Source organism: Pleurodeles waltl, chromosome 4_2 (assembly GCF_031143425.1).
Source record: "Pleurodeles waltl isolate 20211129_DDA chromosome 4_2, aPleWal1.hap1.20221129, whole genome shotgun sequence".
Taxonomy (NCBI): Eukaryota; Metazoa; Chordata; class Amphibia; order Caudata; family Salamandridae; genus Pleurodeles; species Pleurodeles waltl.
Window position 1 is genome coordinate 287,442,945 of NC_090443.1, and position 72,089 is coordinate 287,515,033.

At 47.1% G+C, this 72,089-nt stretch overlaps 1 protein-coding gene across 1 annotated transcript; it reads left to right on the forward strand.

Moving 5' to 3' along the window:
* The first annotated feature begins 28,031 nt into the window (after nucleotides 1-28,031).
* Nucleotides 28,032-47,414, forward strand: SMDT1 (single-pass membrane protein with aspartate rich tail 1). The gene is made up of 3 exons (XM_069231172.1): nucleotides 28,032-28,221; nucleotides 45,543-45,683; nucleotides 47,119-47,414. Exons 1-2 carry the CDS (start codon nucleotides 28,069-28,071, stop codon nucleotides 45,678-45,680), a joined length of 291 nt encoding a protein of 96 aa, XP_069087273.1. The 5' UTR covers nucleotides 28,032-28,068; the 3' UTR covers nucleotides 45,681-45,683; nucleotides 47,119-47,414.
* Nucleotides 47,415-72,089: the final 24,675 nt, after the last annotated feature.

Here is a 72,089-nt window from a genome sequence, read left to right on the forward strand (position 1 = left end):
TCTGTCGTTGGGCTCATACTCTGTGAGCCTGATGCATGGCTGACTAATTGATGACCTGAGGCAAAGACTAACTTCTTGCTGATCCATCCTGGATAGGTAGCTATGAAAATTTGACTGACAAATTGTGCCTTTTCTTCTAGGTACCAACTGCGCTGATTATGGAATTCTCACTTAGATAGATTTTTCCAAATTCATGTTTTCCTCTAAATTGTTTTGCATGAGGGCCCACATGCTGCTGCTAATCTTGGTTAGTTAGGCTGTGAAGGGTGATGTTGACAGTGACAATTGACTGACAAGCTATTTGCTGAACTCTGCTATTAATGCTGGTATTCTTGGTTTATGAAAATGCATTTATGCATATGGTTTTCTTCAAGTTATGATGTTTTTCATTAACGGATTAATAATTGAGTGGATTGAATAAAGATTGAACTAACAGATGATTTAGAATTGTAATTGAAAGGGAAATAAAAATTGTTTAGCTCATTACCGAGTTGTGGTTATTCATGAGTAGTTGGTAGGAGTTATTTTTCCATAGAATGTTTCTTGATTATTGATGTTAATTATTGATTCAGTGGTCACTGCATGACTGGGATACTCCATGCGAATCAAAAGGTTAATCGACCTATAAGCGTCCCCTTGTAAGTTTACTTACTAAGGAACAGGCGCGTTTGAAAGACCATCCCTTGGGCTTAATACTCCGCCCAAGTAGAATCATCACAATCATAGGGAACAAACCCATCTGAGTGATTGCCAGCTCATTTCCTTTTCCATAAGCTCCCACCAAGACTTAGGCTTACCATTACATCAACATTTAGCACCTACAGATACTGAAACAAATCTGTCCTAACGGAACTTAAATCTCACCTTTCTGCATGCTCACAAACAGATAAAGGATATCAAAGTCAAACAAATGGCTCAATCTCTTTAAGACATCTATGCACTCTAAATAGTGCAAAAGGACTTCGTTGAACAATAAAAAAAAAAGTATATTAGGTCGCAAAAATTCAATTAAAAATCAACAAACATACTTTAAAAAATATATATATCTTTGTTGGCTTGTCAGTTTTTATTAATTAAACAAACATGAACAACTGAGCAACGCTAGTTACAAGTGGGTGCTACTTGTACATAAAGTATCCTTTTTAAATTCGATTTTAATACCAATTCACATCTCACTGGGCATGATACACAAAACAAAATCAGGTGCTCCCATAGTCTTCACCTGTCCCAATCCTTGCCCCCTTCTCTTGTTTCCCACTGGAGGGGGTTGTTCCTGTCATGGGGGGCTGTCATCAGGGGCTGCGTCATCCTACTAAGCAACTTTATCCAAGTTGTAAAGTCTTCCTCTGCTTTCTTGGCTTGTAAGCCTGATATGGACTCCGTCAGCTATTGCCCATTCCATCAAATCTTTTTTCAACAGTGCCACTACTGGGTTTGTGCCACCACCCAGTGAATAGCAATTTGGCAGCTCGCCAAAACCACTCATAATGCAAACATTCTAGTTTCCATCTTTGTCTACCATCTCCTAGGCACAATGTCCAAGAAGCACAGTTTGACCAACCCCGCCAATGCCAGTGCCGTAATTCTTGTCAGGTGCACGACTGCCTCTCTCCAGAACGCCATTATATGTGGGCATCCCCAAGTCATGTGTAAAAAGTTTGCCGCAACATGACAAATATTTTAGAAAGCTTCTGCATAGTTGTGTATGCCCTGTGTAAGTAAAGTATTGTATAAGCTTAAATCGGGCAGTAGGAGACACCTGTTCAACTTGGGAACAGATTTTTTTCCAGTCTATCTACCGCAGGTTGTCGGGCAGTCCCCTTCCTATCGTACCTGGCCTGTTTCCTAGTTCCCCCTCTGTATGCAACACACAGGTGAGCTTTCATCCATCTACACTGTCACACTGTCTACACTGTCTACAGCTGTCTAATTGTGATGTTCTCCTGCGGCTGACAGGAAATGAGGGCCAGATTGCTAGTGCAGTATGCACTATCCTGGCAAAAAGCAACAGCAGTCCCGGTCACACACTAAACAGTGTGGGCCTGTGCAAAAGACACACAATGGTAGTTGGAAAGAAAATCCCCAACCCTCATGCAACCCCCTTTCCGCCACGCCACAGTTTACATGTTCTTATTTATCGTGTGAAAGAGCCTCAGCACCCACAGGGGAGGCCATTTGCAAAGGAGGCCCTCTGGAAGAAATTACCAACCACTGTAGGAAAGTAGTCTCTTTTTAGCATGGTTACTCCCACTTTTTGACTGCTTGTCAGTGTGTTTGACTGTGTTCACTGGGATCCTGCTAACCAGGACCCCAGTGATTATGCGCTCTCCCTTCTAACTTGGTAACTTGTACCATTTTGACCCCACATTTGGCCTACTGGTGCCCCCATGTAAAGCCCTAATATATGGTACACAGGTACCCAGGGCATTGGGATACCAGGGGATCCCCATGGATACAGCATGTGTTATTCCATCCATGGTGAGCCCATGCAAAGTGTTCTGCAGGCCTTCCATTGCAGCCTGCCTGAAAGGGTGCATGCACCCTTTTTCAACATAGGTCACTGCACCAGGTCACTATAAGTCACCCCTATGGCAGGCCCTCCTAGCCTGGAGGGCAAGGTGCAAGTACCTGTGTGTGAGGGCACCCCTGCACTAGCAGAGGTGACCCGACAAACTCCAGCGCCATTTTCATGGACTTCGTGAGTGTGGGGATGCTATTTTACGCGTGCACTGGACATAAGTCACTACCTATGTCCAGCTACATAACGGTAACTTTGTTTGGTATCAAACATGTCGGAATCATACCCCAATACTGTTGCCAGTATTAGAAGTATGATTCCATGCACTCAGAGGGCTCCTTAGAGGACCCCCAGCATTGCTCCTATCAGTCTGCCAGGTTTTTCCAGGCAGCTGAAGCTGCTGCCATCCCTCAGACAGGTTTCTGCTCTCCTGCTGCTTGATGTGCTCAAGCCCAGGAAGGCAGAACAAAGGATTTCCTTTGGGAGAGGTGGTAACACCCTCTCCCTTTGGAAATAGGTGTTACATGGCTTGGGAGGGGTAGCCTCCCCAAGCCACTGGTATGCTTTGAAGGGCACATTTGGTGCACTCTGTGCATAAACCAGTCTACACCGGTTCAGTCTGGACAAATTAAATCAAAGTGGTTTTATGCATTGTGCATAGTCAGGAATGTATATTCTGCCACAATTAAAGAAACCCTGTAGGGGTAGATGTCATCGACTTAAGGCAAGCCTTTACCCAAAGCATTTCCTGCTAAATATACCTACCACCTCAGTGCCCAAAATACTGCATTTGCAACAATTCCAGGGGTGGGTGATCATGTGATCCTCTACCAAGATCAGAGATCAGATCTCATTAAATCAGTGCATTAGGGTGTTGCTTTTGCCCATGCTGGTGTGGTGGCTATTATTTCCCTGCTACAAAAACGTTACTGGTGGCAGGTTTTTACAAACAGACCAAACAGTATGTCCTTTGCTGTGACATCTGTCAACAAATTAAAGGGTCCACCATCAAACGCCCACCTGCAGACACCCCTCATAGTGTCCAACAAACCACTACAATGTGTGAACTTCGACCACTATGGTCTTTTGCAACCTGATGGTGCATACAAATACATCTTAGTCGCTGTTGATTCATGTTCTAGATTTCTGTCGGAATAGCCACAACGATCAGCTGACACCCGAACTGTTATTAAAGATTTGCAAGCCTTCATTGGGACATATTAGGTTGCGGCATTCCACTTGGACCAGGGCCTTGCCTTTGCCTCCAGGGCATTTAGGGACACCATGGCAACAATGGGTGTTAAACTCCATTACTCGTTTCCATATCATCCCGAGGGTAATGCTGTTGTGGTGCAAATGAACTGAGACTTAAAGCGATCCTTAACAGCAAGGGTATTAGGTTCTGGTCGTAGTTGGCTTCACCACCTATACGGGGTCCAGAGAGCACCAAATAATCTGCCCAGAAGGTCCTTGGAAAGACGCACCCCTTATGAGGTCCTGTTTTGGATACCAATGCATGTCCTGGATCCTGATGGCTCTGGTGAGGTGGCAGCAGAAACACAATTTGACATAAATGAACCTGTCACTGTTTTACAGGAAACACAACAATTCCATGATGAAAAATCATCTGCCTATGCCGCTACCTTGGGAATTGGGAATGAGGGATTTGCCAACAACATCTACCAGCTGGATTCCTAAAGTTGGGGATCTAGTACAAAAAAAAGATTGCTGTAAAAAAGGAGTTTGGCCCATCCTATAGCACACTGGTTCCAGCCCTGGGAATACACGGCACTAGAACTGTTATCATACCACCGGTGTCTGGTTCCAAAGAAAACCGTTGCGTTTCAATTGACAACGTCAAATTGCACCATGTGGCCGATCCTGGACAGTATACTACAAGGTTTCCTGGGGAGTTCCCTTGCCTCCCTCACTACCCAACAGGATATACCTCTTCAAGCACGGAATAATGCTTCTGCAAGTACCAATGCTACAGTTGTCTCCCCGAGCTGGAGGAGGGCGGAGAATGAACTTCTGCTACTGCCTGTCACCACTTAACCGACAAGAAACATCCAAACTATGGATCTCTAATACTCCAATTGAACACAGACAGATGGCATTTTTATTATGAACCACCACCCTAGGGTCCATCTACTAGTTATGCACCGGCTCCTGTCTTTGCACAAATAGCTTCTGGTTATTTTGTCGATATTCACAACTTTTCTTCAAACTCCTCTGCATCTGTGACTGCACCTGTTTCAGTAACACATAAGTTTTATAACTGACTTGCTGAGGTCAGCAATGAAATGGCACGCAGTATGGATGGAATCATGGCCTCTCATGGACTAAGTACGGACAGATTCGGCTATCACCGCTATGCTTTTGCTTAGGAGTTAGGGATTAAGGTGAAATCACATATGTATGTTATTCCAACATGTTGGGACTGTTTAGTTTCTTCTCGCTGGTCACCACCATTCTAATCCTGTTATGTCTCATTGCCCTAATAATTGCAGCTCATATATTTTATTGTAGATTGCAGTCTTTCCAATAAGTGTATTTAAAGCTATCCTGCATCTCTTTCTTTGGCCTATGTGTGTGTATGAGACCTCTTGCTAACATGAGAAAGAGGTGAGGCTTGTCGACCATGACTTTCCTAGAGAAGCCACAGAGTGTCATGGTTCAGGCTGCTACAAATCACCTTTTCTGTCAGGTTTTGGTGAGGTGCTGCAAGCTAACCGAAAGTGTTGGGCTGTCAACTGCCAAGACAGTGTGGGATTGACTTGGTCACCCACAAACAGTGGTGCTGCTGCCCCTAATCCAGCAGTCTTGCTCCAATAACAGGAGTCCTACAACAGTGTGTGGTCAGATAAGTATCTGTTTAAATATGCTGCGGACATGTATAAGTCCAGATCCTCCCTCCTTCCTAATACAGAGTTTTCACGACTGTATCTCCCATGGACAGGCGAATAACATGAAAATACCTTGTATCTTGGTTGTTGGTATCTCCATTCATCGAATAGCTGCAGGTGAGCTTTTGCAGCTGTCAGTGTCTGATCCATGTGGGGCTTAAGGCACTTCCCTGGAGGAGATTTATCTAGCTGTAAGTCTTGTACACAGTTAAAGTCTCCTGCCCAAATAACTTGCGTTTCCATATATGGGGCTACCATCCACACCCCCTCTAGAAAATTTCCCCATCATCCACAGTAGGGGCAGCCATGTTCACCAGGCAGGTCTCAAAACCATCCAACATCCCTACTACTATCAGGTATCGCCCTATGTAGTGCATGCACCACTCATTTGTCAAAGGGGACACATGGAGGTATCCATGTCACCACCCACCTAGTGTAGTTAGAATAGGTAGCAGCATACATGTGGCCTCTCCTCCGTTTGCCCAATTTTGCTACCTTGTTCTGTAGCAAGTGTGTTTCTTGCAACATAACTATACAGGAATTTACCATTTTACCATTTAAGGTAGAATAACACTTTATGGCCCTCATTATGACATTGGCGGTAAATTCTGAATACCACTGTGGTGACTGCCATCAACATACCGCCACTGAGACGAACATCCGTCTGCCAGATTATGACACATACACACAAAACCGACAGAAAACAGCCACAAACACAAATCCGCCAGACCCACTGTACGTGATAAACTGTTGGAACTACTACCCATACTGTTACGCCACCAATACTACGCCCTCCAAATAATGACCCACGAATCACCACAGCATGCATTCAACAGCTGTAAACCAATGGCGGTGAACACCGCGGCGGCTGATATGGACACCCAAATCCGAAACAAGACAACATTGGCCAGAACAAAAAACCCACAGCTGACACAAATACACACACCCCACACACCCACCAACAGCACTATAAAACACACACCCACATCACCCACAATCCTTTACTAACACAAGACGGCTACACTTTGCGATGCAAATCCAAAGAGAAACGCACACACATATCACAACTACCAATTTATCTGACATGCACCACACACCACACCACATCACCCTCTGCACAACGTACACACACCACACAACACCCATGTCCCCACAAAGGCACCCCGTTTTACCGATGAGGATTTGCGGGTCATGGTTGAGGAAATAGTCAGGGTAGAGCCACTGCTGTTTGAGCACAGGTCCAGCAGATATCCATTACCAGGAAGATGGAGCTATGGCAGAGGATCGTGGACAAGGTTAACGCCGTGGGACTACATCAACGTATAAGGGACGACATAAGGAAGAGGTGGAACAACCTTTGGGGGAAGGTGCGTTCCATTGCAGCAAGGCACCAGCTCGCCATCAGAGAACTGGCGATGGACCCCCACCTCCTCCCCCACAGCTGACAGCATGGGAGGAGCAAGTATTAGCAATCCTGAGGGACTCACTGGAGTAGCCGGAGGACTGGACACTGGTGAGTCAACATTTACTACCTATCACCCCCCATGCCTTGACCCCTCACCCTGACTCCCATCACCCCACTCCATCCCACACAGTGCACCACACCAATTAACAAACCTAAATGCCAAGCCCTGCATGCCATACCTACTGCATGCACATCCCTTCCAGCTGTGCATGTACACCCTCCACAAATGCATGCACAGCATAGAGAACTAACAATCCTACAATCCATCACCATACACAAACAAAGGTGGCAGGGCAACAGCAATAATATAGGGAAAGCTAGTGATGCAGAATATGTCACAGACATGTAGCATAATACACAACGTACATCCCCACAGGTGCCCCAGCCAATCTCAGCGGCGAGGAGGTGCCACGGCTACACATTCCCCCACCAGAAGATGCCCCTGGTGATGACAGCAACTCTGGAGCTCTGGATCTGGATGAACTTCCTGGCCCATAGGGGACCACTGGTCAGTCGGCTACCCCAGCCCACATCCAGTCTACTACAGAGCCTCCACCCTCAGAATCCAAAACCGCAGCAGCCACCCAACATCCCTAGACCTCTGTCCCAGGACACGTCAATCAGTAGTGTGCCCACCTGTACAGGGACCCCAGTCCACACCACAAAGGCAAGACAATGAGGGTCACAGGGTCAGTGGGCACACCGTTGAGGGGACACAGGCACAGGGGGCCAGGGACAGTCAGAGGGCAGCTATGTGCCAGGGGGAGGACAGACCCAGGGAACTGACTGCCCAGGAGGCACTCACTAATGTCCTGGGGGCTTACTGACAATCCCAGGACAAGATGGGTCAGGTGATGAACATCATGCAGGAGAACAAGCGGCTGCAGGGGGAACAGCACCTGGAGATCAAGCAAGAATTGCAGGCCCTGAACACCACTGTGGTCTTTACTGCAGGGTTGATCGGTGATATGGTCAACATCATGAGGGTCTACACAGCACACCAAGTTCCCCCTTCTACTAGCCAGTGTACTGATCAGCCCACCACAACTGCTGCAGCTAATGGTCAGGAGGCCCTGTCACAGGACCCAGAGGCCACCAGCACCCCTCCCCCTGCAGAAGGTGAACCACCCTGCAAACGGTCCCTGCGACCCAGATAGACACCAGAGACAGTTGCCAAGACCAAGACCACCACCAGTAAATGAGCACCTCCTGAATGTCCCCCTTATGTTTCACTGTGTCACCTTGTCCACTTTGGACTGCCATTGCTCCCCTTCCTATGGCCCCTTGGACACTGGACCTGTGTTACAAACAGACTGGCCCACTACACTGGACTATTCCCAACCATCACACCAATCTATTGCACTTTGCACTGTATACAACTTTGTAATAAAGACCCTTGGACACAACTTCAGTAATAGTGTTTTATCTGAAGGTAATGTACAATGTATTGAACTGTAATGAACTGCATGATCCTGTGTAAAGGTCCAGTAATGAGTTGATCCATCCTACAAATGTGTCTCAGCAGTCTGTACACATCACTGCATTACACTGTTATAACCACAGCAACATCCGCAATCAGGGAAGGCATAGGTGACCGTCAGGTGGGATGTAAAGGTAATGACTGGTATTATGCTACAGCCACACAGCACAACACTGAAATGGTCGAAATGTTTAGTTCATCAGTCTTACCTGAGGGTCATTGGAAGTACTGCTGGATCATATGTGTCCTGCTGTCCACATCCTCCTCCTCCTCTCCCTCCTCCTCACTGTCCACTGCTGCCACAGCTGCCTTGTCACCCCCCTCCTACTGCAGATAGGGCACATGCCGTCTGAGGGCCAAATTGTGCAGCATGCAGTACACAACAACAATCCTGCAGACCTTCTCAGGGGAGTAGCTTAGGGATCCACCTGTCAGATGGAGGCACCTGAACCTAGCCTTCAGGAGTCCAAAGGTCCTTTCAACAGTCCGCCTGGTACGCCCAGGAGCATTATTGTACCTAATCTCAGCCCCTGTTCTCAGATTCCTAACAAGGGTCAGGAGCCAGGACAGGTTTGGGTAGCCGGAATCACCTGCAAGAAGTGAAGGACACAAATTAGCCCTGCACAATGGCATAGGGTATGACTCCTGAAGGCACACACTGGCATACAAAGGGTGGGAAATCAGGCTCACCTATAAGCCACACTCTGTGCCTCTGTAGTTGTGCCATCAGCTGTGGGACACTGCTATTCCTCAGGACAAAGGCATCATGCACCGACCCGGGATAACTGGCAGTGACGTGGGAGATGTACTGGTCAGCAAGGCACACCATCTGGACATTGAGTGAGTGGAGACTCTTCCTATTCCTGTACACTTTTTCATTGGGCCTGGGGTGGGGGTGGGACTAAGGCAATGTGGGTCCCGTCAATGATCCCAGTAACATGTGGTATATGTCCCATTGCATAGAATCCAGCCTTCACAGTGGGTAGATCATCTACCTGGAGGAAGTGCGATATAGCTGCACCTTGTGTTTGAGCAAGGCTGTCAAAACCCTTGCAAGCACAATAGAGAACATTGACTATGAAACCAAGCCCCCTGTCACCTGGAAAGAGCCCGTTGCCAGGAAATGGAGCACTGAGAGTACCTGCACAAGAGGGGGTATTACTGTTGTGCAACAGAGAGCAGGTAGCAGATCAGGCTTCAATTGTGCACACTGCTCTGTGATTGTGGCCATGTCCAGACAATAGGTGAGTATGATGTGCCTGTCCTCCAGTGTGGCCAAGTCCACAAGGGGTCTATACAAAGGTGCTTGCCTTCTCCTCCTATTCCTCTGCAGTGGTTGGTACCTAAAGGACCCAAAAGTAAGAAGGATGTGACAACAGGAACCATGAACACACTACAGCAGTGTACTGTGTTGGATACTGGAATTGTCTAGGTGAATACATTCAACTACAATGACGCACTTATTAATCTGTAAATGTGTACTAGCATTAGAAAATGGCAAACGCCTGTCCTGTATGCAGGGACAGGTGGAAGTGATCTCACTCTGCTGGCGTTCGCGTCATGGCGGGAGGCGGTCTGCACCGCCGTGCAATTCCTCATTGGCTAACATGGCCCTCTATGGAGTATGAGAACCAATGATGATCAACGCCGGCGGTGACAGTGTTCACCGCTGCGGACGTGACCGACATTTTCTTTCTACCACTTCACTTGGTGCCTGACTTTCCACAGGACCACATCTACACTGCATGTGCTGCTGTGACCTGTGTCTGGAACCTGCCATGGCACGTGCAACAGAGGAAAGGGCCTCAGCCTTCATGTCGGAGGAGTTAGAGAGGCTCGTGGATGGGATCCTACCCCTGTACGGGCATTTGTATGAGCCTCCAGACCAACAGGTGAGTACACCATGGGTAAGTTGCATGCAACATGGCTGCATGGAGATGTGTGCGTGTGCTGGCAGTGTGTAATTTGAAGGGGGTGTATGGCTTTTGGCAGTGTTAATGCAGAGGTATGGGTCATGTGTGTGCCTGATGAGGGGCAAATGCAGTTTGTGTGACAGGCTAGATTGTCTGGTTTATGGTGTCCCACTGTTTGTGTTTCCTCTGCAGGTCAGCTCCCATCAAAAGAAGGGGTTGTGGCATGCCATTCCCAAGGACATGCGACTCTGGGGGTCTATAGCAGGCGGAGCACCCACTGCAGGAAACAGTGGGAGGACCTGGGACACTGGGCCTGGAAGACTGCAGAGGCCCAGCTGGGGACGGCCTCCCAACGAGGGAGGGGTGCCCGTTAGAACCTGACCCCCCCTGATCGCCCGCATACTGGGGGTGGCCTAGCCAGACCTAGATGGGTGCTTGAGGGCATTGCAGTAGCCACAAGTGGGTGAGTACAGTATGTTTGACAACCATCTCTGTTGCCTGGCATAGGATTTGGGTGCAGGGTACTACTCAGTGGATGCCCCAATATGCCAGTTTAGACATTGCTGCATGGTCCAGCTTAGGTTAATAGAGTGAATTGCATGTTTATGATAGCTAGGTAGCTGGCTTTCCATGACAGACCGGGTTTAGTTGGTCCCAGGTGGTGTGTAGCTGGCAGTGTTTGGCTCCTACCTGCTGTGGTACTTAGCCAATGGAATGCCAGTGTGATCCATACTGCCCATTCTCAGTCTCGTTGTGTGACAGTGATGTGTATGCCATCTGTGCTGTTGGTGCTGTGATTGACCCTGTGCTCCCTTTCTCCCCCCTCTTCTTTTGTCATCCTGTCCATGTGTGCATTAGCATCATCTGGCGAAGGAGCAGCTGAGTGAGGGAGCTGTAGCCCACAGGACGGACCTCCTGAGATCCATCTTTGTAGGGAAGTCAACCATAGTAAATGCCATCCAGTGGCTGGCATCCCAGCTGCAGCAATGCAATGCCTTCCTGGAGTGCATTGTCGGTGGCTTGGCGGCCCTGCAGAGATCGTTTCAGGCTCTGGCCTCTTCACTGACGGTAGCCACTGTCCCTGTTTCTTCTGTCCCCCCTCCAACTACCACTCCCAGTCTCCTCACCCCCAACCCACCCCACGCACACATTCAGACAAGCATGCACACAAAACTTCACACAAGACTTGCACAAACACAGGCAGCACACTTCAGCCCACAAGCATTCACACAGCCAACACATAGATGCACTCACAACATCATCCACTGCCTCCACTGTTTCCCCCTCCTCCTCCTCCCTCACAGTCACATCCGCACTCACACCTGCATGCACTGCATCAACAGTCCCTGAACTTGCTACCTGCACAGCCTTGACCCCAGTCACCACAACAGCAGACCTGCAGACATGTACCCCACACACCACATGCACAGTCACCACCACCACCATCACCACCCCATGGAGCACACCCACCTCACTTGCAGACACCACAACATCCATCCACACATCCTGTTTGACCTCCCCCACCCTATGTGCCCCCCCTCCAAAGATACATAAACGCTGGCACTCAGGCCCCCAACAGTCATCCACCTCACACATGCACACTGTCCATGCATCTGCACCCAAGTCCAACACACCTCCTCCTCCTACAACCACTCCCTCTTCCTCTACTCCCATCCCTCCTCCCACATCCCGCCCCATTGGCCCTAAGAAGCTTTTCCTTTCCTGCCTTGACCTCTTCCCTACCCCCTCCTCCCCCCCGTCCTGCCCGTAAGAGGAAGGTCCCACCCCCCCCAGCCCAGTACCTCAAGCACCCAGTCTGACACAGTTCCACCCTCAAAGTCTCCAGCTGCCACTAAGGGGCACATGAGTGCGACGCCGGCCCCCTGCCCCAAGGACACTCCACCCCAAAACGGAGCGCTAAAGTGCTGCCCTCTCCCAAACAGACAACCAAGACCATGGAGTCACCTCCAAAACCTAGGGCCAAGGAGACCCCTCCCAAAACAAAGGCCAAGGGGACCCCTCCCAAGACAAAGGCCAAGAAGGCTTCTCACAATACTCAGGCCAAGGATGCCCCTCACAAAACTAAGGCAAGGAGGCCCATCCCGAACCAGAGGCCAAGGAGTACCGCCCAGAACCAGTGGGCAAGGAGCCCTCTCCAGAAGCAAAGGGCAAGGAGCCCCCTCCAGAACTAGTGGGCAATGAGCACCCTCCGAATGAGAGACCCCCTCCACTCACCCCACCCTCCCTGCAGTGCCTGCCAATTTCCAACATGATGCCCCCGAACAGTGGAGTCCCGATGTCGTCAGGAGTCAAGTTTGGGCTTGGACTTTGCCCTGTGGACATTAGAAACTTTGAACTGGCCTTTGGACCTGCATGTAAATATACAGTTGTGAATGTTTTTGAATTTGAGATTTTCATCCAACATGATTACAGTGGTTGGAACAGAGGTAAGTGTCCTGGCTTTCTTAGCTCCTGGGTACTGTTACCGTCGATTTACTCTGAAGTTGGTTCTGGATGATGTGTGGTGTGTATGTATGGTGTGTGTTGTGTGTGTGTGTGTCACTCTCCCCTCCCCCCTATGTGTGCTAGGCGGCTGTTCTCACTGTCGTCTTCGTCGGCGTTGGTGCTCCAGGATGGCCATGGCGTGGTACAGCATCAGGAAGACGTGCAGTTCAGGTTCCATGGCGGCCGCGGACTTCTCTATGTCCCTACAGGTGTCTCCTTTCATATGATGTGTTTCCGCCAGGCTTCTGGTGGCATTGCTGCTGCCCCAGAAATTCTTGTCTTCCGCCTGCCTGTAGGTGGCTACCGCCGTGTTCAGTGGTCGTACCGCGCTGGCGGTTGGTGTGGTACTTTGGCTGTCTATGGGAGGGATCAACGCCATCGCCAGTGTGGTGGTCACCTGACCGCCAAGGTCATAATGACCACCTATATCTTTTCAGGTACCCACTGGGACCCCGCACACTACAGGACACCAGTACATTACCCATAGTCATCTAAAATGAGTCCCATAACTCTATTGTTGCCCCAAGCAATTTATGAATAAGAGCATTTATGCAAAACCCCAGTAACATGTTCTCTGAGTCCATGTGACATTCATCATGTATGCTCATCAGGTCATTTTGCATAGTCATAACTCCCAGCCTAACTCACATTGCTCTCCCTATCCTGATTCAAGCGACATTGGCCCACCTCCCCAGGTGATGAAGCATCTCGCCTATCAGTAGGGACAGTCTACTGGCTGCCAGGAAACCAGCGTCCTCCCCAGGTGTCTCCAGCTCATTAGATGTGGATTCTCCCTCCTTTGCCATAGTCCCATCCTCTTGAACTGTAATCCAGGGAGTCAATCAGTGTCCTGCAGTTCGCACCCGGTGTCGAAATTTGCTCTGCCTTCCAAAGGCATTCCAGTGCATTGCCAATCGTTGATCAGTTGCACCCTTCACCTGCTCTGGAAACCTAAAAAAACAGAAACTGCTGTGGAATGTGCGGTTTTCCACATCCTCCATCTGTCCTGGAGGGTCTCTGCCACTGTCAATTTAGACATTTGTTCCTTTAAAGTCTTAATCTGGATTTCAAAGTACGTGACCGTGCACTCGACTGATTAGACTCTCTCCACCACCTTGCATAGGTTGGCGTGGAGGAGATCGACATTGATGGAAACCGTCTCTATTTTCCCTTTGAGGGCCATTCCGAAACCCTGTATCGCTGTCAAGAGTTCCGCTCTCCAGGGTTCCTCTGCAGTCCCCTCCTGTCTCTTAGGCCTCTGAGCATCCGTCAAGCACATTGTCCTCTGCATTGTAGACTGTGGAGTTGTGTGTTGAATCATGGTATTCCCTTGGGAGGGCTCGGGCGTTCCCTCTTTGCCCATGGTAATCCCCCCAGTACCACTGGGGCCTGCCTAGTACTTTCCAGTCTCAAATTGGCTCTTCAGGGGAGTATACACTCGCTGTATAGCATGTCAGCCCAGGTACTCACCTCCCCAGAAACTCAAAATGTCTTATTCAGTGCCCACCCCTACATTATTTCTCAGGGGAGAGGGAAAATTGGGCCTTAATATCTCGGACGCAAGTGTACCAATTCTACTCTGGATCCATCCAGTGCATTCAAGAGGACACCGTCCCCAGCTGTATGCCCTGGGCCCACAGTACTGCTCTCTCGGTTTGTGGCTCGTGGTTGGGCCTGGCCTCCAAGATCTCGGCCCGCACATATCTGCTGAGGACTCACACTGCACGGGACACCCTCTCCACTGCTGCATTCTTTCTACAGTGTTGGTTGGGGTGGTCCTCCTGCCCAAGGCCCGCCTCCAGCACAAGCATGGCTCCAGCCACACTAAGCGCAGCAAGACACCTACCCCAGACTGTACGGCTTAAGGTGCTGGCAGCTGACGAGACTCCTGTGAACCCAGGCGCGCACTGCAGGCATCGCTCCATGGGAGTCGCTAACTCCCCCAGTTCATCCTGCTCCCAGTCGCAAATTGGCATATCACAGGAGCCCTTCACAAACAGATCAGGCTACAGGACCCGTCTGCATGCCTCCTCCTCTAGCACAGTATAATCATTGCACTGGCCCCGCCAGCAAGTCAGGCAGGCAGCCGCAGCCACCAGATGACTTGCTCCATCTCTCAAAGGGGTCTGTAACTGCGCCACAGTCCAGACCCCCCAAGCCGCCCCCACACCAGATCCAGCCAGGATGAATCAGCCCAGATGCAGGTAAACAACTGCCAGACAATCCCAGGAGGCTGTAACTGGCTCAGTTGCTCCTCTCCACTGGCACCTTGGCCAACAACACCTCCAGTCTCCGGGATCAGAAAGCGTTAACAGAGATCAAGTATCCCCGAACTGTCCAGCTGCTGTCCTTCCTGAACCTAGGTTGGACCCATGGAGCTAAAACTGAGTTTGGCTGAACTCTGACCACAGAAGGCTCCCTCCTCCTCCTCCTCCTTGCCTTGCTTTGCTGGCTAAGCGTCTGATAACACAGAGGCTCTCTAAAAGGCAGATATGCAGAGCGACAATTGTAACACTTCACCTGTAGGCAATGTTAAAATGTTACAGTGCTCTGAAAGTAGTGTATAGAGTGTGATAAGTGTGGGTGTAGGCATTAGGGAACCTGGTACTGTGAATCATGAAAGAAACATTTGTCATGTTCACGCTCCTCTTAACCGTAATAATAACTATCTGTTTCATAAGTTCTATGGTCATAGCACATGCACTAATTTGTGAAATAATGCAGTAAATGTTTTTGAACATGCAGTGTCACCATTAGTACATCTGCTTGAGTGTGCCATTCTAAGTATGAAATGCATGTTTCCTGAATACCACTGTGCCCCAGAGATTGTTACTGTTTACCAGAGTGAACATCTCCCCCCATGAATTAGGGCAGGTTGCAGGTCTGCAGTAAACCAGACCTGACTTTCTCATATATAGCTCATTGAACTCAGTCCTTGTGCTACTGTGCTATGCGTCTAAACCAGTAGACTAAAGGGGTATCCCTAAGATACACAACACTTGTAAACGGTGGAGGTGGTGGCAGCAGAAAATGTAGAATGGGTTTTATAGCGGAGGAGATCAGAGTTTTTTTAAGCCATTTTCTGCTCGAATTAGCATTGTCTTGCGACTAGTGAGACAACTGATACTGTTAAGGAATTTTAATGGATGTGGATTTTGGAATGTTCTGGTGACTAATTGTATAATAACCTGCCAGCCCAAATTAAGAAGGGTAGTTACATCAGTCTACATATAATAAAATCTCTATGAGATAATATTGGTGCAGAAGGAGTGCTGATAATTTTATCCCAATCTAAGGCTGGAGTCCCCCCTGAGCTAAAGCAGCAAAATGGAGTCTCAGCTCATTTTCTTCCTCCGTCACTACAACTGAAACTGTCAAATTTTGCTAATATCAGATTAAATAAAATTAAGGACCAAGGGCCAGATATATCAAAGGGTTTTTCCCATTCTGTGTCAATGGGAAAATGTGTTCGTACATATGGCCCAAAGAGACTTTTCAAACAAAGGAATGTGATGAAATGGGAAGATAAAGGGACAACAGACTCTGGGAGAAAGAGAAAGAAGAATATATCCCTATTATTTAACTCCATAAGGAAATTTGTTCCCAAGCACTTTAATTTTAATACTGATATTCCACCAGAAAAAGGGAGGAGAATCCTGTTGAAAAAGCACATAACCCTGAGCCATGGGTAAATAAGGAAGTGCCAGAAAGTACAATGAACGATCATGTATTTGCAAATTTGGAGAAGGGACCCAGGCTGGGTTCCTCATCTCGTCTTCATTTCTCAGTCCAAACTTCTGATGAGTTGATTTTGTGACCACAGAGGGGATCAGATAAGTCAGGAATATACTGGAATGTTCACATCAGTTTGTCAATCAAATGAACCCTTACCGCATGTAGCATAAGTAAATCAGGCCTCATTATCATCATCTGTGAATATACACTCCTCTTCTCTATTGGATGCTATTTTGTTAATACAAAAGACTTTGCATGGAATTTTTGAAACTTTAGAGGTGGTCAATTCCAATCATTTATCACAAACAAGTTATTTGAAAAAAAATCCATACTGAACTACATAAAGCCAATGTATGTCTGCGTACTTTAATGAAACCTGATGCGGAAAATCCCCTAGCTGTCAGCCTGCAATATCCGGTCTGGGAATTATTTCTCAAGGAAATGGTTCTCATGTTTATATTAGCACAACAAGGTCAGGATATATGTCTAGGTGTCCAATTTTAGTCAGTAAATGTATTATACCCATGGATGTGTGAAATTATCCTCAAATTACAATCATTCTTTAGGCAGCGGGATCAAAAACCTATATTAGGGAAGTCAGAAAAGAAGACCCAAGGAACATCCAGGGAGGTGGACACCCCTAAGGGCCTCAGGAAGCAGGCAACTCAATTAAGGGAGTCTAATCACACATTTTCATGGAATATTCCAGATGAGTCATCCTGTTCAGGAAAACAGATAAAGTTAGATAAAACTACAGCTTTCAAAAGGGGTGATTTACAAATAAGGAAGGCACAAAAATTGTCCCTTTTAATACAGGAAAGGTAAAGCCAGTTATCCCACAGAAGGAGGAGGAGGCAAACGTAGTCAATGTGAAGCCTCACGTGCCACTGATTGCTCATGAAGCCTCTCGCAGTCAGAGCAGAGTGTAAAATGTTGTATAGAATGTTGTGGTATTCTAAACGGGAGGAACTGGGAGGAAGCCACCAGAGGGAGAGGACGTAAAACAACATTGCCCTTTATATTGGTCCGGTGCAAGAAATAAATCTCAAGTAATCAAGGAAACTACGTATCCGTGTATATTCAACATAAGATATTTCAGTACCCAAACCTCAGATTAAATCTCTATTGTTTGATATAATTTGTAAGGAGGAAAAGGCCAAAACATTACAGGGTCCAAGGTACTTTCAACAAATGTCCTCACTCCCTGAAATATTATCAGGGGAAGGAACCCATGTGGTTTTTCAGATTGGAGAGGGGGCAGAGCGCTGACGGTAGTGAATATTAGATTGCCACGCTTTGCTAATATGGTAGTGTGGAAAATGAGCTTTGAGGTGCAGGTCGGGTATAATGGTTCAAGCTGAGGCTAGGTTATATGAGCGAAGGGTAAATTGTATTTTAAACCATTATAGGGGTTTGTCGCAGAACCAGAGGGAATTTATATCATTTTACCCAGGGAATAAAGCTTTAATCCCCCTTATAAATCTCATCATATTACTTACCCGCTCCACAATGAGAATCTGAGGTCTATCATAGCAAATGTAAGGGCCCCAGACCAGATTAAGCCAATCTTCAGCTATGAATATTATAAATATCATAACTGTTACTGGGCAGGCTGTGTTGGAGAACCATAGAGTACAGAGGTCTCTCGCAACCTGAAAATTTAAAGTTGGAATATCCATCGTTAGGAGCAAATTAAAAAAGAGAGAAGCTATTAAATAACCATCACATTGTGTTTTTGCAGGAATCCTGGTTGGGAGAGAACGTAAACATTGAGGGCCATTATTAGTTTAGGGAATAAACGGGACAGAAGAAGTTTGCCAAAAGTTTACTAACAATAGTTTCCTCCAAGATAATGAAGAAGTTCATTAATGTGGCACTGTTGTTAAATGGAATTCAAGTTTCAGATGTGGAGTGGCGAGTGAACAATAATAAATGTAAAGTGTGTGTGTTAAGTAATGTGAATGTCCGTAAAGAAAAGCTTCAAGGAGCAAACGAATAAATGGATGATTTTGATCACATGCTACATAAGGATCGAGCAAAGTATCCTGACAGAATGCTGATTACGGCAGCTTAATTCAATGCGTGGTTGTTCCCCAGTTGCACAGATGAACTATTGCAGGAAGTGTTGGAACAATGTAATGTACCAGCGGACCCGTTCTCAGCAGGTATTACCATTAAAGAAAGGGCGGTGCTGAGTGGATGACTTGCAAAGGGCGGGTTAATATGTGTGATTGGCTGTTTTGAGAATTATATTACTGCTGCAAAAACTTCATTTGGGGGCGTATTGGCTTCCCCATCGATTATATTTATGTATTTGCCTGGCAGTATGGGCTTCCTTTTAATTATTTTAAGGAACTGTAAAAAAAAGTGATAATTGGACGATTGTGGCTACCCTAAGTTTTGAGCAATCCTGTATTCGATACATTTTTACCGCTTGCTATAAGCTTTCCCAGGAGACTTACAACACAGCTGGGTCCCTTAGATCTCCAACACTCGGCCTCGTACTACCAGAGAGTGCACTGATATAGACACAGAATTGTGTGGTATAATACTCTGATGAAAAATATGCAGTACTGTATATTTGTTAATGTAAATAAGTATTTACCTAGGATAAAGGGATCAGCAAGCTCTCAAATGTGGTATGAGTCAAGATGTCAATAACTAAAAAGTTCTCTAAAGAGGGCCGCCAAACAATATGGGCAAGGCTCTCCTACTATTAATAAAGACAAAGTCAAATGGTTGTCAAAGCTATATAAGCATTGGGATGATATGATGGAGGTGATCCAGTCTGGCGACCAAAAGCAATTTTGGAAAAAAAAAGATAATGACAGTAACTGCTTCACAAGAGTCCTGTATGATTGCAGAGAACTCCTGGATAGCGTATCTAGCTGGTCTGGATCGCATGCCAGCCATGTGGGGTATTCCCCAGTCAAGTCCCATCATTTGTCCTTAATCCAATTGGTTTTTATTTGAGATGTTCGAGATGTTAATTCTACAGAACAGTCACTGAAGTGCAACTAAATGTTGGCAAAGACCAAGGATCCTCAGGGATTAAATTGTAGCACCTACCAACACTAGCACATCCCACAAACATATTAGAAAGACTATATATAAAAAACAATGTTTTATCAAGTGGGTACTTTGTTCCATTTCAAAAAGTTTTAATTAACTGAGAAAAGAGAACACATTTCTCATTTTGTCCCGTATCTCACGCAAGCAGCTCATTCAATCCAAATTAATTTACATTTTGGGACTAGTAGTTCTGTATTTATAATGATAAAACAAGATTAAAGTGTCAGAAAGCAAATGAAAATAACACAACTGTATACGCTTCAATTTGTGTTTTCACGATGTGGGGCGTAAGGTGGAGGAAAGATTGCCAAGGAACCAGTGTAAATGAAATTATTAGCATTCCACAATGAGAATTAGAAAAAAAACATCCTTTTTCCGACTTGATATAAAGATTTGGGTAAACATCTGTTAGATGAAATCTATCAAATGAAAAGACTCCGACTGTCCCATCCCAAGGCTGGTGAGCCTGAACCTTGGCTGAACTTACTCTGAGTCACACCACTTTAAAATCTGCTGTGCTGCATGAATAGGATGAGGCATCATTCTTTTCAGAAATTAGCATCTGCCCATTGGATGTTGAGATATGATAAAAACATGAGCATGCATACTGTTATAAAATCTTAACTACCTTCACTTTATGGTGAACATGAACGTCTCATCCACCACAATGAGTTAGAAAATCCCTCTGGTTCAAGTACCACAAGAGTGCATCCATTTTTTTGGCACCCTGATGTCACAGTGTCAAAAGTGAAAGCAGTTGGTGCCATTATGGGCAGTCTACTTTAATTTTGATTAGTGCTCCAGGGGCACAACTCTGCCCTGAACACTAGTCACTGTGGGAGAGGCACAACTGGAAAGGGCGACTGGGATGTTTATCCCTAATCTGCTCCTCTTCCCCTTGGGAGGCAGAAAGACCACTAGTGCCAGGGGTGCTGTTAGAAAAAAGAAGGGTTGACCAGGCTTCAGTGCATCCCCACACTCCAAAACTGTCCCAATAATATTTCTGCCCCTCCTCCAGGGGCAGATTTAAGGGGTTTGGTCCAAATGTGCCCACCTGGGAGCAGAAACCCTACTAGACTTAATATTCCTGTCACCAGGATGCAAGACTACCAGAAAAATGCTGGTGGTCTCCCATTTCATAATACCACCAGTGGTATCAGAGCGTCCACGTACTGAAGGTGCTCTCCTCCAGCCCAGTGGACTGCGGAAAAGAGGCAGGATGGGCAGAGTATCAGCGGTTTGGCTGAAGCCAAACCGCCGAACTCGTAATTTGGCAGTCTTCACCACCGACCTGTTGGCGGTGAGACCGCCACCGCAGCCCTGGCGGTCTCTGGCCCACCAGGGTCGAAATGAGGGCCTATATATTCCTGGGACCAAAATGGTACGACTGATATACAGTACTTAGTAAATTGGCCGTTGGGGCAAAAATTTACAGATAAAAGAGTGTCCACCCCCTAATAAAGGGGTAGAGCGAGACAGGGACTTACCTAGGTCTTCATGCGTGGATTTAATGAAAAAACAATCTAAAAGGGAAACAGGAAAGGTTACACGGGAAAAAAGAACAAGAAAAGTAAGCTAAAGAAGAAAGAAACACAGAGGAGAGATTTTTAATTTCGCTATCTCGAAAGAAAGGCATGCGCCAACAGCATGTAAGGACAAAAGTAAGAGTTGTCAGCTGAAGAGAGGGAGAACGGGCAAGAGGCACCACAACAGGAAGAGGAACAGGAGCAGAATACTTTATGGGAATAACAGCTGATGCAGTTGAGGCACCACAGGATACACAGGAAGCTGCCTTCAATGGGAGAGACCCTCAGCACCACCATGCACATGGAGGGGTGTGGCTTGCACAGGTTAATGCCCAGTTACTCGGGTAGCTGGTGAAAGGAGGAAGGGAGAGCAGGCATCCTACTCTGGACACTAGTTACACGAAAGGGTAATGGCATAAAGAAGAAAGTACTTATGTGCTCTTTTCTTTTTGGATTTCAGAGGTTACCAAAGAAGATGGATATGGGTGACGGGGTATTAAAGGAGCTGATTAAAAGCCAGAGAAGCAACGAAAGATATTAAAAAAGAACAGAACAGGTTTATTTTGGCTTTGAATTATCCTTAGCATTTATAATCTGATTTAGACCCACATTTTTTTCCCTATGAAGTAATACTAATTACGAATAGATTATGAAGCTTGAATCTCCAAACCCGAGACAAAGAGGGTAAACCGAAGGGAAGGAAAGCAGACAACTCCTAAAGTTGGTAGAAGGTATATTAACTGAAGAATAGGAAAACTATGATACCAGAAATAAAGAAGATGAGCAAATCCACAGGCAGAAACTCTAGAGGGTATAGCAAAGAAATAAAGTTAGAGTGGAACCACCACCTATTAGTACACTTACTTCTGTTCAACGTGCTTTTCTGAAGGACTTCAGTCTGGAACCACCTTCATGTAATAGAAGAAAAGAAAGGAAGACTTGAGAAGAGATCAAGAGAAGACTAAACAATAATTCCACCCTGTGTACTGACCAGGCTGCAATTATTTTTTTACATATATTTTTCCCTTCTGATTCATCTCCAAAGACTGAGAATTCAAAAATAAAATGATAAATAAGAAGTGAACCAGAACATAACTTTGTCATTCTCCTGTACTGAACCAAACCTTGCTTACACACTCTTTGATATGTTTTCCTATTTATTTACATTATTTTATATTTCAACAATCAGTTTATTTTGAAAAAACATGAGCGATCCACACAAATCCCCCCTTGTGGAATTAGGAATCACTAAGGGGGTCATTCTGACCCCGGCCGGCGGCGGTAGCCGCCGGCCTGGCTGGGCCCGCCAGAATACCGCTGCGCCAGCCCAGCGGGAAACACCCTTCCATGAGGATGCCGGCTCCGAATGGAGCCGGCGGAGTGGAAGGGGTGCGACGGGTGCAGTTGCACCCGTCGCGATTTTCAGTGTCTGCATGGCAGACACTGAAAATCTTTGTGGGGCCCTGTTATGGGGGCCCCTGCAGTGCCCATGCCATTGGCATGGGCACTGCAGGGGCCCCCAGGGGCCCCACTACACCCCATACCGCCATTCTCTTCCTGGCGGCCAAAACCGCCAGGAACAGGATGGCGGTATGGGGCTCGGAATCCCCATGGCGGCGCAGCAAGCTGCGCCGCCATGGAGGATTCCCCAGGGCAGCGGGAAACCGGCGGTACACCGCCGGTTTCCCGTTTCTGACCGCGGCTGTACCGCCGCGGTCAGAATGCCCATGGGAGCACCGCCAGCCTGTTGGCGGTGCTCCCGCGGTCGTTGGCCCTGGCGGATTTTACCGCCAGGGTCAGAATGACCCCCTAAATCCTTGTAAGAAACAGCTCATGTGAAACAGGTCCATAGCCAGATGTTGAATCCTACATGCAACCCTCACACCATATTTTTAATCTTTTATAGGAATATTACCAAGCACTTGCATCATTCTTTTAATCTTTTCTTTCTCTTATGACATGCCACAATCATGCTGTTTTGCGTCACCTTTTGATGGTACAGTATTAACTGAGTGTACCAGTTCCAAGGAGCCTTGCCTTTTTGAGCAATGTAAGATTTACCTATATCCCCATTATAGGACAGAGTGAACCCTGAGCCCCACTCCAGGGTCCCTCGAGTTGAGGTACGACACCCGACAATTGCGGGTAAGCTTGTGTACTTCGTATGAATGCCCTGATTTCACTTAGGTTATACACACACTTTTGTGGTGGACACATCTTACCAGTGTTTGGTAGTTGGTGGCACTACCTTGGTAAATGCTATTAACACTGTTGCAATAACTTAACTGTCCCTACAGGTTGCAACAAAGTGGATCCTCTGTGGAAACTTTTTGTGGACCTCTAAATTCGGTTTTGTATCTTTACCTTTATGAGCAAGTTATTTGAGCAAAAGCGATACTTCAAGGTCCTGATGAATGCCATTACACTTCTTCTAAGGGTCTAGTTGGCAGAAACATGTTGCCCAGTAACCAGTGATGCACAGAAGCAGGGTCAGTTGACCGTTGCAGTGTTTCTTCACTCTTTTTTAATCCTGACCGAGGCACACAAGAATAAAGTTGTACCCCTGCTCTGGAGTTCGTTTTAATCACCACTATCACATTTTGTTCACATACTGCACATTCTGCTAGCCTCACCACCCTTTAGGTTTCCATTGGGCTTCTACCATCTTTTCAAAACATCTGAAGAGCTCCTCCTTCTTGGAAAAGGAGTTGTAGTCCACACTGTGATCTGCTGTTAAAATGTACTGAGAATCCCAATGATGAAACATGCCACCTCTGGTGGTTGAGGGATTTTGTCCTAAAAAAGGAATACTTTTGTACAGCTAGATTTCTCATTTCCTTCTAGACCCAGGTGTTTCTTTGTGTGAAATAGATATTAGTTGGGAGTGAACACACGCAGGTCTCTAAATCTCCCTTGGCCCGCCTTTTGTGTTTACTTGACATCAGAACTATATTCATCAATGTGAAACAAAATTCCCAGTTGAAGATAATCCTACCCCTTTACTTCTAAAAGCTGTAGTGGGTCAAACAAAAGACAGACGTGTGGTGAGCTGCATTCTTGTAGAAGTTTTACATGAGGTAATTTATGTTTAATGATGTCATCTGGTCCATATGCCACATGATCATTTCCTCTGTTCTAGATCGAAATGTAAATCATGTGATAGCCTGTGAGGTCACTGTAAGCTCCATATTCTTGTGATATCATATTCGCTCATGTTATAAGCATGATAATTAGCCATTTTGGTGCATGAAACCTTTACCTATTTTTGGTCAAAGAATGCTGGCTGCATGCCAATGGTTGCCTTATGAGCCAGAGGCCTAACAAGGAAGCCTACGTAGTGTGATTCACCTGAAGACCTACATACAAGGTTACATGAACAGGTGTCAGGAAAATCTTTTGACCTGCAGGTCATAGACTAGTCTCAGCACAGAGTGCTTAGCTTTCTAAGCTATATTATCAACCTGTCAATGTCCTTTGTTATGCTGCTGCTGTGCTCTGAGCTCCCCTTTCTCAGTTCTGATTTACTATGGATTTGTGACAATGGACAGAGAAGAATGGTGAGCCAAAAAGTGTGTCCTGTCTTGTGTTTTAACGGAGATAAAAAAAAAGGAGTGGGTAGGGAGTCTATAAAATGAACAAGGCCTAAGCAGGGTTACTAAGAAATCTTTACAAGCCTGTGTAATTAGGGCCTGGACACAAAAAAACATGTGAACTAGAATCCTATGATTGACATAGTGTGCCACCTCACCAGTATTTGGGTGCCTCAAAATGTGTTTTCTGTTGGTGCATTCAAACATGCCACAAGACAAAATGCAGCTATTATTACAAAGAAAACATACACCTAAAACAACCCTATTTAGCTTTGACCCTCGTCTGTTTTGAAGTTTACTAGTGTGTCTCCCTTCTGCTCTAACAGTACCTCTGTAACTTGGTACCATACAGACTGTCCAAGTTCATGGCACAACTCATCTCTCCATCATATACACTTTGATCAAGACACCCTCTCATTCTCCAAACTTCTCAAACAAGTCTTATTCACCAAGCTGTGCATCAACTGGAGAGTTTTGGATGATGAACATCTATTTTTGAAGCAAAAAGTTTCCTGTGTTTGTTTTGTTTGCCTGAGCTACACACGTACCCCAGAAAAAGACACTTACTGTTGTCCTAAATTTCTGCTGTTGCTGTCTCTTGCCTAATGAGTTATCAATCAGTCAATCAATCAGTATTTGTAAGGAGCGGCTACTCACCTGTGAGGGTCTCAAGGCGCTGGGAGGGGAGGGGAAGGGCCTCATCCGAAGAGCCACGTCTTGAGGTTCTTCCTGAAGATGGTGAGTGATGGGCTTTGTCTGAGGTGCAGGGGGAGGTTGTTCCAGCTCTTTGCTTCAGTGTAGGTGAAAGATCGTTCTCCAGCGGTGGTTTTGCGGATGCGAGGTACGGTGGCCAGGGCCATCTGGGCAGAGCGGAGGGATCTGGCCGGGGTGTGGTAGGTGAAGCGGTGGTTCAGGTAGGCTGGTCCTGCGTTTTGTATGGCCTTGTACGTGTGGGTGAGAAGCTTGAAGGTGATTCGCGTCTCGACCGGTAGCCAGTGGAGGGTCCTCAGGTGTTGAGAGAGGTGTTCTCGGCGAGGTAAGTACAGAATGCGTCTGGCAGAGGCGTTCTGGATGAGGTGACTTTTTTTTATGTTCCTAGTTGAGGTGTCAGCATAGAGGGCGTAGCCGTAGTCAAGCTTGCTTGTGACTAAGGCGTAAGTGACTGTCCTGCAACAGTCTGCTGGGATCCATTTGAAGATCTTCCGGAGTTTGCAGAGTGTGTGCCAGCAGGAGGATGCAACAGAGTTTACCTGGCGGGTCATGGATAAGGAGGAGTCAAGGATGATTCCTAAGTTGCGGGTGTGCTCAGTCAGTGCGGGGGTGCTGAGGAATGTAGGCCACCAGGAGTTGTCCCAAGCTGAGGTGGCGTTTCCGAAGATGATGAGCTCCGTCTTTTCGGAGTTGAGCTTGAAGTAGCTTTCTCTCATCCAGGTGGGGATGACTTCCATTCCTACGTGAAAGTTACTTTTGGCCATGTCCGGGTCTTCGGTGAGGGAAATGATGAGTTGCGTCATCGGCATATGACACGATGTTCATACCGTGGCGTCTGACGATTGCAGCAAGAGGGGCCATGTATATGTTGAACGGTCTATAGAGCGGCCATGTATACGTTGAACAGTTTATAGCATACCTTGGAACTATGCCGATTTGGGGAGAGGAATTTGCCAGAAGAAAAGAGGATCTTATAATCAGTCTCATACTTTTATACCAGTAACATGACAAAAAAAAAATTAAGGTGAACTCTACATCATTTTTAGTTTGCTTATGCGTAACCTTCCCATGTGTGTAGTGCATTTACGTGTGACATTTCAAGCCTTATGTGCGTCACTTAGAGGGACACTTTATTGAGAGTGAAATAAGACAGTTGCATCCATACACAAGGTCATTTTTAGAAATGGCACCCATTTCTCATATGTGATGGTCCTCAATGTGTGAATTGATCCAGGGTGCTTTACATGAGAATTAGACCTGTCTTTATTTATCACGAGAACTGGTTTGTTCACAATCACAGAATGTTGAGCTAAGGCCAGGATTCAAGTCCTCTTCTATGGTTCTACAATAGACAGTTCTGGTCGCTACGCCACATCTCATCCCGCCTCTTTCTCCCTGTATAGTTCTCCAATTGTGTCCCTTTTTTAGCAGTTTAGACCAACCAAGTTTTTGTCATATAATCAGAAGCTTTGTTTTTGTGGCTGGATAACCACATGGGTTTAATACCATAGTTTGAGCAGGTGGGTGCTTTTTGTGCATTAATTAGGTGGGTGGGTGATTTTGTGCTTAGATCTTCAAATCTCTGTAGTTCGCTTGGCTCGGATATGAGTTTCTGTGATATTTCTTATAGTATATTGAGAATACTATACCTCCTTTCTACACCAGCCGCACCTTGTGGCCTTTAATTAACAGTACTCGCAGAAGAGCTTTCAGGGGTCCCAGCAAAATAAGAAACTGGAACTACACGGTTTTATCGCACTTCAGGACACGGTTATTTTTGTGTGACAATGTCAGGCATCGAGATAATGCAGGAACATTTTCCAAAATGTGTTATTTTAACGCAAGATGCGTGGCACTTGTCGGGCTGGACGAGAATCACCTGCTTTGCTAGTTAGTTTTTATCATTAAAGAGGTCTCAACCTGACAGTTATTGGGAAGGCAGGTGCCTCCTAAACCCACAGCGAAAACAGATGGGTGTCTCAGCCACACACCAACACGCATCGACCACCTAATATGCACAGATCTGGATTCCAGAGTAAAAGCTTAGACGCCCACTCACTGATAAGCCCCAGTGCCCTCACCAGAAACTGGTAAATGTGGGAAAGTCGAAGTCTAACAAATATCCATCTAATGCACTTTCATGCCAAGTGACAGGCTATGGTTTGCCCGTCCAAGTCAGTTAAAGGCTACAAACCGGCACCTCTAACTGTGCCCAGGTACGCCAGGCCTCATCTACAGTAGAACGTATTAACCATCAAACACTCAGCAACAGTCAATCCTCACCCTTGGTGATAGGCTATAATACAAAAGCCTCGCATTTAGAGATGGGAAAAATGACCGCATTTAGAGATGGGAAAAATGACAATAACAAGCATTTCTGGCGTCAATATTATGAAAAATACGGCGTCACCAAAACTAATATTGCAGACACGGTGAATACATATACATGTACATATAAAAGACGTTCGGAAGATGGCCGCCGCGCATACGTATTACGTTCAAAAATAGAAGCGACAGTACTAATGTATTACAGCACGTTGGCAGGACAACGACGCAAGAGAGCTGGGATAGGCTGCGCCCAATGACTACGTAGGAGGCAGTGGCCTTACCCCGTTTAGACTCGCCCTAGAAACTATTCCGGTTCAAAATGGCGGTAGCAGGGTTTGTACGGACGTTAGCCGGGGTGAGAGCTCGCAGCAGTGGAGCATTGCTCGGGGTGACCCGTACCACCCAAGCCGTAGCTCCTGCCCGCACAGCCATTGCGACCCGCGCTGGAGCTATCCTGCCTAAGCCCGAGAAGGTGAGTGCGATTATTTTCCACAGAGCCTTTTGACAGTTCAGGACAGCCAACCAGCAAACGAGGAGGGTCAGGTCCTCAAATCAGGTCAGTGATTGATAGGCTCAGGCGTTGATCTGCCGGTGCTCTGACCATATTGTGGGAGTTAATTCAAATAGGGTGAATTATTGTAGTTCTTTTAAGTAGGGATTTCGCAATTATTTGTATGTCTTGAAGATAAATTGGTAATAGAAGGGTGTTTTTACTGCATCGCGTTTGGCTCTTCACCCCTGTATTTTTAGGTCTCGCCGTTATCAAAGAGTTTGCTATGGACTGTACCAGTTTCCCATTGGTTGGCTTTTTTGTCAGTCTCTTTTTTGCTTATTTTCCTTGTATGTTCCATTTTAGTAGTACCTCTTATTAATATCTCTGCTTTCTCTCCCACGTAGATTGCCCCTCCCTTGGAGCATATCTCTTTACCATTATTTTGTTTGAATGGCTTAAATCCTTCAGCTGCTTACATTCAGCGAGTCACTTTTTCATTTACCATTCGATGGACGGGTTTTGTCCAGAACCGCAGGATGTTGAATTGACTACTGAGACTTGAACCTGGCTCCCCTGTTCTAAAGTCGGCAGTTGCCTGTTTGACATGAGTATGTTTCTTGCTCATTCCCCTGTGTGTGCTGCTGCCCTACTCATTTCCGTGTCCCTGTGCTCTTTGTCAATTACAAGTTTCGCAGGGAGTCCATAACCACAGTATCTTCAATTCATCATTACATTTATTACCAAAATTCACAATAGTGCATATAATTTACAAAATAAGTAATTCCAAAGGTGTTTTCCAACTACCCACATTTTTTATTGTGTCCGCCAACCTTCTACGCCCTGTTTAGTTTTTTTTTCTTAGAAAAATGTTCCCATCCCTTGCCCTTTCCTTCCCCCTTTTTTATTCTTCCTCCCTCCCCCCCCCCCAACTTCCCCTTGGTACTAGTTGGTACTAATTTCCACCGTATGTCACCTGTTGCTCTCCTCCTTCCGCCAACTTCCCATTGCACGTTGGCACTGTAAATCAAAGGAAAAATGGTTGCAGTGTCATAAGTAATCACCATGCTGGAGCATCATGTTGCATACATGCCCATGCATGATGACAGTTGGGCATGTACTCATCGTCAGACTCTTTTCTTTTACTGGTAATGAACACCATGAGCAGAAAGTATTGGGAAATCCACAAGACTAGACTTATTGACTTCGCCATTGCATATTTTTTATTTATTTTCTGAAATTTGTGTTTCTAAACCTGGTGCTGTTCTGCTATTTGTTAGCAAATTAAATGATAGTATTACCCAAGTTAATGGTTTTCAGTTTGGCTTCGGAAGCAAGAAAGGAAAAGTTGCCTGTGGCCTGCATATCATGATCTAGGTCAGCATTTGAGTTGCAGTGTTGCCTTACCTAGCATTTAGGAAAGAGAAAACAGTTTTGGGTCTCTTGATTAACTTATTTAATCTCTTCCCTGTCTGCGACCACAACTCTAAGACCTATGTTATATGTGTAAATATGCTTGTGTCTTCAGCCTGTGTACTAGTTTTTTGCCATAAGCCTTTCTTAATGCCTGTCACTGCTATTGTAATCAGTACAAAAAAACAAACCTGTATTACTGGATATTTCTACCTGCAGGTATCTCACCTGTAGAACAAGCCTCAGGTGCCAGGCACGGTCCAGTAAACTTCAGAACTCTCAAGTTGCCAGTAGACTGTGCCAGTCTTGGTCGGAAGTGACATCACACAGCATCACAGGGGCCATAAACTGCCCGCTTAGGCACAACAATGTTGGTTTCTGTTTTTTCCACCCCTTCAATGTGGATCCAGAGCTTCTCTCTTTCTGAGGACTTTCCTCTAGGAAATCCAGTTATGCAGTACCATATATCCTCCCAATAAAACAAGGTTCAAACCCTGCACAGTTTGTGAGGGACAGATGTCCATTACAGATCCCCAAGCAGTTTGTGTTTGGTGCCTGGGATCAGAACATGACTCCTGGGCCTGCTTGTCTTGCCTCAACATGCACCGTAAGGCCTAAAACAAGTGAGAAGCCAAGCTCTTCTGGGACAGTGAAAACCATTGATGCCGCAGATGGTTGAGTCATCACTCTAGGTCTCCTTCCTCCTCCTCAGTAGGCACAAGAAAAAAACAACGCAGAAAGTCAAAGAAACAGTCCAGAGGTAAGTTTGCATGTCACTCTCCATTTCTCACAGGACCTAGGACCTCGGATCCAGAATTAGTCAATTGAGCCCAGGAACCCTACCTCTGTGCAGCGCAGCTCCACCACTGGATTCTGCTCTGGAGCGTCCTCCAAATTTTCCGGAACCCTTGGTGCTGGTGCCACCGCCTCCCGGGGGTTCCAGCGTCTGCGCCAGACTTCCTGGCCTCAGGGTCGTATCCGGTGGCATCCCTTAACACAATGTAAATTTGGGCTTTTCGAACACAGAAGCCAAATCTCACCTGTGTGCCTTTCAGCACTCCAGTTCATGGGGTCAGTACTGGACATCACCCTGCTCTCAGTTTCTCCTCCACACCCAAAGATAACTGACATTCAGGAAATTTTTCCATTTCTTTTTCATGAAGGCGCAAGAGTACCTGTCCTAGGATTCCTAGGTCTGCTGGCTTCCTGCATTCTCGTAGTCATGCATGTATGGTGGCTCATGTGGGCCCTACATTGGTACCTTTACTGTGGGAAATCTTTTGGATTTCAATGTAATCTCCCCCTTTGTTGCAGCAGAAGTCACTTGGTTAGGGGAAAAAGTGGGCCTGAGCTGCGCCTTGGCCTTCACCCTCCCTCAGACTATGACTTCAGTAGTGATGGATGCCTCCCCTAGGGTGGGCTGCACTTGTGGAGGATCTGGAAATTAGAGGTTTCTCGTCTTTAGAAGAGCGTGTTCTTCACATCAGCCTGCTGGAGCTGCGGGTGATTTTCTTCTGGTGTCAAGGCTGTTCCCCTTTCTGTCCAAGTTTGGTCCATCCATATCTGGATGACAAAACTACAAGGGGTAGTAGGATCCCATCTCCTTTGCCGGAAACCTTTGAATCTGTTGTCTTTGGCATACCACCATGGGATATAGCTTGCCACCAGTCACCTAGTGGGGTCTCGGAGTGTCAGAGCCAACAGTCTGAGCCAACGTTACCTTGCTGATCATGAGTGTAAGGAAATGGCTCTCTGTTGCAGTTACCCCCCACTTTTTGCCTGATACTGATGCTGACTTGACTGAGAAGTGTGCTGGGACCCTGCTAACCAGGCCCCAGCACCAGTGTTCTTTCACCTAAAATGTACCATTGTCTCCACAATTGGCACAACCCTGGCACCCAGGTAAGTCCCTTGTAACCGGTACCCCTGGTACCAAGGGCCCTGATGCCAGGGAAGGTCTCTAAGGGCTGCAGCATGTCTTATGCCACCCTAGGGACTCCTCACTCAGCACAGACACAATGCTTGCCAGCTTGTGTGTGCTGGTGGGGAGAAAATGACTAAGTCGACATGGCACTCCCCTCAGGGTGCCATGCCAACCTCACACTGCCTGTGGCTTAGGTAAGTCACCCCTCTAGCAGGCCTTACAGCCCTAAGGCAGGGTGCACTATACCACAGGTGAGGGCATAGGTGCATGAGCACTATTTCCCTACAGTGTCTAAGCAAAGCCTTAGACATTGTAAGTGCAGGGTAGCCATAAGAGTATATGGTCTGGGAGTCTGTCAAAAAAAACTCCACAGCTCCATAATGGCTACAGTTAATACTGGGAAGTTTGGTATCAAACTTCTCAGAATAATAAACCCACACTGATGCCAGTGTTGGATTTATTAAAAAATGCACACAGAGGGCATCTTAGAGATGCCCCCTGTATTTTACCCAATTGTTCAGTGCAGGACTGACTGGTCTGTGCCAGCCTGCTGCTGAGAGACGAGTTTCTGACCCCATGTGGTGAGGGCCTTTGTGCTCTCTGAGGACAGAAATAAAACCTGCTCTGGGTGGTGGAGGTACTTCACACCTCCCCCTGCAGGAACTGTAACACCTAGCAGTGAGCCTCAAAGGCTCAGGCTTCGTGTTACAATGCCCCAGGGCACTCCAGCTAGTGGAGATGCCCGCCCCCTGGACACAGCCCCCACTTTTGGCGGCAAGTCCAGGAGAGATAATGAGAAAAACAAGGAGGAGTCATCCACCAGCCAGGACAGCCCCCAAGGTGTCCTGAGCTGAGGTGACCCCTGCCTTTAGAAATCCTCCATCTTGATTTTGGAGGATTCCCCCAATAGGAATAGGGATGTGCCCCCCTCCCCTCAGGGAGGAGGCACAAAGTGGGTGTAGCCACCTTCAAGGACAGTAGCCATTGGCTACTGCCCTCCCAGACCTAAACACACTTCTAAATTCAGTATTTAGGGGCTCCCCAGAACCTAGGAAACTAGATTCCTGCAACCTAAGACGAAAAAGGACTGCTGAGCTGAAAACCTGCAGAGAAGACGGAGACACCAACTGCTTTGGCCCCAGCTCTACTGGCCTGTCTCCCCACTTCTAAAGACACTGCTCCAGCGACGCGTTCCACAGGGTCCAGCGACCTCCGAAGCCTCAGAGGACTACCTTGCATCTAGAAGGACCAAAAACTCCAGAGGACAGTGGCTCTGTTCCACAAAGACTGCAACTTTGCAACAAAGAAGCAACTTTGAAACAACACACGTTTCCCGCCGGAAGCGTGAGACTTTGCACTCTGCACCCGATGCCCCCGGCTCGACTTGTGGAGAACAAACACTACAGGGAGGACTCCCCGACGACTGCGGGACCGTGAGTAGCCAGAGTTGACCCCCCTGAGCCCCCACAGCAACGCCTGCAGAGGGAATCCCGAGGCTCCCCCTGACCGCGACTGCCTGCTTCAAAGACCCGACGCCTGGTAAAGACACTGCACCCGCAGCCCCCAGGAGCTGAAGGATCCGACCCCCAGGTGGCCCTCTCCCTTGCCCAGGTGGTGGCTACCAAGAGGAGCCCCCCCCCACCCCCTTGCCTGCCTGCATCGCTGAAGAAACCCCTTGGTCTCCCATTGAAACCTATTGTGAACCCGATGCCTGTTTGCACCCTGCACCCGGCCACCCCCGTGCCGCTGAGGGTGTACTTTTTGTGCTGACTTGTGTCTAGTTTTAAAATAGCTATATGCCATTTGTGTGAAAACTGTATATGCTATTTTGCTAATTCAAAGTTCCTAAGTGAAATAACTTTCATTTAAAGTATTGTTTGTAAATCTTGAACCTGTGGTTCTTAAAATAAACTAAGAAAATATTTTTCTATACAAAAACCTATTGGCCTGGAATTGTCTTTGAGTGTGTGTTCCTCATTTATTGCCTGTGTGTGTACAACAAATGCTTAACACTACCCTCTGATAAGCCTACTGCTCGACCACACTACCACAAAATAGAGCATTAGAATTATCTCTTTTTGCCACTATCTTACCTCTAAGGGGAACCCTTGGACTCTGTGCATACTATTCCTTACTTTGAAATAGTGCATACAGAGCCAACTTCCTACAGTGAGTGACATATTCTACTGAAGACAGTCTAGGACATCTTCGCCCAGTGGGGCACTTCCTCAGAAAATACTGAATGCCAGAATTTCTGTGCTTTTTAGTATCCGTTAAGGGGGGGAATTGGGAGACTTGTTTCAGTTAAGTGGACATTTCAGGTGCATTACACGTTTCCTCGCTCTATATCTGTGATTCTTTGAGTCTTGAGGAAGATTTCCGAGGACACAGCCCAAGTCATTCTCATTTTCGCAGATTGGCCAACCTTCTGCGTTTTTCCACATGTCCTTCGTTTTGCCTCCTGTTCAATCCGGACCTTCTCACCCAATCGAGGGCAATTAGTCTGCACCCCAATCTCCAAGACCTCTACCGTAATACTTGGAGATAGAGCTGGGACAACTGAGCTTATTTTAGCTTCCTCTGCTTTTGATCGACCTAATCTTGTCAGTTTGCCACTCCTTTACCAAATCTGCTTACTGCAACAGATGGGGCAACTTTGTTGCATGGTATGCAGACAGTAATGTGGACCCTGTTCCAAGCCAAGCTATCACATATTCCGCAGTATGCACTTTCCCTTGCTCAAAGATGTTGCAGTGCTACTGTGAAAGGGTATTTGGCTACTTTGTGTTTTACTGTCTCTTTGGACTAGCTTTCCCTTTTAAGTCCCCTATTGTTATGCATTGTATTCTCTTAATTCAAATCTGCTACTCCTTAGCCAAGAAAGACCCTCCAAAACAGTTTAAGTTAAATTCCACCATGGCGGAGCGTGGCTTGGCCGTCCTGCAACATGGCCGGCACTTTGTGAGGCTCTGCAGGACAGGAGCCTAAATCTGTCATTTATCCTGTTTGGACCGGCTGCCTGGAGTTGCCTGGTGTGGTTCCCCTGGTCTGGGGGGCTGCCGGATGTCGTGAGGGACGACGGTGGTGCTGGCTTGCCGGTAGGGGCTGAAGGCTGCCTCGTGGAGTGCGAGGGTAGTGCCGGGCCTGAGGCTCGCCTCGCTGGAGTCGCACTGGAGTGAGCCGGGCTGCGGCGCTCCCGCGGACGGTGGTGCTGGGTGATTTTCTTCTCACCTCACCTTCTCCTCCTCCTGCTCCTGACGACTGGTGGCTGTTCTTCCGCGCCCATGAGCCTTGTGGTGCAGGTTGGCGGTATTGGTCGGACTGCGGGCCCCACAGACGTAAGTGCTGGCGACCTGGGCGGTCGGAACTGGACGCGGCTCTGCTGCACAACCTGGGCGGGCCACGGTGGGGGGGGGGGGGGACAGAGCCTCCAATCCTCATTTGCCCCTCCCCCCAGACGAGGATTGGATGCTCTGTAGTCGGCGCCTTGGGACAGTGTTTGCGCTTTTGTCATCGGTTCTCCGCGGGGCTCCATCGGCAGCGCTGATCAGGCTGCAGACCCCACGGATTGGTGAATCTGACCGTGTGGAGATGCTGTAGGGTCCTGGAGACGGTGCCCCCTCTTGGAGTGGACGGGGGCTGCCGACCGGACCCATTTTCAGTTGGAGGAGCGTGCTGACTCTGGTTGGCGGCTGCTTGGGTGCGTGAGTACTTACCTGTGGGCGCATTGGGGTGTTGGTGGATCCCCCTCTTCTCCCTTTGGTCTGGGCGGCTGGCCAAGTCAGAGGGTTGTGCGACGTACGTCTGAGAGCTGTGGTGTGCCCTAACTGTGATGGGGAAGGCGGACCATAAGCAGCCCAAACTTATGTTTGAGGGCAAAAAGAAATGCAGCCAGGCAGGTCGTCGGAAGACTTGCTCCAGGAGGAGGACGCACAATCACCCTCCATGAAGGCTATGTTTATGGACCTTAAGCATAGCCTGGCTAGCATAGATGGCAAGTTAGATCATTTGACCGAGTAAATGGATTGCCTGAAGGAGAGAGTGGCTAGTCATGACGTCCATCTCGAACATGTCGCGTCTCGCACCTCAGATTTGGAGGATGGCTGCGGTGGCGATGGAGAGAAGTTATTGCAGATGGAACGCGTGCTAGAACTAATCCGCAGTAAGAACGAGGATCTCGAGGCCCGCTCCAGCTGCAACAATATCTGCATTTTGGGTCTCCCGGAGACGACAGCCATGGGCCGGATGGAGGATTACGTGGACACTGTTACCTACGCTCTTCCTTGGTGAGCTCTCTCAGGTACTGGTGGTGGAGCGGACCCACAGGACGCTTGGCCTGCAGTGGCCGCCGGGAACAATCGCGCACCCAATCATTGTGCAATTATTGGGACACAATACTACGGCTGGCCACGGAGTGTCACCCAGTGATATATAATAGCAACAAGCTCAGCATCTTCCCAGACTACATCCCTGGGGTGCAGGCTGCCTGCCTGCAAGCACACTTTGAGTCAGACGGATGTACTCTCATCTACCCTGCCAAATTGCATGTACTACATAAGGGCAAGTTACACTTTTTTACAGACCCGAAACAGGCAACCAAATATGCTAAGAGTATTCCCAAAAAGGCGCCTCTGGCTTGGGCACAGGCGGACGGGGCGAGTGGTGATGGTCCTGTAGACAGTGACAATGATTAAAATTGTTCAGCTTTTGGAGGCCGCAGGAGATCCTGTATTGCTGCCTGGAATAAGTCGAGTTTTGACTCTGGCCTGCTCTGGTGCAGCCGGTCTTGTAGTATGAATGGCACCGTGATGCTCCTGCCCACCCACCCCAACTGGGGCGGTTAACGGACGGCCTCTCCGACGTCCTGCTGGATAAGTCCAACCAAGTTGTTTGTTGCTATGCTGTGGGTTATGAGTTTGGGCGTGGGTGGGTTTGCTAGGGTGGCCCAGTTGGGGGGCCAGCGTGGGTGGGGACCTGTAATGTTCATCATTGGGGTTGTTGGTTTTGTCTCTTCTCCCCCGCCCCCACCCCCCATTTTCTTCCCCTCTCTCTCGCAGCTGGTGCTTTATGTGTGGCGGATGGGGGTGCTGTGTGATTTGATAGACTGCTGGGATGGTGTATACAAATGTGACTGCTGTTCATTGTCTTACTTGGAATGTCAGGGGGCTGAATGATGGACGCAAGATGAGATTGGTGTAGGCTGATATGCAGCGCCATACGATTGATATCTGTATGCTGCAGGAGACTCGCCTGGCTGAGGGAACGAGATCAAGGGTGAAGGCTGGCTGAATTGGTGAGAGCCATAAGCCATATAGCGGTGTCCTCGAGCTACTTGCGGGGAGTGGCAGTCTTGATCAGGAAGGGACTGCAGTGTCATACAGGCAAGGTGCTCGCGGTCCTGCTGGGTCACTATGTCATGCCAGAAGGTATATTGTAAGATAGGCCGTTTCGTCTGGTGTCAATATATGGCCCCAGTGTTGATGACTCCGAATTCATTGGGGAGTTTGGCGACTGATTGGCTCATTGGGCTCCGGTTCTTTACTATGGGGCGGTGATTTCAATGTGGTATTAGACCCGGAGGCAGACCATGAGAGCCGGGCCAGACTGCAGCACGCGGCTGTTGCGAGGACATTGTCTCATATCATGGCTGAGGGCGCTCTGGTGGACATGTGGATGGCAAAACATGGCGGGGATAGGGAGGGAACATGTGTTAAATACACGCATGGCAGCTGGTCCAGAATCGACAGGTGGCTTGGTACTAGAGATGTAGAGCTTTGGACGAAGTCAATTGAGCATAAGTCTCTCACCTTGGATCATTCGCCGGTCCTGCTGGAGCTGCATATTCCTGGGGGCTCCAGCCATGAATTTTCATGGACGTTGCCCTGTAGAGCGCTGACAGACCAGGCCTTCAGGGAAGAGATCCGTACTGCTATTGTGGACTACTTTGCTGTCAATCAGGGTTCAGTATCCTCGGCGGGCACTTTATGGGAGGCCTTCAAGGTTGTATTCCGTGGGATTTGCCTCGCTAAACAACACTGCATGTTAAAGGCGCTCAGGTGGGTGTTGGCGGGCCTGGAGGCACAGCTTACTGGTTTGGAGCAGTGATTTGGCTTCTGGCTGGTCTGGCGGCCTCCTGGCTGAATTCAGGGAAGCAACGACTCCGTATGAGGAGGTGGCGCTTCGAGAGGTCTGCTTTCTAGATAAGGAGGCTAAGTCGAGGAGATATGGTGAGGGCAAGAGGGCTGGACGGGCGCTGGCTGCTATGCTCCACAAGCCGTGGGCTGGGAACTATATAGTGGAATTGACTGACTCGCCAGGGGTACTCCGGACTGGTACGAAATAGGTTAAGCGTGTCTCGACCGACTTTTACTGGGACCTGTGTGCTGAGCAGCCGGGAATGAGCGCTACAACCACTGCTGATTACTTTGAGGATATCAGCCTGCTTTGGCTTGAGAACTTGCACAGACAATATCTAGATGCCCCCTTCTCGATATATGATGTGGTTCAGGCTATACGCAGTTTACCGGGCGACAAGGCCCTGGGACTGGACGGCTTGATGCCAGCCTTCTATAAGGAATATGCGGATATGCTGGCGCCGCACCTCCTTGAGGTTTATGCTGAGGCACTTGAGAAAGGTCTCATCATGACAGTTTTGAAGCCCGGAAAGGACCCATGTAGTTGCGATTCCTATTGGCCACTTTCGCTAATAAATATAGACAATACGATTCTGTCGAGACTCACTGCTCCCTTCTTTGGTCCTGCCTGACTAGTCTGGCTTTGTGCCGGGACGTTCGACATTGTATAATCTCCGCACCTTCTTTGCAATCTCCCATATGATCGGCTCTGAGGATCGCGCGGCAGCAGTCTTTCTAGATGCCACAAAAACATTTGATAATTTTCTTGTCCATACATGTTTGACTTACTAGCTAGAGTGGGGCGGAGACCTAGGTTCATCCAATTGATCCGCCTGTTGTACTTCAAGCCAACTGCCAGATTGAGAATAAATGGGATGATGTCAGACCCCTTTCCGATTGCCAGGGGCACTCGCCAAGGATGCCCCCTCTCTCTCCACTGCTTTTTGCGGTGGCGATGGAACCCCTTGCAGGGGGTCTGCGACAGCATCATAATCATAGGGGGCTGGCGTTCCAGCAGCGTCCCATACTAGTTTCTATGTATGTGTATGATTTTGCATTGTATGTCCGTGACCCGCAGTTGCACCTCAACATACTGTTAAATGAAATAGTCCGATTCGCCGAATCTCGGGTATCACAATTAACTGGTCAAAGTCGGTGGTGATGCCCTTGTCTGATGCTACACTGCAAGGCCGCTCCAGATACCCCCTCTGGTGGGCAGACGGACCGGTGCAGTATTTAGGCATTTGGTTGAGCTGGAAGGTGGAGGAGCTGTGGTCGGCCAGTTACGGCAAGGCCAATGCATGGCTGGAAGATAAGGTGGCGGCTTGGCATTCGCTGCCTCTCTCGCTGACCGACACATCGCTATAGCAAAGATGGTGATTCTGCCTAAGTTCTTGTATCTCTTTGTTAATTTACCTCTTGTCCTCACAACTAGCTTCCCGAAAAGACTTAAATCCTCGCTTGTGCCTCTTGTACGGGCAGGCGGGCCAGCAGCTCAGAATTTCATGGGAAACTCTGACTCTTCCGTTTGAACAGGGAGGCCTTGCAGCCCCGGATCTTGAACTTTATTACCATTGCGCGGAGGCCCACTTTGTGGCCTTTTGGTTACACCCCATATGTTATTTGCAGCATCTGGCTCCTGAACACAACTCTGTATGGCCTGATAGGCTAGCTGGAGAGGTTAGTGGACCACCCAGGCCCGTCGGCATGGTGTGGACACACTGTCAAGGTTGGTGAGGCGCGCTGGGGTGCGCAAGATATTCGTGCCCTCGATGCCGGTGCGGGATGAAGCGGTCCTTCCTCCGTCGGAGGATGGCCAACTGAACGCCTCCGTGAATTAAATATGACTACTTTTGGGTCTTGGTTTCTGGAGGGGACGTTCGCCTCCTTGGAGAGTGCACTAGGAGACTTATGCGACACCACGCTCTACCGATTCTTCTTCTTTTTTAGGATTAGGGCCATGCTGCAGGCGCGGTACTCCTGCTTTCCCGCGATGCCACCCGGTGTGTTGAGCGCTGGAAATAGTATACACAGCACTGTCCCTGCGTAGACTCATCACAAATCTATATATTTGTATGTAGAATATGGAGCCTTCTGCTGAGTCCAAAGCCAGGGTTCATTGGGAGGCGGATCTGGGTGAGTTCATTCCAGATAAGATGTGGCGATATTGCTGCGCGCAGATGCGGGAGCTCTCCCCTAATTACAGATTGCGCATTACTCATTTCAACTTTTTACACCGCCTGTACTATACGCCGAGCAGATTAAAGAAAATGGTCCTCTTGTGGACGCTAAATGCAACCATTGCTCTGTCCCTGAAGTGGACTTCCTGCACCTGGCGTGGGACTGTGGGGCGCTGCAGGGCTACTGGTCTGAGGTGCTACGTGCACTTGAAGAGATGACTGAGCATGTGCTACCGCGCACCCCTGAGGTTGCCCTCTTAGGATACGTTGAGGAGGTCCTCTCTGCGTGCAGAAGGTTAGTGGGACTGTTGCTGGCTAAGCTTAGGGTGGCGCTGTGCTGGGGGAGGAGTGGCGGAAGGATGCTGCGTACTGCCAAGAACAACTAGCGATTTACCAGAAACTGATGCCTGAAGGATCCCGCCCGCGAGATATATGGGCACCCCTGAGATCTTTCCTCGAGGACCGAACACAAGGGGGTGAATAGCCATTTTCGCATTCTCCCTGGTTATGGAGTTGTAGCGAATTTCCCCCCCTTCGAGGTATCAAGGTATTGCTCCCCTTCTATGGGAGATAGGATCGCTGCGCTGAACCCCCCCACCACTACCTTACCCCCCTACTTTCTTTCCCCCCTTCATCCCTCTCCTCCCCCCCCCCCCCCCCCCCCCCTCAGGGTTCTGTTTCCAGCGTTCAATTGCAACTTGTAAGTGGGCACTCATATAGTGAGTCAACCTATTCTGCTGATTGCTTTGAAGCTTGATCGTTTGTTGTTATTAATATGAGGCCTATTACCAGACTATGTTTATTGCATTGTATGTACGTATGGCGCTTTACTCTGTTTGGTGGTGTTTGTTAACAAATGCAATAAAATAAATACATTTAAAAGTCCAATTCCACCATGGCTAAATCTACCACCTTTGCCCTTGCTGAGGGTGGGAGGGGATACTGTTGTAGACATGTCAGGCGGCGACATGGGTGTCCGTGCACACGTTCACCATGCACTGCTGCCTGGACTCTGAGGTACGCAGGGACAGGCATTTTGCTAGGTTTGTTCGGCAGGACTTTTTAGTCTAACCAGCCATCAACCCTCCTCTAGGGTAGAGTACTGCTATGTAATCTGTTCTACAGGTGAGGAATTAGGAGGTAGAAGTATCAATCCGAATAAAAGGTTAGTTGCTGTAACAGTTTTTCTGGTGGAGGCTCATTCTACCTGCAGATTCCTCACTTACCCGCCTTCGTCCCCTTTTGATGGTTGAGTTGGTTTTTTTCATAGGGAAAGGTAATAGGGTCCCGATGTACAACTTTTGGTACTACACTCTACAATCAAGTCAGTCTATCCTCTTGTCACGAAAGCTTTTTTTTTTAAAATGGATGGAAACTGACATTGTTGCGCTAGGTGGGTGCTTTCTTGCCTCGATGGCGCTGCTTGATGTTACTTCTTACGTTGACCTAGACTGACGCCCACCACCGGTGAGTTGAGAGCTTGAAGTTTACTGGATTCAGTTTGGCACATGTGAGTTGTTTTACAGGTGAGGAATCTGCAGGTAGATTATCCACTAGGAAGATCGCTACCACAGGTAAGTAACTTTTTCTTGTGCTACATAAGGCTTCTGCTCTCTACTGCTCCTCACTGCTTAGCTAATGCAACACTGTCATCATTTTGCAGAAGTTTAGCAGATTAGATTTAAGGCGTTGGCCTCAAACATGCCAACCCTCACTTTAGTTGGATACTCAAATGTTTTTTTTTTAATCCCCAAGACAGCATTATTTTATCTTTCTGAGTATATAATAAACGGTGTTGAAAGCACAGTGACTTTGGATATGGATCTTTTTTCCATTAATGCGGGGTTTAATGTTCTTTGTATTCATATGCAGTACTTAATCAACATCAATTGTAGCCAGGTCTTTTTTAAGCTAAGACTACTAGACAGTGTGTGTGCTGGCTTTTTAGAGATACATTGTGGCTTAACAAGAACATGGCGGGGGGCATGGAGCCTTCTGATTGCTTACCATTGGATGGCTTTTCTTGATGTCTTGTTTACCTGTTTTTCATTCGTATCCCAGTTTGTCAATCTTGTTTGTCTCTCCCATGGAGCATTGCCTGTTTAAATTATCTTTGATTGGTTGGCATTGCTGCTTTCACTGCTTGATTTTCAAGCACATCTTTTTTCTTTTGTGTGAAGTAGTCACTTGAGTGTGTTTTTAAGTCCTCTTCCTTGTACAAGCACCTCCGCACTCTGTGTTACTGTCTGTGGACCAACTGATTCTTCCTATCATCTTCCCTCTTGCACTCGTCCATGTGCTTCACCCCATTGCTTACCCAGCCTGTGCCCTCTGGTTTTTCGCCTTTTCTCCTGTGTTTTTGCTGCCGCCCTTTTCCACTGTTGCTTTTATGTTTTCTTCAGCCGTGCCTCATTGGTTTTGTGTCCCCTCCTGTTTTTCTTCATTGCCCCTGCACCCTTCCCCATGTTGCTCCCCACCCGCTTAAAAAAAAAAAAAGCTCTGGCAAGTTTTTAAATTTATTAATTTTTTTAATTTTAGTTACTGATCCACTTTTGTGGTGGTGTTTTTGTTTACTTTAGCGCCGTTGCAACGCATCGCAGATGTTGTGTAGCATGGCCAAAAATCTGTGGCAAAGCCAGAAGGTCACAAAGGTGACACCTATTAGCTTTGCCACTGTTTTTGTTCCAGAGTAGCATTGCTTTGAAACAAGGCTTCCAGATGTGACTCCTATCTCTAGCTGCAAAATTATTAGTTGGCTGCCTGGCCGCAGTGCTCTGTTAATTTTTAACATTTCAGATGTGCTGGGGCAGACAGTAGGACACTGCAGCAAGATAGCAGAGGCAGATGAAGAATGGTGGGTGGCCGGCAGGTGAGTGACACTCCCCGCCCCCTACACCACTAACACATGACACCTGCCAGAAGCAAGTGAGTTGAGACGCACAATTTGTGCTACATAAACATCTCACTAAAATAAAATAAAAATTCTAGGAGACTTGCTCAGCTATAGTTAAATAAAAAAGGCACCCAAGGTTAATGCCATGAAGTATTGAAGCAATTGTATTACATAGTCCTCGTGATTTTGAAAGAATACCAAAGCCCACGCTGGCCTTCGAAAATTCCAGAGAGGTTTAAAATAAAAGTATAAATTTGGGGAAACAAAACAATATATTATTGATTCACACTAGAGTGTCAGTCAGTCAGTCAGTCAAATAACTTTATTCGGCAATTGCCATAAAAGTACAAACCAAGACACATTTACCGATCTATAAATAGTATAAAATAAAACTTAAAACCATTGCTGAAAACACCACATAAACATCCAATCTGAAACCCCTTGACATACATAGATAAATATACTAGACATGATTAAAAATCACAAAGTCAGAAAAGTACAAATATTAGCTAGAGTGTCATAAAATGCAAAAATCTAAGGCAGGGCAGAACTTAAGACTCGTCCATTTCAACCCCCCCTCCCTCCACTCCCTACAACCCTAGATTCTGAAGCTGGTGTTGGTTGACAAAGGTTCGAGGAGAAGCCAAGGTAGCTATCAGACAGATATCAGAAAGAACTAGGCCATGAACTTCTGCCAAGGAAGCTGTACCTGAATAACCTCAGGAAGTGAGGTATCTGACTGATAAGGCTGAACAGGTCGTAGACTGAATCCATCTGGTAATGGAAATAGAAGACCTGCAACCCTAATAGGATTTTATGATCTCTGAAAAGTTCTAGATCTCTCCAAATACATTAATCTTGCTCTTGTGGTTTTTAAAGAACTTAACAAAACGTATTTCTGGGAAGCAAGCAGAGGGTGATAACACATGCTTCATGATGTACTGATCTCTGTGAGCCATAGAAGCCCCCTTTGGTTTAAAAATTATATCCTAATCCAAAATTTTGAGAATAGGTCTACACAGAAAAGCTCCGAGCTCACCAGTCTTGCAAGTGGGAGGTATTGCCACAAGGATGACCACCTTCATGGTCAAACACTTTAATTCTACAGCATCAAGAGGCTCAAAATGAAAGTTCAAAGGGTTTTTAAGACAAGAGGTAAGTCCCATGGAGGAAGAAAAGAACAAACCAGCAGTCTAAAAATAGAAAACCTCTTCAGAAGTCTGGAAGCAATGAAACCTTTCTCACTAAGTCTTCCCCCAAGGTTCTAGACAGGCTCCAATTGCTGTCAAGAGAGCCTTAAAGATTGAGCCCGCTTGGTTCCTCTTGAATCAGTCCTAGAGAAACTGAAGAACAAAAGATAGTTCACATTGAACAGAAGTTAAAGATCTAGGAAACAGCTTGCTCTGAAAAGTCTCCCTGTGTTAGTAAAATGCTTTCAAAGTAGGGCGATAGCAGGATTTTTGATAGCATCAGCAAGATGAATTGGGAGGCCCCAGATATGCATCCCGATTCTCTACACCCTGGACCAATTTTTAGGGGTATTGAAGATAAAGACAGCCTGGTTCCCAAAAGGGAAACAAACATACATTTTTAGGAGAGGGATCCTTGCTCCGAGAGGCCAGAGAGATAGACCCACTAATGCATCTGGTACTTTTGCTTGAATTCTAAAACGAAAATAAGTTGGAGAAGTAATAGGAAATACATAGAGAAAAAGGCAAAAGTGTAAACAGAGCATCAGTTTCTCAAGATCCTAGAGGGGGAAATTGAGCAACAAATCTGAAAGTTGTGCATTTTCTATAGGAGGAGAAAGATCCAGGAAGGGACTTCCAATACTCTGGCAAAAAGCCCTAAACTTCTGAAGAGATGGGCAGAACTTAAGACAAAAACACTCTGTTCAGCCTAGAAGCTGCCCTGCCCTCTGATATGGGCAGCATTTACAGATCGCAATTGAAGTTCTGCCCAGGCCCCCCCAGCTTCACTGTAATCAGATTGAAAGACATTGGCCAGGTTCCTTCCTGCATGTTTATCTGCACTATAGTCACTCGGTTCTCCGAACCAGCACAAGCTGGTGTTCTCAAAAGTATTAAAAATGACGCATTGCTCGAAGCACTGCAACTAATTTCACCCCATCCCAATTGAAGACAAACTGCTCTCTTAGAAATTCCTTCTGCCCTGAACAGACCAGTAGTCTTTACTACTAAAGAGAGACCAGGGTGAACTAATGGATATCTAGCCAGAAATTCCCTCCTCCACCATCACTAAAGTAGAATGGAAAGATGAACAGTCACTGGAATCAGTTTCTTAAAGCTATGAGAGGCACGTTTCCACTAGAGTTACCAATACAGGGGTACAGGAAACTCCAAAGGTGAGGAAAATCTGGTCCATTGTCATGTGCACTCTGAAGGTTCACTAAGAAATGGGGAATGACCGAGGGAGTCATAAATGCTGTAGTATATTTTTCCTTCTAAAATAGTGGCTCATTGTCATGCAGGCAGGCGTTTAGAGGGGAACACAGATTTTGTGGGGCTATTTTGATGTATGTGACGAATAGTACGCCAGTCTAAATGAGTTTGTAGCTGTTCACTTCAGATCCAGGCTAGTGTGTGGGTGCTTGCAAGTGTCTATACTATATATTTTTCCATCCATTTTGTTAGTTTCAAACACTGTCCTTCACCAAATACTAGTGTCATTTAGTTACTGCTAACTAGGCCCCATGCAGAGCAACCCTTCCTGACACTCACCAATTTCTCCTCTCACAGACAACTTTCGGACTGGTGCGTGTCTTCTCTATCGTCATTCCCTTCCTGTACGTGGGCACACTTATCAGCAAGAATTTTGCGGCACTACTGGAGGAGCACGATATATTTGTTCCAGAGGATGATGACGATGATGACTAGAAGGTACAGGAGCATGCATCTTGTGGGGCCGAAGTCTTTAAGAGTTGAGCTGGTGGGGCAAGAAGCCTGAGTGGGTACGAGCTTGCAGAGTGTACTTATCCAGTGGGAAGGCAGGGGTTTGCTCCTCCATGGGAGGATAGGTGGGGTGGCGTTGAATAAGAGGGCATGTGTTACAAATTCCCAGCACACCCTGCTCTTTTGTAGGTCACAAGTTTCTGAAGATTTACCAAGTTATTCCATCTTTCTGCTGTAACAAAGCAGAAGTCATCTGATTTAGCTAGGATCCTCACTGATGCATACTTCCATCACCTGTGCCAAATAAAGGTGGTACATACAAAGTTCCTCAGTAGTAAACAAATGTTGCAGACCTGTATGACATATCATCTGGCCCCTATCAACACAGGCCTCTGTGCAACATATTAAGGAAAAGCAGGCAGGACATAATCGGAGTTTACACAGTTACGGACACCGAAGAGGTTTTCTGGAGAAAAACCGTTGCTTAAATTCAGTTTGCAGACAACTCACTTCGAAAGCGTCAGCACATGTTCTTTTGCATGTAGAATGCAGTAAACGCATCCCAGTACTATGTGTTCCAGTGATATGCAAATGCTAGATATCTTGAGCCCTTTTAATGTTGGATATTAACGATATGCTCAGTCAGTGTCCTGATCTCATGATTCTGTTCCTGTGGAGACAGATGGTCTTGGGAAGCCCTTCCAATTGGGCGTCTTCCACCACCCCCGTCATTTATTTACTTAAGGTTTCTATTCACTTTCATACCCATGCCTCTCATCGCTTTTAGATGTGTGGGTTAGTTTGAGAATGATTGTGACAATCAGGCCAATTGATGCCTTCTTATCCTGCGCACTCAGACACATTGATGGTTGTTTGTGTGGCATAGATAGGTAAAATGCAAGATCAATTGAAAAGGGTACCCTATAATACGTATTTGCACTGTGAACAAATTAATACATTCTCTGTTCTAAATTGATTGTAGTTTTCCACTCCGTTGGTGTGGAATAGAATTTACTGTCAGAATGGAGAATCCAAGCAGTGAACAAAGACTAGGTTGGCATTTATTTGTTACCCAGAAGCACTCTTGCAGGTGGCCTTAATCATTGCATGCCCTCCCTCACGCTCGAGTCCCTAAAAGCTAGACCAAGTGGGACGAGCCAGGGGCATGGCTGAGTCTCCCACCAAACACTTCTAGGTAATAAATGTCAAATGCAACCTTTGTCCTATATGCCTAAAGGACAGGGCTCTGGCCGTTGTTTTCTCAGGAAGTGGCTATTGTTTCTTCTGAATGTCGTGGTGCAGTTCTGTGAAGAGCTGCTGTTGTGTCCGATTTCAGCTCCAATAATTTTCTTTCCCTGGGTGCTGTGGAGTATGACTTCAGCCTTCTGCACTAACCCCCCTCTCTCTGTTTGTTTCTTCCCAGCCTGGTTCCTGTGCCATGGAAAGAAGGAAGCCATGTGAGAGGTTGTGCTGGCATGGAATTACACCCCGCAACCTTTTGCAGGCAGGGAGCACAGAAGATCAAGGATTAAACCAGACACATCTAGCCTGACTCACAACTGAGGTGTTCCCTGCATGTGTCAAAGGGGTTGGTCTGTGCCTCCCTTATATCTTGGAGAGGCCTGGTCCACTTGTGTAATGAGCATGGTGTGTGGTATGGGACTGAGATAATCACGAGTTATAAATGTTAATAAAGGTGCATCCCTTATTTTCTCCTCACTATGTGTGCTGTGTCCTGCAACTCTACCTCCTTGTGTCCCCAAACCACTAATGACAAACTCAAAGGCATAATGTATGAATCGGTACATGGATCTACGTAGCTCTTGGAGATTACTTATCCTCCCTTATCTTTGGCCTGGCCGATGCCACTACACCAAATCTATAGAACCCAGTAGTGGAAAAATGCAACTTTATTTAGTAGGAAGGTGTACATTACAGCTAAGGCAACAGAGTATATTTGCCCACTGCTTGTTTAACAGGATTTTAAAAGGGAAACTCTTCTGCTTAGTTGCTGCAACTTGTGCTCAGCAGCCTTCAAACTGAAAATGTAGAGATGAACTACAGAAGAGGTGCCCGCTGTGCACATTAGAAAAGAGTCATCCAAAGATCAACACTGAGCAAGAATAAAAGGAGGTTCAGTAGCCCTCACCAATTGTACATCTTGCATTATTTTCTCAGTCAAAAATCCCAGCTCGCTTAGAATTTCTGCCAACAAATGCAAAGCTGTAAGGCATGCCTCCATCTTTCAAATATGATACTGAGGATTAGCATAAAGTAGGAGACAAATAACCACTTGTTTCCAGCAAAATACAGAGCACATGTGACCAAAAACTACAGCGTTGTCTTTAAAACGTGGAAGATAAGCACTGATGTGCTGATTTAAACTTTTGTTAATTATATTGTATTGGTACTTCTGTGACGCTTTCCTGCCCACTGAAAATCACAAAGCGCTTTTGGGTTCGTCTTTTATTATTCATATAGAACATGGGTACTCACAAACTTTTTCTCGGGGGCCAAAATTGCAGTATGCTTTGCGGCCGAGGGCCGCACTGAAGTGACAGCGGGGGGGGGGGGGGCGGGGCTTAGAGGGGGCGGGGCTTAGAGGGGGAACAATCCGTTTCATTGAACAATTCAATTTTTATCCTCCAGTGTGGAAAATTAATCATTGATCGGCATAGACCTATATCTTCCTTATCCTCTTGAGGTAGTGTATGCGGACACATCCTTGCCTCTTTTATTCATATTTGCCCGGTACCTGAATATCGCACTAATTGAGGCAACGGAACAGCATAGATTAGGCTTATTTTCAGAACAGAATTAATTAACTTAAAGGAATTTCAAACTTTAAAAACTGTCTTGAGTTAGTGCTTTGGATGCAACTTGTGAGAGGACTTCACCTCAACAATAGAATTATTCGGCATACTGGAAGGGAAGGCACTCCAACGCCATATCATAATGGCCGCCGTATGTAAACATAGAGGAGGGCCGCGGGAGCATGCGCAAGGAAGCCACTGTTGCGCGTGCTCCCGCGGCCCTCTTCTATGTTTACATACTACGGCCATTATGATATGGCGTTTGTTGTGCGTCTCGCGGGCCGCACTTTGAGTACCGTTGATATAGAACTTCATACGTAGGGTAAGGCTGTGAAACTCTAGTTTTTGTTGTTTTCTGGGCACCTGTTAGAGTAGAAGACTGGAAGGGTGTTTGTTGTTTGACCAATATGAGCCATGTAACGTGATGTGCATATAGTTTGACAATGTGTGGGAAGCTTGGTGTGTAGAATGTTGCTGCATATGGGGTGTTGCAAAGATGTGAAAACAGTCAGTCATGCATGCAGGTCTTAGAGAGGACAGTATCATGCATAAAAATGTGATGGGTGTGCATCATTGGAGTCCCTGAAGGTGTATGTAGATCACCGGGTATTGTCAAGATAACTAAAAATATATTAGTGGCAGTATTAAACCACTAGGGTGTGTTATATGGATTCCAGCTAGAATCAATAGTAGGTACTATAACTTTCTCCCAGAAGCAAGAGGACTAACCCATTGGATACACTGTTAAGCTAACAGTGAGTGTTCTATGGATACCACATAAGAGTGGGTCATGTTTTGTAATTGCACATCTTTATCACTGATGAGGTGCTAAAGCATTAGTGGATCGGTAGCATAAGCCATGGGTGAGCTTTCGGTTGTGAGTGTTGAACTGCAACATGTGGGAGGTGGTTTGGCGATGTGCTTCAATGATCAGAGCAGTACTCTTGTCTTAGGACATTGTCTGTAGGCATCTAAAGGGAAGAAAGAAGGGTGAGAGAATAACCCACAAGCTTGCAGCTATAGCAAGTGTTTTCAAACTATCCAGGAGTGATAGAGCTGCAAACAAGTTAGGTGCGGTTGGGTTTTAGGGGCTGAATGTTGGGGGGGAGGAGGGCGGGGGTGAGAGAGAGATAGGAACTAAAGATAAGACACCACTGGCAGTGATCTCAATAGGTGTATACCAAAGCAGGTATCAAACGCTGAAGGGTGCAATGCCAAAGGTAGCCAGTCATCCTGGGTCTCCAAAAGAGGAGTGCGGATTTGTCCCTCTATCCAAATTGCATTCAGATGCTTGCAAACAGCTTAAGAGTCTGTAATTTATTCCAAGCAAGCACTTCCAAGGTCGCTTCAGATATAAAGTTCAGTCCAAATCAATTGTTGGTGGCCCTTTCTTGAAAGTTATTTTAACATGTTCCTCTGGCTTGGTCAACATTTGAAGCACACACTTAGGAAAACTGATGGACTTTTTTTGTTTAAAGTGATGCGTGGCAATCCACTGGTTGCAGACATCCAGCAACCTTAAGTCACAGTTGGGCATGCAGTTCCACAAAAACTAGATAGGTGAGACTGATGACGCAACTCATAAATCGAAGAGTCTGCAGCCTAATATCCAGCTTGTCCAAACAACATTAATTTCTGTGGAGGCATATTCCAGGGAATACCAGAGGTCTATGTCTATAGAGATGGCCTGTCCAGAAGTGAAAGCAAAACCCAAGGAACTCACATTCGCCTCATTCAAGATCCAGGCTATTCCACCCTGGATGCAGTAATAGGTGCAATGCACTGGTGTAGGTGAGATTTGGGGAACTTATGGAAGGAATGGATTTGGATCAGCAGAGAAGGAAGGTAAAATGGACAATTTAAGGAAGCAAGAGGGGCAAAATAAAGTCAGAGCATCTGTCCCCCAAACAGGGAGCACACCCTTAACCCTCTGCCCTTTACAAGGACACCATAGGAGGGGAAGGTTAAATTAGGTAAGAAGGTCAAGGAACCAAGGTAGGGAAAGGTATTAAGTCAGCCCATGTCACACGGCCTAGAGCAAGGTCACTAATGCACAGTGTGCCATGAAATGTAGCATCTGACAAACCACCTCTGAAACAAGACCAAAAAGCAACTAATTGCAAGCAGACCCAATCAGTTGGGTGACTGCAGGCTAGCTGCAAAATAAATAACATGCAAGCGGTGTCAAAACTATTTGCTCACTTAACATTTTCCGTTTACTTTTCATATTGTGGTGGTAATTCTGAGAAGTCTACAGCTAAAGAGAACAAAGCTCATGTGTGATTAGAAAAGAGGAACCATCGGGCGTGCTTCTGAGATGGTCTTCGAAAGCTAAAACCACCATGGGTGTAATTTTACACATTTTGTGGGCCTTTCCTTCAAATATTAGGATCGACTGCTTTAAAGAGTGAACCATAAGTAGTATCATATGGAAAATTGCTTTTATTCCAACCCATAGAGACCTACTTAGAAGTGCTAGGAGAGAGGTGAGGCTATGAAACGGCAAAGAAGTCAGGATTGAAGCAGCATGGTTGTAAGGGAAGGAATAATGTGTGTAAGGGAAGGAATAATGTGTGCATTCAGCTTCACAGGTCTCCAAGCTTACCATTTCATCTAGAATCACCTGCTGCGAGGAAGGAGGTGAAGGCAGTGGGAATGGCAATTTTTCTTTCTGAATTGGCTCTTGCACGCCACAGCAACCTTTTCAAGGCTCAGGATTTGTCTGCAGCACAGCAGAAGCAGTTTGGGCCCGGTGTGTACCACCATGCTCTGCATTGCTGTGATCCAACAATGGAGAGTTCAAGCTGACATCAGAGCCAGGAGAGCTAAGAAGCACTCTTTTTACCTGATCACACTCCAAAAACATTTAGCAGCCACCCTAGCAGTTGCAGGCTATTACTGAAGACAGATCTAAATGGATGTAAATCACTTGTACTTTAGCAAATATGGTGGTCTCTGAATCCACCAAGGCTTCAACTTTAATTAGTTCCAGCACAGCTATGTCAGTGCATACACTGAATAGTGACTGTTTAATTCGAAGCCCTGGTGGGAATATCATCTGTTAGGGTTTTCATCTATCCCTTAAAGTTACAAGTTATACCCTAACTGTACCTAATCAACTATAATAGTATCACTTGTTTTTGGAACAACAACAACCACCTACTTTTTGTCCGGCTCTCTGATATTTTGGTATAAACTATTTGCATAAGCCAACATTTGTTGTTATTTTATCTGGTAGAGGCTTATACCCGTAGATTCTGTACCTTGGAATATTCTCTAGGTGTCAATTTGAATCTAGAAATTTATTTGTTGAGCAGTACCCCTCGGTGCCAGTAGGTGGCATCATTCAGCTCAGCATGGCATCCGCTCCAGATCTGAGAACCTATATAGGTGCCACCCCAGTGCACTGACATAAGTTATTTTCTTTCTGCACCAGCCAGCACAGATCCGGAGAAAAGCTATCCCCGGTCACTTATTGATTGACCTTTTGTCGCAGATTTTATTTAGACTTTGTCTCCTGGTGTGCAGGATGTCAACCAGAAATGCAGGTGTTAAGCCATGTAGTGCCTGTCATCAACAGATGTTGGTGACAGACCATCTTTTAGTTTGTCTCTGGTGTCTTGAGCCACGATGCCAAGACATGCGAGGACTGTCGCACCATGCACCCTAAGGCACTGAGGGCACGCTCCCTCAAACGTCTTGCTCCCCGATGACAATTGACTCCGACGCCCCAGGTCTAAGGTGCAAAAAAGGTCACAAGATCGTTTGCGAAAACGTACCCGATGATTGCCGTCCACTCCAAGTCATCTGGGAACTCGGGTAAGTCCCACAAAAAGAAAAATAAGTGAATGGAAAGAGGCCTTCAACTTCACCACACAAGTCTTTGGATGAGTTGCGGGGCCATTGGCACTCGAGGCTAGCTCTGTGGTGGAGCGTGTGCCTGGGCTGGACCTGCGCCTTCCAGAATTATTAGGAGCCGGAGCGACCACGACTGACTTAAGGAATTTTATGTGGCCATGTTTGGGTGGCCCACCCCTCTGGAGTGCCCTTGGTCCCACAGGACCTAAAGGTCTTCTGGTGGATTCACCTACTGCACCTATTGTGGCCCCAAGGATCCATTGAAGGATTCGGCGTGGTGCCAGTCGAGAGACCGCTACCTTCCCTGAAGCCTGCTCCAGTGCCAAAGCCACCGATACCCAGCAGTGACACTGTCTGCCTTTGTCTTTCCCGACTCCGATACAGAGCCGGACTGGCGCCGTCCAATGCCAGTGTCCGACTTCCCAGATCGTAGCCAGTGCCTTATTCATATGACAGGCTTGGATTGGATGATGGTGTGCATAGGACAATTGCACATCGCCATCTCCCTGTCCCAGGGGACCCCAGTTTCCTCACCCAACCCCAGAGAGTTTGGTGGTCCAGGCCTTCTCCTTCCAATTCAACCCCATTGCATTCCCTACCACTCCACCAGATAGGGATTGCAAACAGCTGGATGGCTTTGAGAAGAGTATGTTCTCTTTTGCCAGCCTGGCACCAGAGTAGGTGAACATCTGTGCCGATAATCCCACACGACCTGGGACTCAGTTGCACAAGTGTAGCCCATGGTCTCGGAAGAGGCCCGAGCCATACCCTCTCCAGCAATGGTTGACCAGAAGGATGCAGCCAAGTTCATCATAAGATGTGGGTTGGGCATGACAGATTCGCTGGGCAGAGCTATTTCATCGTCGGTGGCCCTTAGGCACCACGCCCGATTGAGACCACTGATTTTGGAGGATGTCTAGGCTTTGCTCATGGATATGCCCCTTGATGGCTCCTGTTCGGATGGAAGTGGGAGCTCAGTGCTGGAGTGCATTTAGAACAGCAGGGCTATGGCCAAGTACTTGGGCCTTTGTATGGGCCCTCGCCAACCCCGTCTGCTTTTCCCCTCTTTTGTGACCACAGAAGGGGCTTTTAACCCACAGACGACTTCAGACAGATGGACAGCAGTTGAGCCAGTTTACCACCCCCTTTAGCTGCAGCCTTCAAACCCCTTTAGTTTGCCCTCTGACCATCATGGACATCTAGTGGGGGGCAGGATCCGCCATCACCTGAACTGGTGGAGGCCAATAATCTCTGTCTGTTGAATTTTGCAGTTCGTCCAAAGGAACTTCTCCCTTCCCTTTGTGACACCCCAGCCAGTCTCACCTACTTACGACAAGCTGACTGGGAACTACCTCTTCTGCTCCTTCAAGACATTTTATCTTCCTTGGCCAAGGGAGCTATACAGATGGTGCCGACAGCAGAACTATGTCTTGGGTACTATTCCTGCACTTTGAGTGCCCAAGAAGGACGGAAGCCAATATGCTATTCTAGACTCCTGCCTTCTCAATCTCTTCTTGAAAAAGGAGACATTCAAGATGCTCACACTTGTACAAGTCTGGCCAGTCCTGGACCCATGAGACTATAATATCGCTGGAATTGCAGGATGCTTATTCTCACATCACGTTCCTGCCTGCCCACAGGTGTTATTGCGGTTGACAGTCGACCAAGAGCACTTTCAGTTTTCCATGTTACCCTTTGGCCTTACCCACACCCCTTGAGTGTTCACAAAAGTGATGGCTGTGATGGCAGCTCACCTCTGGAGGTGAGGGATTCCAGTCTTTCCCTACCTTGTCAATTGGGTGTTGAATGCTGGCTCGCGAAAGGCAGTAGTCTCGCACCTCTAGACTATGGCAAACCTTCTGCATTCAATGGAGTTCACAATGTGGGCCAACATCACACCTGACTTCCCTCTCAGACGCTCCCTTTTATCAGACGTTTTCTGGACATGGTGCGATTTCGGGCTTATCATCCGAAGCAGCGAGTCCAGGATATTCAGGCTAGGATACTGATGTTTCAGCCTCTATTGTGGGTTTTGGTTAGACTGACTCTGATGCTGCTCATACTCATGGTCTCCTGCATCCTAGAAGTAACACTTGCCTTTTAGGAAGCAACACACTGCCTCCAATTCCTCTTGAAATGGTTTATTAAGTATCTTCTAATGATCCGCAGGCAGGGATCCTCAGCATCCATCTGCCACAAAGCTTCTGCCAATCCAAATACTGGATTCCACAAGTGGAAGATTACTGTTACTAAGCACAGCATCCCCAGCTCTGACGTAATGAAGTTCCAAATACAACATGTACCATTTCTTACTAACATTTTGTTCCTGTGAAATAGGTTCTCCTATACTCTATTTACAAAATGTATACATACTATATACACTAACATGGTAAGACATTAACGGCATATAATCTTGTGGTCCCTCAGGCTTCATTCTTATGCGAAAACTCAGGATCTTGTCCCTGGTACCTTTGCCTTCATGAACACTGTTTGATCCCCTGACACCTCCATTCCTCTCCACCTCACAGCACATTGTCGCTCTCCTTATGTTCCACCACTTTCCATCCAGGGATCTTCAGCAACTGTCTGCTCCACAGCTTTTCTAAATCCACACACTGCATTCCAGTAGTGAAAGTTTACAGTTGCTAAGCACAGCATCCTCAGCTCTGACATAATGAAGTTCCAAACACACCATATTCCCTTAGCCTACTACTGCCTCTAATAACTTTATTAAGTATCTTCTAACAACCCCCCAGCCAGGGATTGTCAGCAACAGTCTGCTCCTCAGCTTCTGCCAATCCACATACTTGATTCCGGAAGTGTAAGCTTACTGTTGCTAAGCATGGCATCCCCAGCTCTGACATAATGAAGTTCCAAACACAACAATGCCCATTGGCTTGTTAGGGCTCTGCAATGGGAGCTGAAGTTTCAGTAGACACACATTAGGGGAATCTCTCTGACATGGTCCTGATCTAGGAGGGAACTGCTAAAGACCTGCAGTGGTGACTAATGATCCGCGATTGGGTCAGTGGCTGACCCCTCTTCCTTCCCCAACCAGAGCTGACTAGGGACAGACGTGTCACTCCTGGCCTGAGCCAGCCATGTGGAAGAGGTAGAAATCAGAGGACTCGTCTCTGGCAAAAGCCGGGCTGCACATCAATCTGCTAGAGCTTAGATCAATCCGATTGGCATTTAGGGTGTTTCTTTCTTCAGTTAGAGGAAGCCTGGTACAGGTGTTTATGGACAACACCACCACCATGTGGTATTGCAACAAACAATGCAGCGTGGGGCCGTAGACCCTTTGTCAAGAGGCTTTGCACCTCTGGACATGGCTGGAACACAGAGTATATCCCTACTGGTTCAACACCTGGCAAGCTCTCTTAATGCCAGAGCAGGCAAATTCAGCAGTCGCTGCCTTGCGGATCGCAAATGGCGCCTCCATCTGGAGGTGGTGCAGGGTCTCTGAGAGAGTGAATAGAGCTGCAATTAGATCTGTTCGCCTCTGAGAATGTGCAGTGTCTGCAGTTTTGCGCATTGGTGTTTCCAAGTCTGCTTTTGTCTCAAGTGGTGCTCTGGAGTCCTGTATGCCTTTTTGCCAGTACCACTCCTGCCCAGGGTTTTCGGGAAGATCAGGAATGACCTGGCCCAAGTCATTCATGTGGCTCCAGATTGGGCATGGAGAGTCTGAGGTCCTGAGCTGTTGAGAATGAGCATGGGTGCTCCAATGAGGCACCCTCTTTGAGAGGATCTTCTGTCGCAGCAGCAGGGCAGGGTTCTGCACCCAAACTTAAAAACACTTTGCCTTCATGCATGGAGATTGAGCAGCCACAGTTGACAGTTTTTGACCTTCCGCCCAAAGTCTGCGATGTTATCTTGGCATCCCTCCACCAAAATGGTGTACACCTGCTGTTGGAGCAAAGTCATGGCATGGTGTATAGATAAACATGTTGACCCTCTATTTGCACCCCTTTCCTAGGATCTTTTGTTTATTCTTACCTAGGCCCAGCAGGGCTCTGCTTTGGACACATTAAAAGGTTATCTTTCTGCCATACCTGCATTTGCAGATCAGCCATTCGTTTTCAAATCCCCTAGTGTACATAAGTTTCTGAAAGGTCTCCAAAATGTGTTCCAACTAGCACCTTTCATTATGCCACAGTGGAACCTCAACCTAGTTTTCACATTTTTGATGTGCTCCCTTTGAGCCACTACATAACTGTCCATTTAGGCTTCTTAACGTAAAAAGGGCCTTCCCTGTGGTGATAACATCTGCCTGGACGGTCAATGAATTATAGACTCTGTCAGCACATCCTCCGTATCTCAGCATCTACATAGACAAACTGATGCTTCAGATAAGAGCATCCTTTCTGCTGAAGGTGATAACTCCCCTTTATGCAGGCTAATCCATCACTCTGCTTACCTTGCCTTGTATGTTCGGTCTCACCACTGTAAAGAAGAGGAGAGACTCCACCTCCTCGACCCCCAAAAAAAGCATTGTCCAGGATATTCTGGTAACCCAGTGGTGTGCGCAGCTGGGGTTCTGTGCCTGCAGCAGGTTGAGCACAGACAAGGACATAGACCATGTTTTGCAGCCAACCCCTTTGCCCATGCACATAGTTGGTGGTTAGACACATGACTGACCTGGACCATATGGCACTCCTGACTGTCATTCCTAGAGCAGGTTTGCTTCTCCTGATGACTAAGTATTATGCCTGGCCTATAGCGAGGGCTTGCAGCCATGTCTAAGTGCTGCAGGGTTGGTCACAGGGCATGCGGCTAGTGTCAACTGTGCACGTCCAAAGTTCAGGTTGGGTAAGCTACCTGTTGCAGGTTAAACATAGAGCCTGGCCAGACTCTGTGGCCAACCCAAGCAGCACAGAGGTGCATCTTCAATAAAAACATGGAAATTCACACAAAAAAAACACAGTTAAAGTTAGTTATCGGTCAGTAAATCCAAACCCGGAAACCCCCTATATTCACCAGTTGTGGTATGCAATGCACACTATAAGAGCCCCTTTCAGAGGGCAAGGGGACACGCAGGGGTTACTGGGCCCAACCGTGGTTGAGGCCTTTTCCTCCTGATGTCCCAGGTTACTATGGATCTAGCGCAACAGGGCCAAGTACCCTTTCTGCACTTGACTCTCAGTGGTAGCTGTGGAAGAGGAGTCAAAGGCTCCCTCAGGGGGAAAGTTTAAATACAGGCTAGTGAACATGACTCATAACTATCACAATCGATGTCAAGAAATCAATGTCCAGTGAAATACCTATTTTCATATTAAAAGAAGTATTTTATTTCTAACTCCATGCATTCAGAGGAGTATTACAAAATTCATAAGCAACACAATCCCCTGAGGGCAGGGACCTAGTGTTTCTCTGGCAAATCCCCATTCTACCTGGTCCTCATAATGTGGTTGGGGTTATTCCTTATTTAATGTGGCCACATCTGGGGAATGCTCATTATACTCAAGTCCACTCCAACTCTTAGAAAGTAGTAAAAAGTGTCATTGGTGCCCGAGCAGCTTTAGCAGCAAGTCTGCCAGGGACCAGTAGGCCCATAACAACTATTACTCAATCCACCACAGAGGAAGCGTTTAGCATCTTAGCGGATTCCCCGACCGCGGTCACTTAATCCTGCTTGGTTGAGCCAGTCTGCATGCGGGAGGTGCGGCAGTACCTGGCAGGTGCAGGTTCTCCATGAGCTTACGCGGCCGGTTCCAGCAGCGTTTGGAGGTGTTTCAGTGCTTCCTCAAGCATGGTAAGTTCACTGCTCCCCAACGGGGATGGGGCTGATTCTGGTGCTCCCGATCTGGTCCCACCAATGTGCCGATGCACTCACTTCATCCTCCTTAGTCCACAAGCCAGGTCATACAATCCTCAATTCTTAGTTCCACCCACGGGTCACAGCATGCAGTTCTCCAGAGGTAGCCCAAAATTCATAGCTCGCTCAGTACTGTCAGGCCCTCCTGGCATACGGGGTTGCCACAGTACCTTCAGACAAGGCATTGGTGTTCACGGCATGACACACTTTACCATGGCAGCCCCTTCTAGCATACTGGGTCGTTACTAATGCCCAGCACAGGTCTTGGCGCTTGTCAGCAGCAATAACTTTCTTGGTGGCCCATCCTAGTATATAGGGTCACGGAAACAATGCAGTATGGACTTCTCTCTCCCCGCATAGCACTCAGCTCATGGCTATCTTCACAGCAGCCCTCTCCTGACATACAGGGGTTGCCTAACTGAATCTGCACATTGACAATGACCCATTCAGTACAGCAGCCATCTCCTCACACCTTGCACCAAGAGTCCTCTTGACAAGAGCTCACTCCCTTCAATGCTCCCCTCTTCCTCACAGGGCACACTCGTCTTGGAAAGCAAGCTGGTGCTCCAGGTTCAAGAGCAGTTGGTCTTTTTCCCTGGGTGATGTCTCCTCACCGAGCAGGCCTTGGCCCCTAGTTCTGGTCATAGGCAGAAGTCTAACAGAGATTGCCCTCCTCACACAGGCAGTTTGACTGCCTGGTAGATGATAAATGTTTGGGGTTTCATCCTCCCCCTTCCTAAAGTCAGTTTCCAAACACCAAATGTGATTTCGTTTGCGGGTCTTTGAAGCTTTCGGTTGAGGTTCTGCTTCTTTTGAAGTGAACACTTTTCTCCTCTATTCCTCTTGAAAGGCTGTTTGTTACGGTAGGAGAGACTACGAAGTTGATAGACCCATAACACAGGCCTTGGGAGTGACTAGAGTTCACACCTTGATGTTAACCGCAGTGATGTGTGCCTCGAAAGGTTAATTCCAGGCTACCAGACCTACTGTTTACGATTCCCTTATCGGCCCTATCTCCTTACTGAGATGTGTCCAGGCCCCTTTCTTGTGATTTCTCATTGAATCAAAGAGCACCCTTTGAAGTGTCCAGGGGAGATTCTCTCTTCCTTCACTTCTCCAGTGTGTTCCACCCAGCACATAGGAATGCAGCAATACACACATCTGCCTTGGGGGGGGGGGGGGGGGGGGAGGGAGGGGGGGGGGGAAGAACCTTCATATAATGTACCAATACAGGCACCCTTGCACTCAGTGTGCATACACAGCACACACTGTCCAGTACTGTTACCTCTCAGGCGCACATACATTCACCACACACATTCTCTCTATGCGCACTGCACTGTAGCGTAGCCTTTTTGCATTGTGACATGGTGTGCTACATGCAACCAAACACACTGCAAGCACACACATTCGCCATGCATGCACTGCACAACACTACCCTTCATGTGTTGTACTTATTGCAAGCACACATACACCCAGCACATACTTTCACTGCGCATACGTCACATATCTCTCATGTAATGTATTCCTCTACGGTATGCATAGATGCAGCACATGCATGCACTCCTCAGCACTGCTGTATCTCTGCACTGTACCCTTCCCAGGCATACATACTTCCAGAACAGTCACCACTCCGGCACTTCACAGCATTTTACATCTAACCGATTTGGGCAAGGGTTAGTTAAGCACACAGCAGTATAACTTTATAAAACTAAGTGAGACTGTAGGCCTCACTCCAGGGACACAGGTGAAAAAGGAACTGTTTACTCCTACTGATCGATACATAGTATGTTGACACCACTGTTCTTGTGCTGCTTAACTCTTGGTGAAGGCAGGAGCCTTTCACCACTATGAGGGTAGCATTATGAGCATTTCTCCCAGTCCAACTAGACCACAACCCGTGAGACAGGCCTATGTCATGGTGCATGCACATAATTTGTGTATGCCTAGGACAAAAATAATAGGCACTAGGGATTCAGACAACAGTACAGTTCGGCACTCAGGGCAGGTGTACACGACCATAACCAAGAGGACCTTTCTACCCCAACACACTGTCCGCCATGTTCAATACACAAATTTGCCAATGGCAAGGAAAAAAAAGCTGACTGCCAAGAGCAAAACATGACGCACTGCATGAAGGATGGTGTACACCAGTTTCTGTAGCGAACTGTGAACCAAGTCGTCAGTTGTCACCTTTTCACCATTTAGGAGCACTTTTTTTCAAGTAGACCATTGGTATACTTCCAAGATTTTCACATCTCTCCTCTTTCACAGCATCTTGCCATCTCCCTACCTTAGTGCCTTAACAAACATTGTGCAACTTTTTGCTGTCTTATATTTTTTTATTTTGCCCATGCAAAACTTTTTTTTAAATGGAATGTCAAAGTGCAACCCTTGTTAAATGACACTGCAACACAATGTTATATACATTGTACACTTTTCCTTTCTGTGGCATCATGACTGGAGAGAGGAAACTTGTTTTCACTCTTTTGCTGCCGGCATTTCTTTAGTTTGGACCCTGGCATAGTTTTCTTCTTCAATGGTGTATCAAAGTGCAACAAATGTTAAATAACACAATGCTATTACACAATGTGATCTACCTTGTACAATTTCTCTCTATGTGTTCAATGTTTTGGGTATCATGAGAGGTACTCCCTTGCAAATATGCAGCTTTTAACCCATGTAATCTACCCTGATCTATAAGCCAATTGCATGTTCCTAGTGACCCAATATACCACCTCATTACTGTATATTCTAATGCTTTCTTTCATTAAGTAACTATATACTGTCATTATGAAGTGATATGCTACTTGTATTGTTACAAAGAAACACTTAGTATAGGTCAACTATTTCCACTGTAAGCCTGTATTCCTAGTGTGCAGCAGTTATAATGGCTTGTCTATGTTTTTATGTATGTGTAATGTTTGATTATTTGTCAAATGTACCCTTCCTAAGATTTATTGATCTGACCATAGTTCGGCACAAGTCCAACATATGAGAGAGAAATAAACACCACTGAGTCTCTTCAGGGGGTCCACTGGACAGATGCAGCTGGGGCACTTGGCATCACAGCACACCTCCGTAGTTTAACCAGACTGCTGTGGGCACAAATGGCAGTGTTCCCTCAATTCCTGGATCCCTCAATTGCCTGTCAAGGCATTACAATACACTCAGGGACTATAGGTCCTGTCCCACCTGGGGTCACGGTGTTGGAGTCTATTTACATAGTCCACAGGGATATCGCGTCCTAAGCAGTAGTGAAGTCCATGTACAGAGTTCAATGCGGGTGCATCAGGAGCAGTGGGGAGAATTCCAGAATCTCTCGGAAGGCATTCAGACTCCAGGGATAACGAACCTTCAAAGACTGAGGATGACCTGGATGAAAAAAAGCCTCTTCCTTAAAGGCCTTGATGCATCCTAACATCCGTTGGTAGAGCAGCTTCAGGCTTCCCTCTTGTGCCAGGACTCCATCGCACAGGAGTCTCCTGGAGGCCTTTTTCCTGGCTTCCACAGAACTGTGTGGACTGTGCCGGGCCTATTGCAGGCCGAGCGAATGCGTCTCTGAGGAACAGCCAACAGGACCACATCCAAGTCACGCTTGGAGCCCCAAGGGTGGTTGTCACAGGGTCTGTTTGCTCTGGTCTTCAGGTGCACTGGCCTTTGTGCAAATAGCCTTTGGGTGACCAGTCTCTGTCCGTGACCTCAGTGCTTCCCAGTGCCTGTCGTGGAGCAGCTTTTGACACATCTCTCTTGTCGGGATTCCGTTCTCACCAGAATTCCCTTGAGGCCCTTGCCCCTGGATTGCCATGGGACTGCATGGGCTATGTGGGCTATTCGTACGCCGCGCCAAGGGGGTCGCTGCAGAACTCCCAATAGGGCCACATCCAACTCTTGTGCAACACTATGGGTGGATGGTCCAAATGGTTGAGAATGCTTTCTTCTGCAGGTTCACGGGGGGCAGCCCCCATGGTGCCAGGGATGTCTTGTCAACCTCTGGTCTTATTGCTGACATTGGCTCCACTCTGGAAGTGCAGTGCTCCTTATGTGATTTGGGTGATGCACCTAGTAATGTTGACGATCTTGCCATCTATTTGCTTTGATCAACAGTTTGCAATGTCTTGCTTGGAGAAGGGATGACTCGAGGGACTTTGTAGCCACTTGTGGTTCTCGTTCAGCATGTGGAGTTAACAGCAGGGATGCCATCTCTGTCAAGCAGCTGGTGACAGGTGGCTGGATGGTCACATTAAGAAGCGTGGGGCTTGGTCGTGGTTCGCACGTGCTGGCGCCTTACAGTTGGTCTACCCGCAGAGCTGTCTCCAGTGACGTCTTTTCACCCCGGTGGTTGGCTTGTGTTGATGGATGCCCTCTCTGGTACTTGTACGAATCCTCAGTCCTGTCACTCTTCTCCCTTTCTCTTGCATACCTGTGGTGTTCCTGATCTTCTGTGTGACAAGTCTGTCACACACCTTTATTTCCTCAAACCTTCTCGACGTGGCATTGTGCCACGTTCCTTGCTCTTCTCCTCTCCATTTCATTACTTGATGTGGTGCTGCGCCACGGGTCGCATGTTGCGTCACATGGACCTTTCGCTGGCTAGTGTGCTGATCTTCAGACGGTGCATCTTCTTCCATTGCAGCTTCTCGCAGGCCTAGACCTGTCAACATGACTTGATTCCTTCTTCTTGCAGACCTCATGCTGGTCCCGTCCCTTCCTCAGGGATGTTCTAGGTGGTCTGCTCCCAGACTAGAGTCACCTTTCCTTCTTCCTGTCTTCACTCGAGGGTGCACTGCTTGCGCCTTGTGACTGCTGTTGCAGTGCCTGCTCCTGCCGTCATTCCAGTTTGCTTGGCAGGGTCGATCACTTCTTATGACATGTTCACTCTCATGCCAAGGGCGGCCATCCAGTGCTGGTGTGTGGCTGGTTGGTGCAGCCTCGTTCTCTCAAACAATTTGTCTCCGACCATGAGGACTCTCTTTCACTTAGGCTCCTGCCTGTCCCGTCAGGTTTGATGGTGCGTCCCTCTGTGCACCCCTGACATTGTGTCTCTTCCCTTATAGTCACCCTTTTTGCTGGTGCTGGTCATGCCCGTTCTCTGGGCCTACGGTGGTAGCCGTTTACCACTAGGGGCTGCGCGTGCAGCGCACGTTCTCCTCGCACCCTACGTAGGGCTTGTTGCTTAAGGCTTTCCTGCTCGGCTGGGGCAGCTTTGAGCATCACCAGTCTCTCTTTTCAGGGGTTCTCAGTCTCTCCTCTGTTGAAACAAATTGCAGCCACCCACAGGCATGTGCCATGTCAGTCCCTTTTTCTTTAGGGACACTGCAGGGCGTTTCTTTAGGCAAACACAAAGCCTGTTACTTAAAGAGGTGCAGTCACCACTAATGGCCAGTAGGTGGCACTGCAGCCCACTAATTCTGCAGGGCCGTGCTCTTCTTGTGGGCAGGCGAGGTAGGGCTTCATCTACCGGTCGGTTCTCTGACCCTGTCCACAGTTGTCATTGCTGGTGAGGGAGGTCTTTGCCTCTCCCCGCGGCGCTAGCCGGTAGAAGACTGCCAGGGGGGCGCACAATGCTCTTCTCACCTCCCGGACTGCCTTGCGCTGCATGAAGGTGATCCAGGTGCTTGCAAGCATTATCATTGACAGCCAGTGAGAATGTCCCCTCTGACATTTCGACTGCCCTGCTGTGGTTGCTGTTTCTTCACACATGCGGGCACTGGAAGTGAGAAAAGGGCTGATGGGAGGCACGCGGTACCGGTGCAGCAGTGCCCCGCCAGCAGTGAGCTCTCATAGCCGGAGGCTCCCTCCAGGCCTCGGAGCCTATTTTCGGCAGCAGACTTTCCGTCTCCTTGACTAGGTGAAAGATTATGGGGGGCAGGGGAGTGTTCATGGAGGGGCTGCTTTCCCGCATTCAGGCCGCCCTCAGGCCCTCATGCTGGCTTTCGCTGCCCTGGGGTGCCGCAGTCGAGTCATAGGGTGCAGCACCTTCTTTACACCGGCGGGCCAGGTGGCTTAAAGGCGAAAGTTGTGCATTGTGGCACTCCGGGCATTTGTTTGGTGTGCCGCCTCTGGATGTCGGTATGCTTTACTGTTCTGCGCTGGGCCCTGTTGCTGGGTGGCCTGTGTACTTTAACATTGCCGCTGGAGGCACACAATCACTTTCCTTCCCTGCAGTGGGAGCAACTTTTCATTTGGGAGGGCGCAGCATTCAGCACTCCTCCTTCCTTTTCTTTCGCTCAAGGTTCCCACATGGAGGCTTGAATAGGGGCTTCTCTGCACTTCAAACAGGGTCTGCCCTTATGCTGGCTGCAGCACTTCACCCCAGTTTATCAGAACTTACTGTTTTTTATGACCTGTTGTTGTGCCGGGTCACGGCAGGCCGGGCTGCAGGGGCATAAACATGCGGATGGCAGGTATGGGGGTGCCTTAGGCAATGTCCCTCGAGAAGCGACTGAGCTGCAGCCAGCTCACGCGTGGGGCAGACCCACTCATCTCCATTGTAGTGTTGGGGGCCCTAGGCCATCATGCTACATAAAATGATGATAGGGACACAGCATTGTGCCTCCTAGAACTGGCCCTGGGCACGTACGCCCGGATCTTTTTCTTGTCAGGGTCACTTGACTGGTGACACCTGTGATGGATGGGTGTGGGGTGAGTGTGAAACCAGCCCTCGAGGAGTGGCTGGTGGAAACACGTCACCATCAAACACTAGCATCAGCCCAGCCAGATTCTACTTCCCCGAAGGTTTAAAGGCGATGCTGGTGGTCCTGGCAGTCCAGGGTGGCACCCCATAAAGAGACTGCTGCACGCTGGCCTTGGCTGGAGTCTGCGTTGGAGTCCAGGATAGGTGGGCAGTGAGACCTCTGTTGGAGTGATAGGGGGCGAGATGTTTTGTTTCAGCAAGCGCCTAGCTCACGGATTTTGCCTGTGGGCATGAGCATCACCCATACCTAACAGTTACTATTGTTTGTGGTACAGTGCTCGTTGGAGGTGGAGCAGGTAAATGTGGGATTGTTGTCTCATTGCCCTGTCGCAAGCATTGTTATGCAGCTGAACTGCACTACCTATGTTCTACCACCATGAATGTTTATTTGAAACTGCAATAAACAGAGCAATTTAAAAAACAATGACTTGTTTGTAACAGTTGATGAAGTGCAGCACACCAACTGAAGGGGTGAGGTGCATCTTGAGGATTGGGGGTGGGTAGTTGTAAACTCGCAGCACGAGGGGATAGGGTTGTTGCTGCTGTTTTAAGACATTTTTTCAGTGGTGGGGGAAGATCGGTGGGGAACGTCCTGAAGGTGCCCAAACATGACACAGGAGGATACTTGCTGTATGGTGAGGGACACATCCCTTCAGCTCCTATCCAGGAACTTGAACGTCCTAGGTAATAAACTGAAGCAAGGGTGGTGATGAGGTACCTGGCTCGCGACTCCCCTGTCTTGATCCTTGTACAAGAGGCCCTTTTGGAAGGCAACATTAGTGGATTTCTGGATAGAGGCAAGTACAAAACACTGATTCACGCATCCTCCTCTGTAGGTTATAGGGGAACAGGGAGAGACGCTGAGAAGGCATTCCACTCTCTGGAATGCCCTTACTTAAAGGAGCTGCTCTAACAGATGGGTTTCTGTCCTTCTTTTTGGGCCTTGATACAGATTTTAAAATGGAGACCGACCGCCTGGGTTGGGATCAGTGGTACAAACTCAGAAGAGTTTGAATTCGGAAGGGGCACCAATCAGGTATGTCATAACTTGCAGATCAAGTGGCATCTATCTTGAGGACTTTTGATATCCTCAGGCAATTTCTGAAACTTTACGGGTGTTCATATAAAGTGGACGAAGTCAGTTGCATACCCACTCACAAATTGGTGGCCAGATGATGGATGGAAATGGCCCCCTGACCTGGGGGAGAGGGGCTTTACGTATCTGGGGATCTATGTGACCATAGGCCCAAAATTGTTCCATGATCGCAATCTGGGGCGGATACTGTCAGAATGTAAAAGGGTTGGTGGACATTGGGCAGGCTCCCCCTGCCATTGTTGGGGAGAGCTATGCTCTACAAAATTAAATATCTCCCTAAAGTCATCTATGTCCTGAAGAATTTGCTTTGATGAAGTCCCTGACCACCTTCCTACACTGGTGGAGGCAGAGATTTGTTTGTTATTATGGAACAGAGGGATGCCTAGAATAGGTTTATCCACCCTTATCAGAAAGCCCCCCAAGGCAGCACCCACACCACCACCATTGGGAAACACAGTTACTGATAGTTAATGACTGATCACTTGCAGCTCAGCTTGAGCCATCTCTGATGTAGGGCCAGACTGGGAATTTAAAACAGCCCTGGCAAAAATTATAATTTCAGCCGCCATTTGCACCAAGTGTGAGATCCCTGATGCATTGTACACAGGCACAATATTAGCTGACTGGATTGTCACCAGCACCACTGGTATTCTTCTGTCCCACTGGTACAAAAATAAGCAAAATCACATAAAGCTAGTATTTTTTGCCTTTATCTGTACATACTTCAAACAGCAAAAATACATTATAAGTACTTTTAAATATGTTCTAGTACTGTATTAATGATCCATGACTATTATTTAAAGTAAACAAAGACAGACAAGTGATGTTACAAATGAATACATGCAATGTTGTTTACCTCCCTATTTAGCACAATTTTCAGGCCTTTGCAGACTCTTTGAACAGCAGCAAATGGCTGGTATTTAGATAGAGTGGGGACCGGGGGGTACTGGAACCAGAGAAAAAAAAACAAAGCCTTGTTAACCAGTTCACAAAGGCATGTAAACGGTCTTTTAAAGACCTGAAAATACTTGGGTGAGGCTGAGATTAGACGCCAGACACTGCCCAGCTGAGCACACAGCAGCTTGAGAACTGTGTGTTCTGGAAGCAGCAGCATCCTGGGCTGAGACACACAATCTAAAGCCCTTTTAGCCCTTTGGGCGTTGCACTCCGCGTAACGTGCACCACCACTCTTGGAGGCTGAAGACTCCAGTGTCAAAACTGGCCTCCTGGGGCTCCAGCCTCCCAGAGGATTGCCCACCTGCCCAGCTGGCCAGTCTGGCCATGCTTTGATGACAGGCGGGCTTGGACCCACTGGGTTATGAGCAGCAGCTATATAGCAGAGGACAGCATGTAAACCTCCCAACCTCAACGGCAATGGTGATTAAGATTTGAGGAAGGCACTTCTTAGACTGGAATGGGAAGGTAAGGTGACCCTAGAAACATCGCGTTGGGTCACGGCAACTCTAATGGGCTGGTGAAAGGTAGATGTTTATAGGCTGTACGACCTGCTGGGCATCTCTAAATTGGGGGAATGCCCGGACTGCAGAGGGGATACTGACCTTTCTGTAACTACAGGGAAACAAATATCAGTTGGCCGGGAGCCAATTTCTACAGAACCTACAGATTAGATCCATTTCATTAACTTCTATAGGTCCGACTCTGGACATTGTGGATGATAACCTGCTGGAGTTTAGGAACCAGGTGTCCCTTGAATAAACACAGTGCACACATTTACACCACACAACATAATAACAGACAGTCCCTGTCAAGTGCTTTGAGAAAGAAATGGCAACTGGATCTTGGCAGACTGGATGAGGAGGACTTGGGGTAGCTGGTAGATATTCCAGTGAGTTCACAATCCGAGCCAGGTTTCAGCCGATCCACCTGAAACTGCTCCATAGAGCTTACTTCACCAGGCCCTGGCTATTCATCATGGGTATGATACCCATTGATACATGTCCGAGAGGGTGCAGACAGTGGGGCACGCTACTACACACAGTCTGGGAATGCTCGAAGATGCACCAATGCTGGATGCTGTTCAGCGTAAACTCACCCAGGCTGTCGGTGAGTCAGTAATACTTACGCCCAACTGAAAATGCTGGAAATTGGAGCAAATTTACCTTAAACCGATTTTCACTCCTTCTGTGCAATACAGTGCTGGCGATTCCCAGGCGCAATGTAATGTATTGCTGTGGGGGCGCAAACGCCCCAATGGTAAGGCAATGGGTAACTAATATGGACTGGGATCAACAGGCTGAAGAACTCCTATAGAAAGCAGGGAATGTCTACACATGTTCAGCAAGGTATGAGACCCTGGCTGAGTGTGGAGGACGACTGATACGCTGACATATGACCCCTGGTGCCTGCATAGAGGGTGGAGTTACCACAAGGTACAGTTAATTGATGGGCAACCTGAGGGAGGAAACGCCGAAAGGACATAAGGAGGGGGGGATTGGGATCTAAACTTAATGTCAAACCACTCTACCACCAATGGGGACCTTGTACTGGAAGGTTGTTTTGGTGAGCTGCAAACAAAATGGTTAAATGTTTTGTTCTGATGTTTGTCATGTAATTATAAGATAAAATGCACAAAAAAACAGATTTTTAAAAACATATTTTTTTTAATTTTTTGTAAGGGCTGATAAAGTGGGAAGAGTGCAAGGGCACATTCCTCTACATGGAAACTAAAGGGGAAGTGGGATGGGACACTATTGCTAACTTCACTAGACCAGACCCTGAATAAGACAGAGGTTGAGATAGCCCCGCCCCAAAAAGAACCTGGTAACCCAGTCTGGCCCTAAATCATATTGATCAACTTGAAAGCAGACACCAAACAGTCATATGATGGATGTGGAATCACTTATATTGGCAAATAACACTGGCACCCTTTCCTAAATGTTACTAGTTGTTAGTTTTATATATGGGAACTAACCGTGAATTACAAAATCGATTTACTGGCCGACATATAAACGTTAGTATCATGCCTAACAGTGCAAATTGGAAGTGAATACATCTGTAAAAAAAAAAAAAAACATCAAAAGGCACTGCTGATGGTTGAAGTTGTAACACAAAAAAATTTAAATTCTTTAAAACAACCAAAACTGTGCCTTATGTTCACGGCCAATCAAAGCCTTTACAGGATGCACTGTAGCTTGTTGCCTTTTCACCATTTATGAAAACTTCTTTTGAAGTGGATGACTGGTACTTTGAGAATTTCCACATCTCTCCTTGGTTTTGAGACTATATCCTGTGATAACCAGAGTGACTGTAACAAGTCGTATCTTGGTGACAGTGTCCATACACCACTCTCACCATAGAGTGCCTGGTGGCAGTCCACACGATCCAGATGGCTGTTGATCTGATAGTGCTGTGAAGGTAGGTGATTGGTGCTGGATTCAGCTGTCCTGTATGAGAACAGGTGTTACAGAAACTGCATGCGCATATACCGCTTGGTAGCAATTACAATTTGGACAGTATTTATCAAACTTCACTATGGACGGGCTTTTTCAGATCCTCTTGCTTTTTCGTAATTTGGTCATTACTATGAAAAGGAAAAATTGTGGATTCTCATAGTGACAGTGAAATTGCAATCGTAGAACACTAAAAGAAAACAAAACACATGAAAAGGCATGAATATGGAGAGTCAATAGCCTGGTCAATGATGCAAACCTTTTGAGGAGGTGTAGGGGCGGCAGTATGCAAAGTGTAATTCGGGTAGAGTGCCAGATCTGCTAAATTTTTGGACTAGTAGTATGGAGTTTTGTGTTTGAGAAGGGGGGTAGGAGGCATCCTATGGGGTGGAAGATGGCAGGAATGGGCAGGTTGGAGGGTAAGGAAGAGACAGGAAATAGTTGGATTTAGGCTGGAGGGAAGGATGTCACGCATGTGCTGAAAAAAGGAAATTAAGTGTGGGGATATGTGAGGAAGTGAGGGTCGGTAGAAAGCACATTGGAAGTGTACAGCGTAGCAGATGCCTGCTATGGGCGGTGGGGTAGGATACTAGGCATAGGGTAAGTTGTGGAGCAGTAGACTACAGGTTCATGCATTTACAGGGCGGCATAGAATTGTGACTACCAGATTGCTGGCTCTAAGTCACTGGGACTTTATGTTGCTAGCCCTAAGCTTTTGGTTAATAAACTCTCGTATTATGTTAAATGTAGTTTTAATTGACTACAATCAAACCAAATGGACTAGATAATTTTTAACAAAAAACCCAGGCCTGGATACTTGCGGTTGTGGAGACATAGATCACTATTGGATCCTAGTTGTACGTTTGGTGAGGGTGAGTAAGATAGCTTGTATTATACTCATAACCTTGTTTTGTGACAGCTGACCTGCCCCCTGATCTGTGGTTCTATGTTGGAATCAATCCCTATATGGTTTTAGTCAGTTTTTATAATGTTTTGATAAGTTTGCCAATCTTGTACTGCATAAAGGCATTACATTTGGTATGATAAGTATTATCCTTGATTCAATGATTATGAAGAATGATTTTATTGTTATTTAAAGAAATCAAGGTGAATAAAATGAGCAGGTAGTGAGAATAGATTTTGTTCACAGTACAGGAAGCAGGGGCATAGGTTCATGAAAACATGCGAATTAGAGCCAATGTTGGCACAATATTGGCATTTGTTGCATAGAAGTGTTGTAATGTTTCCTAAGTGTCGAAAATATGTTTTATTTTGTTGAATCTTACGTAGGAGTAATTCAGCTTTTTTTTGTAATTAGGTTAACATTCTCAGCGATTTCATGGGCTAGATTAACAGACAATGGGTCTGTTTTTCTGACAAAGGGAACCAGAGGCCCTCAACTTTTAGGCAATAACAATGTCAGTCCCTCTCTTTCTATTTTACCATGATGGATACATGTCAGATACCTTTCGAAAATAGGGGTAAAGCACAGCCATCTAATTATCAGGAAAACTGCTTTGCTGCATAATGTCTCTTATCTCATCTCATTTCTAATGCCTGTGGTGTCCCTTCCAGAGTCCTGCAATCTGTCTACCTACCAGTCTGTGCCACTATAACCTGGAGGATCTATTACAGTCCTTGGAAGATACATGTGCTCACAGACTAGTCAAAACGTGATTTTGATTCTTCTGACATACTGCATCACCCTCCTAGCTGGGTACGTGTTGTGAATAAGCTGCTGGTACCAGGCAGAGACATGGACATGCTTGTGTGGTCTGTTGACAGATGCAGCAGTAAACTGCAGGACTATATAGCATTAGACACAGGAAGACTCACTGATCGCCCTGAAGAGGAGGCTGAATCGCACTTACCTCCCTCTATATCTACCCGCCCTGTACCCTAAAATACCCTAGGCCCTTTACCCTCCCCTTAACCCTAAATGACCCCTACCCCTTTACCTCTACTCACCTCTAAACCATACAACCACCTTTACTTCCCTTTACCGCTACCCACCTCTTAACCATAAAATCACCCTTTCCTTCCTTAACCTCTATCCTCCCCTTAACCCAATTATCACTCTTATTCCCTATTACCCTTACCCACCCCAAAAGCATACCCTCTTACCTCTACCCCTCCTTATATACCATAAAATAACCTTTAGCCCCCTTTATGTTTACCTGCACATCAAGGATTCTTTTAAAATAACATAAAAATTATGTTATTTAAAATAAAATGTGGAGTAGCGCACCGCGTGATAAAGGATGTGTGGTAAAGGTAAAAAAACATTGTATATACTTAGCTGCGTGGTAAAGGCTGCAGGGTAAAAGTCACATGGGGTAATGACTGCAAAGTAAAGGCTATATACCTCAGCCTCAGCCTGGGCCTGGACATGATAGATCGGACATATTTATGTTAAGTTTTTCGTAATGTCAAACAGTGTGGTGGCATGATACTTTATTCTTGAGGGATGCTTACGTTGCTTTTCAACACTTGAAATATAAGACAACTCTTTTATATATTGTGTCTAGGTCCCTGGCCTCATTTCACTGTAAGTTTAAAAGATGAAATAGGTCGGGAATTTTGAAGACGACTGTCTTAGCAGATAAAGAGCTAGCTAGGGTGTAAGCCACAACGCATATCATGCACCCACATTAAGTATGTGGCTGCACCCAGGGTGAATGAGAACAGTAGTCACTTTATGGTCATTT

What these genes read in the sequence shown, in the direction of transcription:
- SMDT1 (XM_069231172.1), top strand. Translation starts at nt 28,069, where the DNA reads ATGGCGGTAGCAGGGTTTGTACGGACGTTAGCCGGGGTGAGAGCTCGC. An exon ending in TCCTGCCTAAGCCCGAGAAG is followed by an intron (nt 28,222 to 45,542) that starts GTGAGTGCGATT and finishes CTCCTCTCACAG; the next exon opens with ACAACTTTCGGACTGGTGCG.